The sequence below is a fragment of the Theobroma cacao genome, chromosome 6 (genome assembly GCF_000208745.1).
Source record: "Theobroma cacao cultivar B97-61/B2 chromosome 6, Criollo_cocoa_genome_V2, whole genome shotgun sequence".
In the NCBI taxonomy this organism is placed as follows: Eukaryota; Viridiplantae; Streptophyta; class Magnoliopsida; order Malvales; family Malvaceae; genus Theobroma; species Theobroma cacao.
The window spans coordinates 22341766-22409832 of NC_030855.1; the positions used below are offsets into that span (position 1 = coordinate 22341766).

Consider the following 68067-nt stretch of genomic DNA (forward strand, 5'->3'; position numbering starts at 1 on the left):
ACTCGTGGCTCATATTTGAGCATACGAAAAAAAAGAAAGGGCAGTGTTGTTCAAGATTTTTATGTTTTTCTTCTTCCTTTTTTGGGGTGGGTGTGGGGGGGTTTATTTACGAGCGTGTCCAAAGGGGGAATGGACCAACCCACTGGTGTCTTATCTTCTCTTTTCATACTTATTGTCTAAACATATTATTTGATATCTGATGCTTTTTACAGAGTAGACAAACTTTGGTCTATCTCTTCGGTGCTAGGTCAGTGTTCACAATTTTTCCATATTCTGTAATCCATTTTTTGGAGGCCTGTGGAGCACTACATCACGTCCCCTTATTGCTGTTCTTAGTTTTGACATACATCAGACATTGGATTCATGGCTCGAAACCAGATGTGATTGAATTTCTTATGTTGATATGATTTAAGAGTATATTTTTACAGGTATAATTCATTTTTAGCCTTTAAAATGAGACAAGTAAAAAAAGAAAAAGGATCATCAGTTACAGCAAGGGCAGTAATGAGGGAAACGTCAAAAATTGACATGAGAGCGACAGAGTACTGGTGCAATAATAGTGGTGTCTAATACATAATAGTGGCAACAAAGATGTGTTAAGACAGGTTTTATCAAAGACCAAGTCTTGATTAGGGAAATGGAAACAAGTACTAACAACCGAACTAAACATGTTTAAGGATGAGATAAAATTTAGTAATAAGAACCCCTCCTGGAAATGGAAAAAGACATTTGGAAGTTTATTGCAAAGAGAGAATCAATGAAGCATCAACCAAAAACAGGAGTCGCAAGTACAGTGATGATAAAGTTCCAGCTACTACTTCTTCTACTAACTCTTCTTACAATACACAAATGAGTTTTTGAGAAGAAAATCCCATCAGACAAAAAAAAAAAAAAAAAAACCCTTATAAGAAATGGTACTTGAGAGTGGGGAAAGAGCAAAACGGCCCCAACAACAACAACAACCCAATACTGCTCTTTCATCATCAGCTGCAAGTAACATGAAACCCATCAACAAAGGCAAAGCCATTGCTCAGTACAATGCAGATGCTGGGCTCATGGCTGAGTTTGAGCAGTCGGGTGTGTCCGGTAAGTCCTTTAACTATTCAAGATCAGTTATTTATGCTCCTCGAAGTGTACCTGAGGAACAAATAACAGCTTATCTGTCAAGAATCCAAAGGGGTGGTCTCATTCAACCCTTTGGTTGTATGATTGCTATTGAAGAACCCACCTTTAGGATCATAAGTTATAGTGAGAATTGCTTTGAGTTGTTGGGTTTGCGTTTGGATACTGAGGATGAGTCTAAAGCATTGAAGGGTTTGATTGGAATTGATGCAAGAAGCCTTTTTACGCCAGCATCGGGTCCTTCCTTGGCAAAAGCTGCAGCTTCTAGGGAGATTTCATTGTTAAACCCGATTTGGGTTTATTCCAGGAGCACTCAAAAGCCATTTTATGCTATATTGCATAGGATTGATGTGGGAATTGTGATTGATTTGGAGCCTGCAAGGTCAGGGGATCCTGCATTGTCACTTGCCGGTGCTGTGCACTCACAAAAACTCGCTGTTCGGGCAATAGCTAGGCTGCAGTCACTCCCTGGGGGCGATATTGGTGTACTATGCGATACAGTTGTGGAGGATGTTCAAAAGCTTACTGGCTATGACAGGGTTATGGTGTACAAGTTCCATGATGATGATGATCATGGTGAAGTTGTGTCAGAGATCAGGAGGTCTGATTTAGAGCCATACTTGGGTTTGCATTATCCTGCCATAGATATCCCTCAAGCTGCTCGTTTCTTGTTCAAGCAGAACCGTGTGAGGATGATCTGTGATTGCCATGCGAATCCAGTCAAGGTCATTCAAAGTGATGAGCTGAAGCAGCCTCTCTGCTTGGTAAATTCAACCCTAAGGTCGCCCCATGGATGCCACAGACAGTACATGGCAAACATGGGCTCCATTGCCTCATTAGTGATGGCAGTCGTTATTAATGGTAATGATTCAACAAAGCTCTGGGGGCTGGTTGTCTGTCATCACACTTCTCCACGCTATGTGCCTTTCCCCCTTCGTTATGCCTGTGAATTCCTTATGCAGGCATTTGGTCTGCAGTTGTACATGGAGCTTCAATTAGCATCACAGCTAGCAGAGAAGAAGATTCTCAGGACTCAAACCTTACTCTGTGATATGCTGCTCCGTGATGCCCCATTCGGTATTGTGACACAATCACCTAATATCATGGACCTTGTAAAGTGCGATGGTGCAGCATTGTACTACAATGGAAAATGTTGGTTGCTTGGTGTGACTCCAACTGAATCACAGGTAAAAGATATAGCTGAGTGGCTGCTCAGCACTCATGAAGATTCTACTGGATTGAGTACTGATAGTTTGGCCGGTGCTGGCTATCCTGGTGCTGCTTTACTGGGTGATGCTGTTTGTGGCATGGCTACTGCCAGAATCACTTCAAAGGATTTCTTGTTCTGGTTCAGGTCTCATACTGCAAAGGAAGTGAAATGGGGAGGAGCCAAGCATCATCCAGAGGACAAGGATGATGGTGGAAGAATGCATCCAAGGTCATCATTTAATGCTTTTCTTGAAGTGGTGAAGAGTAGAAGTTTGCCTTGGGAGATTCCAGAAATTAATGCTATTCACTCTTTACAGCTTATAATGAGAGATTCATTTCAAGGCATGGAGGACAGTGGCTCCAAGGGGTTAGTTTATGCCCGGCAGAATGATACTGAGATGCAGGGGATGGGTGAACTCAGCTCAGTAACATATGAAATGGTTAGATTGATTGAGACAGCAACTGCTCCAATATTTGGAGTTAATACAGCTGGTCTCATAAATGGGTGGAATGCAAAAATAGCTGAATTGACAGGTTTACAAGCTGATGATGCAATGGGGAGATCCCTGGTTAATGAAGTTGTTCATGAGGATTCACATGAAGTGATTGCGAATCTCCTAAGAAGAGCTTTGCACGGTAATGCATCCTTGATTAATGATAGAGGATATACAATAAAGAGTAATGGCTTTTTGTTTTTGGCTCAAAATCACAGTGCTGCTCTTGTTTTTCGTTCATTTTTTATTCACTGTACAGCTTGTGCATTTGATGTCCATAGCTGTCTTCTACCAATAACAAACTCCACAAACTTTAATTCCATCACTCTGGTCTTGGTTGCATTTATCGATTCCTCAATCTCCTGTTTCAAACATATCTTCTAACAAATAATTGAGTCTTCTCTCTTATCCGAAAACTCTGTTAATATTCACTTTGGACTCCTGTTGTCGTTTTAGTGCATTCAAGTAAAAAAGAAGCACTCATCTATTTTGCACTAAGCATATTCAGTTTTTATGAACCATCCATATGATTCACTCTGTCACTTTGCTTTCAAATTAATGAAAAAAGTAATTTTTTGTCAGTTCTTCATCAGATTGCCCTACCTTCACCATCTAGCTATCTGTGATAACTATCTGCCCTTAAGAAACCCTTTTGTTTCTGTGGAGTTTGAGAAAGCTTGTATGAAAATTGAAGAAAATGTGATAAAGGAGAGCTTCATGTATTAAAGATGATTAAAAATGTACTTGTTCATAAATTTCCTTGCTTCTTACAAGCTTGAAGGACACAAGAACTTCAACTTATTTGTTGTTATCCTTTCTTATCCGGCTCATAAGTTGCTCTAGCATAAAAACAGAATTGGGTGTCAGACTGAATAAAAATGACTGGCCTTGTTTATTGTTTCCCTCCCGATAACCTATTTATTTACACTTTTCTTCTATAATAGCTTTTTCAAATGATATAATAACTCATTTTTTACCCATTAATATCCAGGTGAGGAAGACAAAAATGTTGAGCTAAAACTCAGAAATTTTGGGCTTAATCAGCAAAACTCAGTTGTTTATATTGTGGTCAATGCCTGCACAAGCAGGGATTACACAAATGATGTGGTTGGGGTGTGCTTTGTGGGTCAGGATATTACATCTGAGAAAGTTGTGATGGATAAGTTCATCCGTTTGCAAGGAGATTATAGGGCTATTATACAAAGTCTTAGTCCCTTGATCCCTCCAATATTTGCTTCTGATGAGAATGCCTGCTGTTCTGAATGGAATGCAGCCTTGGAAAAACTGACTGGTTGGAGCAGAAGTGAGGTCATAGGTAAAATGCTGCCTGGAGAAATCTTTGGAGAATTATGTCAGCTGAAAGGTCAGGACACGCTGACTAGATTTACGATTCTGTTGTATCAGGGAATTAGCGGTCAGGATACTGAGAAGTTCCCATTTGGGTTTTTTGATAGAAAAGGAAAATTTCTGGAGGTTTTCTTAACAGCAAACAAAAGGACTGATGCAGATGGGAACATAATTGGCTGTTTCTGCTTCTTGCAGGTTATTGTGCCTGACCTGCAGCAGGCTACTGAAGGACACAAGCAAGAGGACAAAGAGTTCTTTACAAAACTTAAGCAGTTAGTTTACATGCGACAAGAGATGAAAAATCCTTTGAATGGTATTAGGTTTACCCACAAACTTTTAGAAACTACAGCTATTTCTGAAAATCAGAAGCAATTCCTTGAGACCAGTGATGCCTGTGAAAGACAGATATTGGCAATAATTGAGGATATGGATTTAGGAAGCATTGAGGACAGGTAAGTCTCTGTTTAGGTCCTTACTCTGCATAATTGACCTTGTAGCTTCACATTACTTCTGTTTGTTCCTTTTGCTCATCATATGCAACCAGACATCTTTAATACATGAGAAGGCTAATCGATAGCCTCTAATAGAGGAAATTCATTCATCTTTTGAAGAAGGATGTCTTACCATCATAGTTTCTTGATACAATTTTCACAAGCTTGTTAAGCAAGCGTGATTCTTGACTGCATTTATGATGTGGGAGCTTTTCTAATTTCTTTTTTTGATGCAGATTTGGTTCAACTTATTTCCTTCATCTTCTTCTCATTGCTCGTTTTGGTGATAAATATTAGTCATCTTTTCATTTTGAAACCACAAATCCTTTTTCAAACTATTATTGAAGTCATTAAGAAAACCGTAGAAGCAAGTAGTTGATCACGAACAGTAATCATTTTGTTGTTCTGGCTTTAGGTGTATGGTACTAAGCACTAATGTCTTATATTACCTCCTGTTCTTTGCTGCAGCATGGAGCTAAGCATGGAAGAATTTCTTCTGGGGAATGTTCTTGATGCTGTTATCAGTCAAGTCATGATTTTGCTCGGAGAAAGGAACTTACAACTTTTTCATGAAATTCCAGAGGAAATCAAGAGACAATCTCTGTATGGTGATCGAATTAGGCTCCAGCTAGTCCTGTCGGATTTCTTGCTTAGTGTGGTGCATCATGCTCCTTCTCCAGATGGCTGGGTAGAAATCAGGATTTCACCTGGTCTTAAGCTAATACAAGATGGCAATGAGTTTGTCCGTTTACAATTCAGGTACCACAATTATGGTGTATTCCTCCATAAAATAAGACATTTAAGTGTCAAATTTTGCTATGCCATCTACATAGTTAATCCATCAGAATCTACTCTGATAAATATGAATTTTATTTGTATGTGGCATGGTAAGACGGTTCATGATAACTAAAGTCTTTTTGTTCTGTGCTTGTAGGATGACTCACCCCGGTAAAGGCCTTCCTTCTACTCTTATCCAAGATATGTTCGAGGAAGGAAATCAGCCAACGACACAGGAAGGCCTAGGGCTAAACTTGTCTCGGAAGCTTCTAAATAAGATGAATGGTCATGTTCACTATGTCAGGGAACATAGCAAATGTTACTTCCTCATTGATCTTGAAATTAGAACGAGGAAAGGAAGACAAAAGGCATCACAAGCAGAGTGAACCTAATCTCTTCCGGGAACACATCCTCTAATATGTGTAGATGGGGCCAAATATATTTTACACCTTGCACCCAAAGGCTTCTATGAAATAAGGTAGCAGCAACTCTTCCATTTTGGTTTCCCCCCCTCTCTTGGTTCATCTTGTCAACAATTCATGCGGTGAGGCCAGTTTGTCCGGTGATGCTGGTCTGACAATAAGCATGTGAGAGTGAGTACATATATACTTTGTTTTTTTTTTAGAATAAATCGTAGTGGAGACAAGGTGTTGAGGTTTGCTAGCAGAGAAGAAGAAGTTGCATCTTAAGAAGCCCAAGAAATTGTTTATTAATAAAACAATGCAAAATTGAGCCTGCTCATTCTACAGGAAAAAATGCTACTATTTCCTGCCCTGAAAAGCAAAGGGTACTCGGCTGCTAAGGTGACAACAATACTAATGCATTGTATATTAAGAAGCACAATCGGGAGATCTTAGCGTCCCACTGATATTAGTTGTTTGAGGTCTTGTTGTTTATAATAATACCATTAATTTCAGACTACTTATCTTGATTGCCCCATTAATTATCTGGAAAACCATGAAATGCATCTATCTTCTCGTACTTTGTATGTGCCAAACATGCTGTCACCATACATGCAAAGTCTAATATCATCAATTAACATACATTTTGTAGAAAACCAAAACATGTGATTCATAAAAACAAAGTCTGTATGTTGCACTATACAATTTTCTGTGAATGACACTAATGTTACATCCCTAACCCTCAAAATCTCAACTCTCACAACACATATCCATTTTGACATATAGACATTATATTTGCATATTTAAACTATCCAATTCCAGCTCACCTAAACACCACAAAAGACCCAAAACAGAGAGGAAAGGCAGAATTAATCATGCAGAATCCTGTAACATCCTCTCAAATGCAAAAAAATAAGACGGTGATCTGTTCACAAACCACAAAGCACCCTACTGGTTCAAACGCTCCACTACTTAAGAGTCAGACTACACAAAATCTGCATCCTGTTATAGGTGGTTCACCTCTTCCTATGTTTATACAGTTGAGCATGTACGCATAAGTTAGCACTCACTGCCCCCAAAGAATTTGGTACGAGGGCAATCTCCTTCCAATATGCTGTTAAAATGTTTCTGGCTCCTCACCAACATCTCTCTCTTGAAGGCTACCTGAAGAATCACCCAAGTGAGACCCATTTGGCTGGCGGATGATATTCAAACTAGAGTGCAGATGTTCTGGGATGCTCTACACAAAAGGAAAGAGAGTAATTGTTATTATATTAATGAAACTTGTGTGTGTGAGTATCAGACCAACTCTTGAATAAGAAAGGCCATCTGATAATTAAACTGATTTATAAAGAATCAATTTCAAGTCACACTCATTCAAAGTACTGAAAAAAGATGCATGCCAAGGAAATTTCCACGTATGGGTAATACTACAACAGAAGAATTATGAATACCAATGCTACCTGATCACCACCATCTGGGCCCTCGGAGTGAAAGAGAATCGGGCGGCAGCGCTTATCTTCATTCATCAAGCTTGAATTCTGGAAGTGGGCAACAAGGGCTGCCTTTCCTTGGATTCGAGCATATGCCAAAGAAGCAACTTTCTCGCTATTAAACTTCTCCCACTTCTTTCCATTAAATGCCTGCACAAGATTTGTTAACATAATTGAGTCCATTGAAAACATTCCAAGGCTTCAGTAACAAGCTAGCCCTTCTCTTTAATAATAAGCACACATTTTTTAATTAAGAGAAAACATTAAACTGATCAGTCCTGAATGCACCTAAGAGACAAAAGGTTGAAAAAATTTAAGATAAAAAAATATAACCTCATAAAATGGAACAATGTGCGAAGGAGATAGCATATTGATAAAGGCATAGCCCACGTTGCACTTATTCTGCACCTCAAATGGGAAAATCTGTCAATTGCAATTGAATTTGAAGAAAGATGATCTAAACTGTCCATCACAACCCCAAAGTAATTACCTTAAAATCAATGGGCAAATAGAGAAAATCATAAGTCCCCCGGTGATTTTCATCAATGGCAGCCAGCAACATCTTTGAGGTATATCTGAGGATCATTATGAAATTGAGATTGTCAAGAAAAGGCATCAGCACTTCAAATATATCGATCGGTATTGATAATGCAGAGGATTATAGAGGTTGGACTCACTTATTTGGAATATTTTTTATCATCAGGGTTGTCCGAGTATCTTCGCCACTAATAATTTTATCCAAGTCCAGCTGAAACTGCTTTTTGTTATCCAGCTGGTTCCCATTATTTTCAACCCGTCTGCTCCTCCCACGCTCAGTTAACCCCTCCATACCATTAGGTACTAGTCCTGGGTATGGGCCATTGCCCAAAAATACAGGACTCAACCTAGGTGAAGACATCATTCTCATACTTGATGAACCATTCTCAGACACATTCCGTGGAATGCTAATACCTGAACTAATAGCAGCACGAGAACCCATATTAACCATAAAACCACCATCACTGTGGCCCACACCCATGCCTCCAAAAGCAGCAGAACTCATAAATGAAGTATCTGATGATTCTGGGAAGAAACCAAAGTGCCTTTCCAGAGGAACACCAGATGGAGCAGATCCAATGTGATGATGATGATGATGGTGCTGGGATGAGCCTGAGAAAGATCCTTGCCGACCTGAGTATGGAAAGCCATGGCCCTTTCCATTGGATGAGAACGGATGCCCCAAGGATGATGTTTGCCAGACTGAAGAGTTGGTATCTGTATATGAATTTGGATTTCCCCAAAGAAACTGTGGCCCAGATAATGTTTCCACACTCGAACCATTTGATGGACCAAAAGTAGATGTGGTTCCATGGTATTGGCTCAGCTTTGGCTCTGGCAATGAATGGGAAAGTTGAAACCCAGCTGCATGGGTTGAATTTGTACCGGTAAACGAATACTCTACATGACTACCCCTCCCTTGGTCCTTGCCAATAGGTGCAACTTTCATGGAGTTTGACACTTGAGGATGCAGTATAGATGCCAGACCAGGTAACTGATTGGTAGTCGTTGGGCTCATGGTCCTGAAAACAGGGGACTTACTAAGAGAGTGCATTGGACTATGCTCTATAGGACTGTTAAACTGGGCCCAGGTACCTGTCATGAATATTGCAACATCCTCAGTTTACAAGATAAATCCAAGACACAATCGAAGCATATGCACACATATGACAGAATGTTGCTCCAATAGCCCTACCTGGTGGAGAATTGGCTATTGGGGAACCAATTTGATGTCTGAAACCCCGAGATTCATCTTGTTCAAGCTCTTGATTCAGTTGCAACATCAAGCTACAATTCAAAAAGGATAATCAATCAAAAATTTTCATCATTGATATAGTTCGAAAAACAACAAAAGAAAGGAATCAAACAAACAAATTTTAATAGAGACTAAATGCAGAATGAAGAGAGTTTTAACATTATTTTTTTAATAAATAAAAAATTCAAAATGTTAGTAATGTCTAGCATGCAGCACCCAAGATAAAGGATCCATGTAACTACACTCCCACATGGCCATGACCACAGTAGTTCTGATTGTTTCTATTTCCTTATAGTGCTTCCATTTTCAATCTACACTAGTTTACTTCTTCCAATTATTATCAATGCATATACATGAAAAATTAACACTATTGCAAAATATGCCCACACAGGCAGAAAAAGATTAGCTTTCATGCCCTACTACCAGTAGAATAGCAAATAGAACAACACTATGAGGTCACAGTCAGAAAAATGCATGCTCCAGTGCTATGCCAAACAATATGAGGAAGAACTTCTTCCAGAGGGAAAACATGATTTATCAAATAAAAAAATAACAAATTCTAAAACAGAATAATCGAGTATAGGATATACGCACTTGCGACGAGCTCCTCCAGGGCGACTAGGTTCAAGCTTAATGCGTTTACCAGCTATGTCACTCCTATTCAGAGACTTAAGAGCTTGTTCTGCAGCTCTAACATCATAAAATTCAATGAACTTATGGTGTCTCTTGTGTGGTGTTTCCCTTATCTGCTTTTATGTGATGAATAAAGCATTACAGAAATGTTAAACATGCAGTCTCAGGTTTGAAGCAAGGAAACAATTTTGAAAAAGAAAAAAGAATCACCTCTTTAACCTCGCCATAAACCCCAAATATTTGACGAAGATCTTCATTTGAAACTGATGGATCCAAATTAAAAACTACCAAAGTTCCTTGATTAATATCCTTCTCTGAAGGATTATCCTGGTGTCGTATAGGGTTGGGAGTAAAAAGCAAAATGGAAAAAACAGTTAATAATAACAACACTGAGGCAAAACAAATTATTTGAGATTAAAAATGCTTTAAACCTTAGGAATTGAGAAGTGAATGTCAAGTTTCCTCCGTCTTAGTGGCTTGTTCTGTAACGCACGCATAGCTGTTCGAGCAGAACGAATATCATAATAAGATATCATCACAAAGCCCCTGTGTTTACATGCAGTGTACAGAGTTCTAATATCACCATATTGCTGCAGAAGGAAAAAACATGTAGCACTCAGATCAAAAGAGATAGAACGAAACAACAGGTTTGGATCAATAACCGTAGTCTACTAACTCAAAGTTGCATTCCAAAAATTAAGAGAACATACATCTGCAACTCTAAACTACTCTACACAATACTTTTAACTTGAAAACTGGAAGGTTTCCAATTCAGATTACTCAGTCAATTCCAGCATCTAAAACCTGCATTTCTGGTTCTAAGACCATTGTATTACAATTTCCAGCAATTCATATATCAATGAGGGTAAAAAATAATAAAAGTATTTCCAAAAGCAGGATGCACTTTTACCGCCATCCCCAAGAAGGTGCTGTCAAGGAATGACATCAGACAGAATTTTAAGCATCAATTACCTCAAAAAGAGCTCTTAGTTCTGAATCCTCCACGTTGCTATTTATATTCCTAACAAATAATGTTCTTGAAGGATGTTCTCCATATGGATGTTCCCCAGCGATGGTTCCAACACCATTTGGAAGACCATAATGGGGAATGCCGTTTCCAACAGCAGCATCAGAGAGACTCACTTTTGACATACCAATGTTCAGGCTCTCTTGTGGATCAGTTTCCAATTCCATACCTCCTCCGCTACCAAAAAGGTCATACTCCTCCAAATCTTCCAATGAACTAGGCAACCCACTCAAGTCAAAATCATCCATAATGCCTGCTAAAAGCTCATTCTCATCATCAGGAAGCAAGCTTCCAAGTGCATGAGCTTCGATGTCTCCAAGTGGATCATTGCCCTCCACATCTTGATGGAGGTTATTTAAACCAGATGCGATATCATCAAGAGATTGATAAGTATGATCAGTATCATTTAAGTTCACTGCATACAGCCAAAATCAGGTCAGACTTTCCTTAATACAATAGGTATTAGTATTTAAACAACAGCTGACACTTACACTTTTCATGTGGAAGAACAGGCAATGAGCTAGAAAAAAGGGTAGCATCACTTGAGGTATGGTAGGCATCAGAACCAGATAATGCGCTTTTTACTTCCTTAGATTCATTTGCCATTGGAACCTTGGTAGGGCCTACATCGCACGTGTTTAACAAGATCAGAAATGAGAAAACACACTTGGTCTATTGGCAGCATAATATGACAATTGTGAAATTACCTGAAGCCAGATGGTTAGCAGACGGCTTCATTGCATCGCCTTTTCTGCCAAGAACGAGGGAATAAAATATACATCAATCTTATGAGACATAGCACATGTACACTTGACAACCAAATTACTACTAAGAATGGCAAGAAACAGACAATCTCAAAAATATTCCGAAGGGAACATGGAAAGTTAAATATAAAGTCAGAACCAACAACCTGCATAATGAACTTTTTTATGAAACCCAAACAATGGCATATGGTATAATAATATGAATAATATTACATAAAATCCAAAACTTTATGTCTAAATAAGTGCAAGACTTCAGACTAGAATTCAAATTTCCAGTGAAATTCAGAAGTCTTTTATCTTTTTATCTTTTTTCATGAATCATTACACCTAAGTTCCAATCCAAATTCATCATTATCAAAAAGTGAGACCCATTCTTAAATCCAAAGTCCAAAAAGATTCAAAGAAAAAAAAAACTTAAGCACAATCAAGATTTCAAAAAAGGTCCAAAAAGGCACTAATAAATAAATATTAAAAAATAGCAGCTGAAAATTAAGTATTTTGAACAATAATAATACACTACTAATAAACTTTTATTTAATATCCAACATCATAAAAACCAATATGCTATCTAATGACAAACTCAAAAGACAAACAAAAGCCAGAGAATTTATTAGAAAGGAAATGAAAAAGGGATACCAACTGTAATATATCAGACTCAAACTTACTTGCTCAAAAAAGAAAAAAAAACCCAATTCACATTGAACCCAAAAATGAATTTATTAACTTTGAAATTCAAATATAATCATCTATAAGCCCACCCAGACAGTAAATTGAATTGAATAGGAAAAAGAAAAAGACAGAAACAATTACCTGAATGAGGTTCAAAGAGAGTGGAGATTAAAAGGCTATATGACAAAAAGAAAAGAAGAGAAAAATCATTAACTGATTTTCAAGAGAAGGCTCTCTGCCACGATCACACACAAGAACAGCGAGAGACGTGTTGAGAGAGAATTTTGTACTAAAGAGTTCTTTGCTTTCTCTCTTTAAGACTTAATGGCTTTCTTTGTGGAAAAATAAAAATAAAAAGAAAAAAAAAATTGAAAGTGATGATGATTGGACGAGTGGAGTTAAAAGAGCACAGAATGATTGAGAGAGAGAGAGAGAGAAAGGGCAGGAATTGTGTTATGAATGTGGGGATTTAACCGTATTTAAATATGTTTTTGGTTCCAAAATCACGTTTAGGAAAAAAAAAAGAAATGTTGGAATTTTTTTTTTTTACTATGTGGATAGGGTTGAATCCGGGGTTTGACCTCCGGGCAGAGGTGGAATTGCAAAATTGCCATCGAAACCAGGTTGGTGGGATTGTGGGGATAAATAAGGATGACGTGCTTACTATACATTCTTGGACTTATCTAGCGGTAATTCTGAATATTAATAAATAAACAAAAATATATTTTGGATTTTACTTAAATTTGTAACATGGATAATGTATTAATTAAAGCGTGAGGCTGAGGTGGCGTGATTAATTGCCCGGATAAGCACTTGTCTGTTCACACTATGCACTGCAGGTTTTTCTAAGTCAAAAATGTTCGTCTATTAATTTCAATTACTTTAAAAATTAAATTACAAGATTTTTCTCAAATAATTAATTTAAAAGATTTTTTTCCTTTGACATCATGTTTGAAGAAAATTCCTTGAATTTTAAAAAAAATTTAAATAAATTTTTATTCTTTCATTATCTTTAATGAAGTTTTTTTTATTTTTATTTTAAATCAAATAAAATTTTATAATTAATAATTAATTTATTCTCAATTAAAATATTAATTATTATTTTATACTCATATGATTATTTTGACTTAAATCAATTCTTATAATTTTTTTTAATAATTAAAAGAGAAGGGATTCGAACCTTATTTTTTAAGTAAAAAAATTATGCATCAACTAATTAGTCAAATGCTCGGTTGTAATAGATCTTTATAATTAACTGTTAACTCATATTTAATCAAAATATAAATTTTTATTTTATATTCATATGAGATATGACGTTGATATATATAGTGAAAATACCATATGATATAAAACGACGAGTGATATTTTTAATTAATAATAATTATTTAATTATTTAAAAAAAATTTAATTTAAATTTAATTATACATAATAAAAATAAAAAATTTATTTTATTTTTTAAAAAATAATTTATGAATTTTTCAGATCTTATACTTTTCTATTTAAGAAGTATTGAACATGTAAATTATATGCCATGAGAGAGGGAGAGGGCACCAAAAAGATAAATTATCTTAAATGAATGGTTTTTTCTGCTATGTGCTTGTTTGGTTTGATTTTTTTTTTAACTTATTCATCTCTTAAAATAAAAAATTAGACCAAACAAAAATTTAGAGAAACTCTTAAAAAAACAAGTAGCTTTTTTTTCAAATAAAATTTTGAAAAAAAAAGTTTTAGAAAAAACTCTATAGAAGAGCTTTCTCTCTTCTTTTTTTAAAAACACGTCTATTTTTTAAGAGAATTTTTTTATTTCAAAAATATCCTTATATATTAAAAATAATTATAACATTATTTGTTTTTATTTTTATGATTTATTATTAATTATAAATTTTATATTATATAAAAATACTTTTTATACCTTTTATAAATAAAAAAAATAACTTTTTTTCATTATAAATAAAAGAATTTATGATTAATAGAAAATTATTTATTAAATATTCTTTATGGTAATTTTAATATAAATTATAACTTATATAAATTATTTTTTTAAATAACTTATTTATAAAAAAAATTTATAAAAATAAATTTATTAAACAGATAACTTAATTTTAAAAACTATTATTTTTCATAAAAACTTCATAATAACTTTTAAATTAAAAAAAATTAAACCAAACAGGCTCTATGTACAACTTATAATCATAAACTATATACATATATAAATATATATTAATGGGTCATAATCAACAGCATAGTGTTGAATAATATTGTCATTAATGGGATATAATATGATCAAATTATTATAACCAACAATTTGTGTAAAGTTGGTATAAAGTGACATTTGATTAATCTACTTTGGTGGCATTAATAAAATACCCTTTTTTTTTCAAGTATATGCGGTCCGAATATTCTAGTTTATTTAATATCTATGTTATAAACCATCAATTTTCTTTAGTTCATTTTGGTCAATTCTAGCTTTCTAAAACCAATTTTCCTTTACAAGCAATCACAACTTAAAAAAGAAGTTGTTTGCTTTATGAAAATAATGAAAAGTAATTTCATGTAAAGGTGAAATTATGAAAATCCAAAACCTCATTTGATATTTTGTCTTACAATTATCCGGTGGAACAGTGCTTGATGAATGACCCTCGTGCGGCGTGCTCGTGTTGTTTTTATGGTTTCTCGTTATTACTTGTTAGCTGACTTTAAACGGTTCAACTGAAACTAAAAAGAAGTGAACAGAACGAAAGATGCAAAAGGCTTCACTTCTCTGTTCTTCGAACCTAATCTCTTCGCCGCCAACCTCTCTTTACACTCGCCTTCCTCTCACAGCTCCCTTTAGAAACCGCTGCTTTCGTTCTTTGTCTGCTTCCCCTCGGCTCCGCTTGTCACTGAATCGTTTCCATGGTGGCCGCCATGGCCTTTCTCCTCTGCACAGCACTGGTAAATTTCGTTTTAGATTTTTGTTCAGTTTTCGATAAATTGAAGGGTTGTTTATAATTGGTTTTGCTTGTTTTTGTTTCTTACGCATTGGGTTGTTGTGTTTCACTTATTTTTAATTGTTTGCGGCGTTTTGAGTTTCAATACACACATGTTTTTTTTTTCATTTCTTGGTGAATTGTTATGAATATTGAGATAATTACGTTGGCTACTTCAGCTACCGAAGAGATGATTGAAGCTAGCAAGAATGTGTCTGGTTTTGTTGAAATTGGGTTCCTATCCAGTGTTCATGGGCTACAAGGAGAGATTTGTATAAAACCCAGAACTGATTTTCCTGAATTGCGGTTTTGCAAGGTAGGACATGTTCGTACGAAACATTTTGACCTTTGAATTAGGTTAATGTCCTTAAAAATTTCTTTTTTTTTTTGTCCCCTTTTGAAAATTGGTGCTTTCCAGGCTGGGAGAAGATGGTTAAGGCAACAAGTTTCAGGTAAAGAAACAATTAAAGAAGTAGAGCTTATTGAAGGAAAGGAACATCCTGGACGGAAGAGTTGGATAATTAGGTTCAGTGGGATTGAAACTGTGGACCAGGTGAGATGAGTAGAGAAGATTGTTTTTTACATTTATTCACGTCTTAAGTATTCTTGCCCCTTTCCTGTAAATTTCTCTTTCGACTTTGATGCTTGCTTTACTTTCGTCTGATTAAACATTTTTAAGTTTTTGTTCAGGCTAGCCAACTTGTAGGTTCAACTTTATTGGCGGAGGAAGAAGATAGGCCACGCTTGGAAGAAGGTGAATTTTATACTCGTGATCTTGTTGGAATGAGAGTCATTCTCAAGGTAATGTATTTATTGCCTCATCAGGCCTTATATTACATACACCAATTTGTTAACTTCCATAAAAGCATCATTTTGTTTCTGTTATTGTTTTGTATTTGTTCATTTACCTATGAACAGTTTCTTTTGTTTCTATATTTAGGGTCAGACAATAATTTTTCCATAGCGAATTGGGAAACCGACCTTTCAACACAGCTTCATTGTTGAATTTGTCTAATCATTCTTCTTATAGTAATTTTTCGTACCCATATTAGTGTATTGATTTATCTGTGCATTTCAATCAACTTTATTTTTTTTTCTCAATTTTTTGGATGACCTTATTGTTTAATTTTGTTTTTGTTCATTTTAGTTATGATTGGCAATGTTTGGATTATTGAAGATTTGTTTGTATTGCCTGCTTTCAGGAAACTGGTCAAGTTGTGGGAACAGTTGTTAATGTTTTCAATAGTGGAGCTAGTGATCTTTTACATGTCATGCTCAAATCATCTGTACTTATGCCTAATGGAAGTGGGTCTAATTCGACAGAATCTGGTGATGCTGGTCCCCTTGTTTGGGTACCTTTTGTTGAGGAAATCGTTCCTAATGTTGATTTGACTAGAAGAGAAATGCAGATCACACCTCCAAAGGGACTCCTTGAGTTGAATGTACGCTCTGATGAGAGGTCCAAGAAAGAAAGGCGCCAACTTGTAAGCCATACTCTTTTGTACTCTACTTGATTTATTTTTCATTGTTTGCATGATTTCTTCTTAAATATCATTCTGCCTGCTCATAGTCTTGTCAGCTGAGACCTCCTTTCTTGCATTTCTTCTTCTTCTATTCCTCCATTTTCTTATTAAAGTAGATATTTCATTTTCATGTATGATTATTCAGATTTTTTATTTGGGGCATGTATATTTTGTTGCTTGCTTGCCTTCTGTTTATTGTTGTGCTGCTTGGAGTATCATCTTTAACCACAAGTTTGGTGATTTCAAAATTCAGCTATTAGGAGCTATTCCTTTCTTGCAATATATCCGTATCTTAAAGTTGGACTTTGTGTTACATCTCTGATGCAATCACTGAACTTTGTATGTCTGTTCAGAGCGTGGTTCTGGAAATTTTGTTATCCTGGTATATTTGATGTTAATTTCTTTAAATTCGTCTTAAGTCACCCTGTGTATGCATTTGTGGCTGCTTTATATGCTCATCTTCTCAACCTCTTCTCTTGATTCACGATGCTGCTGTACTTTTCATATTTTCAAAGTTTACATGATTGTATCTGTCAGGGTCTTGTATTGAGCATCTTTTGACATATTTCAGGAATGGAAAGAAAGGAAAAAGCATCAAAAACGCTTAATAGCTGCAAAAAAGAAATTGTGTGAAATGGAGCAACAACATATATTTCATGGGTTTAGATTTGGAGAGAAGTCTGAAACAAGCTTACTTGCAGATCAGATTCTCAGTGTTAATTCCAAATTGCTTCAGCAGGCATTGCAAAATATTGAGATAGCTTCAAAGAGGTGAAGTTTTTATTTATTTATATATAATGTATAAACTCTATACACTGTATAGCAATTAAGGATGCAAGCCTAGTTATGGTTCAGGCTGGAAAATTTTTTTGTTTTGTACATGTCGAGTTTTTGTCTGCAGCAATAAGTAGTTGAATATTGTCGCTTGTTGGGGCCTGGTTCAGTTATCAATAACCTTTCAATAACATTGATTGATGTTTTCTCACTTTACACGCATCAAACCTTCTCTTTAATTGTTCAATCAATTGATCATATATTCTTTTCTCTTCAAATATAATGCACAAAGATAATTTTGTTTCAGCTTAAACTCCACTTATAACTAGGAAGGCCTTATCTGAAAGGTGAGGGTGATCTACAATGGCACCAAACTTATTAAATTTTTGCTTCTGAATTACTTCTTGAACCAGATGGAGTATAACTGAATCACTCACTGGAACTATGCTGGTGAGGAATAGATTGAGGATATCAGAAAAACGCTTTACTCCATGCACAAGTGAAGAGAAGCTGGGGGCAAATTTCAATTTGCAGGAAAAGGCACTCCATCTTGTTTCTAAAGGCAAAGTTGCTCTTGTTTTAGATATGAGTGACCAGAGGAACCAGGGGAAAGAATATGACCCTAGTCTTGCTTTCTCAGTAAGCATGGAGAATTCAGAAACATCCTTCCTTCAGACATTGCTTTGCAATGATGAGAGGTTTGTGAAGGTGGTACTAAGATTAGAATTTTCATTTGGGAAATTTTTTTGTTAGTTTGTCAGTTGTCACTGATTCATGCAAATGAAAACTTTCATTTATAAGCTACTGCTCTTAGAATAAAATGCTCATTGTTTTCTGCAATTCTATGCTTTAAAAAATTTGAATCATACTAAGCTCCAATTCATGAATTTAAAGCCTATTTGTTTGTTGCTTGCAGGTAGAATATCGTTTATCAGTGCCACTGGTTTTGATTTGCCCAGCTGATGAAATCAATTCTATGGAGAAGCTATTTTTAAGCAACAATTATTTTGGGTTTGACCCTGAAAAGGTCAGTGTTATTTTCATTGAATTGCTTCTGAACTGTGGATGACCTAGAAGGCTAAAACACTAGCTGAGTAAAGATATATGTAATGTTCATTACAGGTTGAAAGTTTTGCTATCACATTTCAGCATGAATAGCGATTGTTTCCAATATATTCTTCTTCTTTCTTTTCCCCATCCTGAGTGTCACGGAATTAGAGTTATGTCTGCTTGTTAGATTATATAACTTACATTTTGGAGAAGGAGTTATTGCCTTCTACTTCAGGAATCAAGGTTTGAGCTTCAGTAAATGAAATCTCATAAGACTCCCTATGTTTCAACGTTTCATAGTTTTGATCAAATCCAACTATTCTTACACAATTACAGAGTTTAAGTTTTGGTCAAATCCCCCTGTTCCCTGGGTGAAATTCTCATTTCAATCTTCAACTTGACTTCATTAACTTTTTAAATTGGAAATTCAGTTCTTTGAAAAGGCATGGCTTTTTATTTTTATTGCTTGCATGTTCCACTAATTGTTTTCCATTTGGATTCTTGCGGAGTTGGAGATAATCTTTGATAAAATCCATAACTTTGGGAATCCACGGACTAGGTCCTAGCAGTCATGCTTGTAATCCTGTTTATTTTAATATATATGAATTAAAAATGATGAATGTGAAGTACTTAATTTTATCCAATGTGTGTGACAATTCTATGTGTACGAGCGTCTTTTACCATTCAACCAAATTACAGGTTTGGTTCTTGGAAGAAGAGAAGCTGCCAGTTGTTAGCAGTTTGCTGGAACAGAACAGGCATAAGATTTTGATGAAATCACCTTGGGAGATATTGCAGTCACCAGTTGGATCTGGAGGAGTCATTAGCTTGCTTTCTTCAAATGATATTGCAGAGAATCTTGCCCGAATGAGTGTGGAGTATATCCAGGTTAGAAGCTTCATTATTGTTTAAATTAGTCATGTTCTATCTCGTGTCAGTCTTGTTTTCCATGTAAAAGAATGGGGTTAGACTTTAAAATGTTTTATTGATGCTTTTCTAAATTTTAAGACATCTATTTTGCTACAAATGCTCCAAAATAATCATAAGAGACTCTTGAATCATGTCCAAAGGCAGTCTTTGTGGCCACAAAATAGAGGTGCATGTAGTCAATTTTCTTGGCTGTAGTCTATTACCAGTCACTGTAGTGAAGTTGATATCTAAGTCAACTGTATTGTGTCAGATGGTAGAACAGGGAAAGCATTTTAGATATGCTTCCAACTCAGAAAGTGCTGTAGAAAATCTGTTCTTTTTATGTTTCAATCTTGTGTGGACGAAAGATAATGAAATGTTATATTCTATGAGGAAGAAGCTCCGAACTTGTGGAAGAGCGTTGTCTGATTGTCATGCTCCACATCCCACATGGTGGGGGAAGATCTTAGTTCATAAAGTTGGTTCTATGATCGCATAATTAACTTCAGCTGTCACTCTCAGTTGATTGTCCTGTGGTGTTACAGTTCTTCTGCATGCATGTGTATGTCTTTGCGGTGAACTTGTTAACTAGAATGTTCTGCGCATCCCTTTTGCATTTCATACTTAACTCAGGAATTTGGAACTAAGATGCAAGTCATCTGTTTCTACATCAGCACTTGAACATCTGCGTGCTTCATGCAAACAAGTTTTTGCACATGCATACATACATATGATACAAAGCTCATGTCATTAACATTCTTGTCTAGAATCTGCTCTCTGGTAGTGTTCTCTTTGTTAATTCTTGTTTCTGCATGACTTGCTTCTTGCAGGTATGCCGCGGTGAAAGATATATCAGTGGGAGCTCGCTGCTCCTTGGATTTGTTAACTCAAAGGAAGCAGATATCGGCGTTCAAGTTTTCAAAGATAGAGAGGATATCGAGGAAGGTTTTGGCATGATATTCTCGATGGACATAATGAAGAAGTTGACAAGACAAATCAATAAACTTCAATTCTATGCTGTTGCAAAGCCGAATTCACATGTGGAGCTAGTTGAGAAAGAGTGGGTTGAGGTTGATCCTTCCTCACCGAACTCGTACGAGTTTTATTCTACAATATTTAGTTGCTTAAACGCCTGTTCTTTGGGTAAAATTTGTGTAACGGAAATCACAAAATAGCGTACAAAGAGAGTTATTGCTTTTCCACATAGTATACATATATGACCTTTGCTTACCTTCCTTCTTTTGTTTCACTTTTGTTGGGGGCTCTTAGGGAAAGTGGCTTTGTTAGAAATGCCTAAAATCCAATCCCCAAATCATGGTTGAAATTCTAGTCCATACATTCTAAAGTAAAAAAGAAAGAGGAGGAGCATGGAAAGTGAAATCCCCACGAAAATATTTGTTGTGTCCAAACGCTTGCAGTATAATTTTTTCATTCACATTATGTTACGTACATCTTTGATACCAAACAGGATTCTAAGTCTTGTTCATTACCATTTAATTTAGTTTTTTTTTTTAAATAATTGTTTGGTGAACTTCTATAATAAGAAAATATTAAATTAATTTGTGAATAAATCATGTTTGTTTTTATGCTTTTAAAATTAAAGTAAAATTTGGTAAATATTTGATTTAATGATACTCGAATTTAAAATCTCTCATTATCATGTTAAAAAAGACCAAAGCTAATTGGCTGGATCTGTCAAAAACAAAAAGATCATTATGAATATGAGCCGGCCACGAAGTAAAGGAAGCCCAAGGCCCAATTGAAGAAGTAAGATAGTGGGCCAAAACAAAACCCACCTTTAAAAAGTTAAAAATATATAAATAAAAAACAAAAAACAGGCGGCTATTCTCCACCGTCGATTTATTCTAATCTCTCGAACAAACCCTAAAAATTGAAAGAAACCCTAAAACCCTTCACTCTCAACACCTCTATATAATCTTTCGCAATCCGTGTTAGCAAAGCCGCCCCGGCCATCCCAAACCCCTAAGTTTCCAGTAATTCTCTCTCCCTCCTCTTCTCCTTCTTCAGATCTCTTTTACTGTTATAAATGCCAGCAACTTAAGTAACAATTTTTTTTTGTCTTTGTTAATGATGTAGGAGGTAAGAAGAAGAAGAAGAAGAAGAAGAAGAAGAAGAAGGATAAGAAGAAATGGCGGTGCCGCTTCTAAGTAAGAAGATCGTGAAGAAGAGGGTCAAGAAGTTCAAGAGACCCCAGAGCGACCGCAAAATCTCCGTCAAGGTATATTAACATGGCTATAATTTTTGTTCTTTTTTTTCAGCCATTTTATTTTGAGCTTTGTTTTTTAAAGAAGGGAAAATGATGATAGTAATTGTCGCCCCAGTCTTACTTTGCATATATCAATGTCTTCGTATGCAAAGTTGGTGATTGACATTTTTATCTGATTCCACTTATATTTTTGCAAAATTAGTTAAAAAAATCTCCTTTTTTTATTTTGTTAAATGGGTTTGAATATGGAAATGAAGATGGATCTTGACACCCAGTCTGAGTTAGCTTCTTTCTAGATGCAATATGCTGAGTCAGTAGCGATCGACTATCTGATCCATTTAGCATTAAGAGTCTTGTAAATTTTCTTTTATTCTTGTTTTTGGTAGTTTCGATTAAATATTTATGGTTTTGCCTTATTAAAAAGTTGGAAGGAAATGATGATTGTTGTTTGACACCCAGTCTTACTTTCATCTCTTGATGGAAGATGGTGATAGTATTAAACACTTTTATCTGATCCATTTTTATAACCAACTTTTCTTATTTTAGTTTTATATATTTATTTGTGAATTGGTTGTGATCTTTTGAAATATGCAAGGAGGTGTGAGGATATTTATCCACCATTTCTGTATATGAATGATGAATATTAACATGCACTACCATCTGATCTCTGTTGCATATTTTGTTTTTTTTTAAATGGCTATTTGAAAGTTATTTTTTTTTTATTTTTGTCACTTACTGCAATCTATGATGTAATGAATCATCAGACCTGATCTTTCTGTGATGATTGTATAAAATAATCACCATCTTTCGGCTGAGATTGCACATCTTTGCTCAGAATTTTATATTGCAAGACAGATGCAAGTACCTAATATGCTTGCTTTTTTAAAATATCTATATGTTTTTTGTCTCCTTGGAATAGGATTTCTTGAAGGAAAGGCTTAGGTTTTTTGCCCATGGTATCTGATGTCCAGATTTATGTTTTTGTAGCTGGGCATTTCGTTTTAAGGGCATATACTAATTTCTGAACAGGTCTTGCGACACAGTTAGCTTTTTCTTTTGCAAGCTTTCTGTTACTAAATCCCTGCTCACATCCTTACTGTTTTTATTTCTTATTTCTTATGCACAATTTTCATTTTCTGTTGTTAATTTTGAAATTTATGAAGTTATCTGACTTATCATGGTTTACCCTGTGTAATGGTAGACAAACTGGCGTAGACCAAAGGGTATTGATTCCCGTGTAAGAAGAAAGTTCAAGGGATGCACTTTGATGCCCAACATTGGTTATGGTTCAGACAAGAAGACTCGTCACTATCTTCCTAATGGCTTTAAGAAATTTGTTGTGCACAACATCAAAGAGCTTGAACTGTTGATGATGCACAACAGGTACTGTAAAACTTATCAAAAATGAGTAATTCATTATTGTCCAAGTTTATCATTTATGTATGTGTTCTTAATTTGTTTTTGTTCCTTCTTAGGACATACTGTGCTGAGATTGCCCATGATGTTTCCACAAGGAAGAGAAAAGAGATTGTTGAAAGAGCAGCTCAACTTGATGTTGTTGTCACTAACAAGCTTGCCAGGTTGCGCAGCCAGGAGGATGAATAAGCCATTGTAGTAATTATGTTTAGTAATGAGCTTTCTTTGTTTAACTTTCTTATTAATTTTGGATATTTTGTGTTCTAGACAAATCACATTACAATTTTGCTTATGATATTTTCTTTTTGTTAAAAATACTTGCTAAGTATTAATGTGAAGTTGTGGGTCATCACCCTTTTCTGTTTGTCTTATAACTAGGGGGCTTGGCACCTCAATGAGGCTGGCTTTTATAACTGATACTTGCGCCCTATTGTGTTGTGTATATGAATTTAGGGGCGCTCAATGACAAGTTATCGGAAAGCTTTAATCCCACATCATTCACTGCCTTTTTTAATTCAAAATTCCCAACTAGTTTGAGCTGTTTATACTTGAAAGTAAGCTTCAGCTTGAGAAGGGATTTGTGACATTTATATGCAGAAACAAACTTCTTGTTGCCAGACCCGTCGGCTAAGCTCAAAGATGTTCAAAGATAAGTACGTTCAAGAATAACGAAGTTCCATTTTGAAAGCAAAAGTTTAAACACAGGAAAACAAGACACCCATTGTACATACTGTGCCTCTGTCCCATTTTACTTGCTTGAAGTCAAGACACGTTAAGCCGCACAACCCACATATATCTAGCTCCAGGAAGGAAAAATGTCGCTCAGAACAGCATTAGCCAGCTACAGCTACTGGTTTACAAATGTCTGGATGTCCCTGGATGGCTGTAACAGGTATATACAATGCACATACATACAAAAGAAACAAAAAATCCCTCACTTTCAAACTTGTGTGTATGTCTTTTGCGAAACTAAATATTTGCTTCTGTAGCACATTGGCATTTCGTATGGTGGGTGGAACCATGATGAGCTCAAAAACAAAAGAAATGCTAAAATATACTAGTTCCATATTCCTAGACCTAATTTGCGGGGCTTCTCATTTGACAGTCCAACATCTTTTAGATGCATTTATTTGATCTTTATGGGAATGGCCACAACTTCCACAATATTTCTCTTTCTTCATGTGACTCTGCAGAACAATCCAAGGCCAATTCCATATGTATCGTCTAGCAGTATAATGTTCCTCCACTCCCTTCAGCAAGTTTGCATCCACCACTTCCACTACTGAACAAGACAGGGACTGTTTGACCAAACCCTTCAAGCTCATTTCTTCGAAGAACATTTCATCGACCAAGTAATTTGAACCTTATGAATATCATACAGTAAGAAATATTCCTGCGATGCATAAACATACCTCTTCTTTTGGTAAGGATTTGAATCTGAGCTCCTAACTTGCACGTTTTTAAGTTCCAACTTCGGATGTTTCCTGAGGAACTGCATGTCGTGTACTATACTATCGAAAACCAAGAAAGAATGTCATAGCTTGGCCCAGTACATTCCCCAAGAGGTCAGAGTAACTCATGAGCATGCATAGTTACACATATAAAGTTGGATATCAGCTGAGCTGATCCGAATTAGCTTGGAGAATGTACCTAACTTGGATGAAAACTTTTAGTGATGGAACTTTTAGCTGCCTGCATTTGAATCAGCTTACAAGGGGGTTTTACCCCCTAAAATAGCACCCGTGGCGTCTAGCTCTTTTTGCAAAACTATGAATGCTGACTCTCGTATCCAATACAAATCCCCCACTGTAATAATTGTTGCATATGGAACTAAACCCTTGTGTCAAAACCCTCTACACTAAGCAAAATTTTTTCATCAATCAAATCCCCTCAGTTGATAATATAACATCCTTGATATCTGTTCCTTGTTGCAGGTGCTGAAGGTACTTAGCATATCTGTTATGTTATCTCTTTGTTTTATGTGGAACATATTCAAGACAAATATACGATGGCCAATTCAACAATAGCCAAAGCAATTTTATGGTTTTTGAGTAGCTGTTTGTACAAAATCGCCAATAAGTTATATTACCAAGTATTTTATGGTATGTGCAGAAGTGAGTTCTCGGGCCCTTGTTTCTTCTCTTATGTCTTTAACCATGACATGAAACTTGGCCTAAAGTTCATAACACCAGAGTTGCCAGCTTCTATTTGATTACTCTTGTCTCTAAACAAAATTACTCTAATTTTGCTCAAGTAATAAAATACACTTCAGTGCAGAATAAACCCTATTCAATTTACAGCTATTTGTGCTCTGAAATGCAAGACAACAGCGAAGCCTATGAATTATCAACATGAACCACACCAGAAAATTTGATAGGTATAAGTTGGTAGACTTCATTGCAAATTAAAACTGCTTCCACAACTAAATTCCTGAATATAGGGATCGACAATGCACACTGATGAAGGAGTTAAAGACTGCAAATATTTACAAAGAGTTACTTAGATTTACAACCCAATTCATTCCTACATCCCCTCATCATGTTTGCTTAGCAATCTAATCACTACACAAAAAAAAGGCTAACATGACCAATAGCACAGATGTACATAGGAAGGAAAGTTTAACCACTTTTCTGCTTGTTCCCCCTCTCCACTGCAGCCTTCTTCCTAGTGCGTCCGGTGAAAAGCATGACAGCAGCAGCAGCAGCTAAAACGACAGCTCCAACTGATGCCATAATTGAACCCCAATTCAGCTTCCTTGCATTCACCCCTTGCTGTCCATCACACTCCAATTCCTTCTCTTCCTCTTTCGTAACCCAACCCATCAATTCCTTGCTCTTCTTGCCCTTCAACTCCACAATAGCACTCTTCAGCTCCGACAACCCAGACTCCAACTCCCCCATCTTCACCTCCATTTCACTCATCATCTTCTCCGGCCCTTTCAAAGCCTCTACTTCTTCCATCATTGTCTTCAAATCAAGCAAACCAAAACTTCCCCTCTCCAACATCACCTCCAAGAGCTCAATTTCTTTACACAATTCACGCGCTCCAATCTCCCCAATCTCTTCCTCCCCCTCACCATCATCACTCACATTCACTTCTTTTATTTCATTTTCAGAATCACCATCACTCCACTCAACCTCATCAATCACATTCCCCATCGTTTCAAACTTCTCCGCGAGCTCTTTCTTATCCGAAACTAATTCCCTTGGATTCACTTGCGGCCGAATAAGATCAGTTCCAAACTCTGTAACAACCTCAGCCTTTTCACATTTCTTGGCTTCTTCAATACCAATCCCCATATCTTTAAATTTATCATCGCTTTCCCCTATTTCGAGCGTCAAATCCAAAAACTTTTGTTCCGATTTCTTCTCTTTCAAAACCTCACATTTTTCAATTTCTTCCTCAACACCAAATTTCTCCAGTTTATCATCTTTTAACCCTTTTTCAAGCATCAACATTAGAACTTTCCGTTCAAGTTGCTCAATTTCACGATTTAGTTGACTTTCACCTTGGTTAAATTCTTCAATCCTACGCTTTAATGACATTAATTTCTCGTTGTTTTCTACGTTGTCAAGGATTAATCGAGATACCTCGTGCCCTAGGCCCTGGCACTGCTGATTCAGATCTGAAATTTTGTTTTCGACCTCTTCGCCTTCGTTCTCCGCCGTGTGATGGATGCCCGATGATGATGATGATGGCGACGATGTCAGAGAGCTTGCCATTAGATTGACGGAAGAGATTACCACAAGGAAAAAAAAGAAAAAAAAAAAGCAATTCGAGTTCGTTCCTGCGGGGATGGAATTGTGCACTGATTTTACTGCTTCTTACACTGAAAGAAAATAGCTTTAATTTAACGAAGCTAACGCCAAAGAGAAGCTTTAACTCGACTAAACGGTTGCAGAAAGGGAGAGATTTCCGTTGCCGAGAGTGGAGGGGGAGAAAGAGTGAAGAATATTTTCGCGCCTTAACGCGAGGGAAGGGAGACAACTATCAAGACAGATTTCGGGGTCAACTTTAATACGTGGTGACTTTTGATTGGCCTTTTTTAATTTATTTAATTTTTTTCTTTGTTTCTGATGTATTAAAAACAAATACAATTATTGTGTAAAACTAAAACCTTTAGTTTCAAGTTCCTCAATTGGTCACTTTCAAGTAAAACTATAGTATTTTTCCATGCATCAAGATCCATGAGTTCTCGACAAAATCCTCAATCCTTCTTTTACTTAGTTACATGAGCCCCTCCCCTCCAAAATTGTTTTGAAAGATGAAAATGTTCTAACTATGAGAATCTCTGTGATTTGCTACCAATAATCACCACAAGAGCAGATGCCATTTTTGAAGTGATGAAAGCGTGTAGAATCTCTTACAACGATCTCACGCCCAACAATTTTTGCTATGAGCTTAATGGCACTATGGCAGTCGCCGCATACACGAAGGTTCTTCATCACTGTTATTGCGCTGCCCCCTGCAGTAGTAACCAACCCAAATGCAATGGCAAGCCTCTCACTATGATAAGACAACATCTCTTGCTTCTGCTCATCCTCCACATCATGCAAGGCAAACCTCTCGTCAGGCACATAGCCGAACTCTTTCAACTTTCTTCCCAACCAGTCCAGCTTTTGATATATTTCTTCACTGACAGGATGAGACTTATCTCCAGAAACAAACTCATGTCGAACTCCCCTTACAGTAACCCAACTGCAACCTGGTTGTTTCACAATTCCTCTCTGTTTCATCCGTACTCTCATTCTCGAGACATCACTCCATCGACCAGCAGAAGCATATAAATTAGACAATAGAACATAAGCGGCACTGCAATGTGGTTCTAGATCAAGAATGGATTTTGCAGCTCTTTCAGCTACTTCTAAGTTGAAATGCATCCTGCAAGCACCCAGCAAAGCTAGCCAAACTGTTGAATTTGCTTTCACCTGCATATTTTTAATTAGCTCCTCTGCTTCTTCCAACTTCCCAGATCGACCCAAGACATCAACCATACAAACATAGTGCTGAAGCTTCATTGCAGTGGATTTATATCGACTAATATACTCAAAAAAGCGTCTCCCCTTTTGCAACATTCCAGAATGGCTGCATGCGGAGAGCAACCCAGTGAAAGTGATCTCATCTGGATCAACTTCAGCATGTATCATTCTTCCAAAGAGTGTCAGAGCCCACATGCCTTGACCATGCTGTGCACATCCAACAATAATTGAGTTCCACGAGACAATATTTTTTTCATCAACACTACTAAATGCAGCTAGAGCATCATTAACATTCCCACATACAGTATACATAACAACTAGAGAATTACCAACAAATGCATCAGCTTCCAGACCTAGCTTGACGGCTACAGCATGGATCTCTTTACCCCTGTCTAGAGTCTCTAATCCACTGCATGAATTCAGAGCACTAGTAAAAGAAGATTGATTTGGGAGAACACTCATTCTTATCATGTCTCCAAAAACCATCAATGCAGATTCATGCCTATGATTCAGGCCATACCCAGTTAAAAGAGCTGTCCATATTACTACATTTCCATGCAATTTCTCATTGAAAACCTTGCAAGCATATTCCATTTCCTTGCAGTTTGCATAAAAAGTTAAAAGCGAAGCACATATAAATTCATCAAAACAGAATCCCAACTTAACAATTTGACCATGAGTCTGAACACCCAAATGCAATGCAATCACATTTGCACAAGCCGTTAACACGCAAGAAAACGTGCTTGAACTCAGCTCAACATCACAACCCACCATCTTCTTAAAAAAAACCAAAGCTTCATCAACCCGTCCATTATAATCCAGCCCACCAATCATTGCAGTCCACGAAATCACATTCCGATTAGGCATCTTCCGAAACAAACTCATTGCCTCCTCAACTCTCCCGAATATCAAATATCCGTAAATCATCGAATTCCAAGCCGCGACATCCCTCGCAGGCATCTCGAAAAACAACCTTTCAGCCACCTCAACTTTCCCAAACTGCAAGTACCCATTTACCATCGTTGTCCAAGAAACAACATTCCTTCCCGGCATTTCATCGAAAAGCTTCTTAGCCGTAACTAAATCCCCACAATGCAAACACCCTTTAATCATTGAATTCCAAGAAACGGTATCTCTCACCGGCATTTTCTCGAACAGTGCCATTGCATCATCAAGCCGATAACTTTGCGCGTACCCATCAATCATCATGGTGTATAAATGCACCCCAGGGAACGGGATTTTGTTTAAAACCTCGCGAGCTTCGTCTAAGCTTTGGTTCTTTAGGTGATCGGAGAGTAAAAATTTACAATTGGGGGTGCGTGATTTCGGGTTACTAGAAATCGTAGTGAAAGATTGCGACAATATTTTAACATTCGTTGAAGAAAAGGGACGGAAGATTGAGATGGCGAAAAGGGTATTTGAATATTTGGTTTTTTGTAAAAATGCGCGCGAGATTTCGACATTGCATTTGTTCATAACGGTCACCAAAAGGAAAAACAAAGCAACTTCCAAAGATATAATAGGCACTCGTTGATGCCCTTGATCCCTGATGGTCAATGAAAGGCTTCGTATAGGAGTTCCATTGTTATTTTATTTGTTTGAAAATATTTTGGTTATCGATTTTTTGTTTACAAAAAGAAAACAGGGTTAACCCCTAATTTAATGAAAGCTAATTGTGAGAACGGTATGGATGGGCAGTTAAATCTCGAGAAGAAAGATTTTGGCTTGGAGGGGAAAGGCACTCACTTTCCATGTAGCAGATGACACGATGGGGACTGAAAGGGGGTCCAGATGAACTTCCAATCAGCCCTCCATCAACTGGCAAAGAATATAAGAATATGACTTTTCCTCCCGGGAACAACTTACAGCACAAAGCCTAGCTGAGGAATGTACCATTTAAAAAGAATACCTGAAAATGTGAACCAAGCAAGAATCTGGTTTTCTGCTTTTTATGTTCTGAAGGCTTGCCTTGAACATGAAGCATGCTCTTTACAACCCCCCAGAGTTCTTTGGAACCCGCAGCCTTAGCAAGAAAAGAACCAAACACTTCATTTGATGTCATATATATAACCCTCCAATCGACACAAATCACATGTGCCTGTGACAAAGCTTTCCTGCAATTTAGAAACCTTTTCAGAGTCCTGAAAAACTCCTAAACCTCGTTCTTCTTTCTACAGCTTTTCATCTTAACATCATCAGATAGTACAAGGCAATGGCCAACCTTCAAATGAAACCCGTTGCTACACTTCTTTTGCTCCTTAATTTCTGCATGTACGTCATTGTTTTGGGCATTGGTGGATGGGCCATGAATAGAGCAATTGATCATGGTTTTATCATCGGTAAGTTACCTTCCTGTCTTTGACTCTTTGTCAGATATACAATTAGTGAAGGAGTAACCTTATTAACATAGGTAAATATTAAAATATAATGTAGTCATTAGACTCAAGCTGGCTTCTCTATGCGACACTTGCAGGGCCCGACTTCAACCTCCCAGCGCATTTCTCACCCATATACTTCCCCATGGGCAACGCTGCCACCGGATTCTTCGTGACATTTGCTTTGCTAGCAGGAGTTGTTGGTGTAGCATCAGCGATTGCAGGTTTAAACCATGTTCGTTCCTGGAATGCCAATAGCTTGCCATCAGCAGCCTCAGTTGCTGGCGTTGCTTGGACCCTTACTTTACTTGCCATGGGGTCAGCCTCTAACCCTGGCATCTTGAGACACAAGCTTTGATATACTTAAACTTTCACGACGTCAAGCTCCGAATTAAATGCTAATTTGTTTCTATACTAACTAGAATATTTTCTTTTGCAGATTTGCCTGCAAAGAAATTGAGCTTGAAATCAGGAATGCTCGTCTGGTAAGAATGAAATTCAGCTTTCATCCAGTTGTCCGTTCAACTATGTCGGCTTATTCCATCAACGAAATTGCAGTTATATATAAATTTGTTGGCTAATGGTTTTATGTGGTAAATTTAAACATAAACAATCTCTATTTTTGCAGAGAACAATGGAGGCATTCTTGATCATACTTACAGCTACACAGCTCTTTTACATAGCAGCGATTCACGGTAGCGTATAAATGATAACACAGTCGAAGGGTTAACGCGTGGTGTGTCCTTTTATATATATATATATATATATATTTTTTTTTTACCACTAAGAATTTTTCTCTTTGTATTCCTTCGAGTCTTGAGATGTACAAACAGGCCGCAAAGGCTGTTTCTGGTTGTGGTGTGATGGGCGTGAATACGATTGGGCTTTTATAAACCTGTAATAGAACAGTTCAGTTCGAAATTTCTGCCGCAATTGACCAGGTTTCTTTCAATCCACATGCTTCTTTCAACGTCCCACGTTGGCCCCAAAACGGCGGCAAACAATAATGCGTCCTTTAAGGATAACTTAGATGGTGTTTTGTAATTAAATAACCTTATGACAGTGGCAGGGGAGGACCATATTAGACCTACGCATAGAACATAGAGAAGAACATCTTTCTTGTTGAGGCAGCATGCATTTGTTTCTTACTTTACAAGGTTGTCAATCAAGGCCTACCATGGTCACCTATTAGTCCACCAAATGAAAACTTCAAGAAGCAACTCTTCAATCCATGACTAAAGAGTCCCATTCGACACTCCTCGGGTCTTACCTAAGAGAAACAAAATTATAGATTTGCTGAAAGGAACAGAGATTTTCAAAATTCATGAAAATGAAAGCCAAAATAGCAACCATGCTGAAATCACTTCCATAAACCTTGTATTTTTTACGGAAACTACTCCACTCAACCCAAAACAAGAGGAACTAGATACAACACAAACCCAGCTAAGAAGCTACATTGCGAAAGTGCCAATAAAAGAATTTACTTAAAGCTAGGAACGGCTTGCTACTATCAGCGTCAGTGCTATCACTAACACAAAAACTTGTAACTGTTTTTCTAGCTAGGTCTGTTGTCCATTATTCTTAATAAAAAAACATCAAGCCTTGAAATGTAATAGACGTCTAGAAACCAAAGCTTTGTGACTTTGACAAACTGCCATTGTCTACCAAATCCCCGTGAACAGATGGTTCTGCATCATAAGAAACCCACAAAACATATCAGACATGTAAAGGGGAATATGTCAACCTTATAAGATGTTAGTATAAAATGGTATAACCGATGGTATTTAAGGCATAAGCAAATTCATCTACAAACCAACAATATGACAAGATCAGTAATGGGCACCACAACATAAAGTTGATCAGGATATTGTTGTCACAGAAGACTGCTTCACAATTGCCCATATCTAAAGTTGTCCAAAAACAAACCAATAAATAATTAGACACAAAAAATTGGAAGACTGTCCCTAACAGACATCCCAATGGTTAGAATTTTGAAACTTTCAACTCAGAAATGTCATGCTCAAAAAACAGGGGGAGATGAAAATACAAGATAAAACCAACTATCAAGAGAATTAAAGACATAAACCAAAATAATATACTAAAATGCTGTCCTCCTAGTATCAATTTCAAGGTACCCAATAAGCTACTAACTGATCACCTATTTAACATGATGAACAGAAACTTATAACAGCACATTAAAGATATGAACAGAAACCTATACATGCATTACATGCAAGTAAAACTTTTACCAAGTTCATGTAAAGAAAATGAAAGTATTAATTAAAAGAATTTACTATAGAGCACACAATTAACCAGAGAGAATTGAACAGGCTATCATAAGGTCTTTCATCATCTCATCATTCATCAAGTATATCTGGTTCAACCAAGAACCATTGGTGATTACTTCAAGCAATGAGGCCATAGCAAATTGCAAAAGAATACCAGATAACTGACAAAACAATCAAATGACAAGCAACAAGTTCCAGATCTCAAGTTGCAGTTTCATAGTCCTAGTATTCTTAATACAATCAAAAGCAAAAGGGATATGAGCTACTGAGCATATCTCAATATGCAATATTGCAAATTATAAAGGAAAGTGTAATATACTTTTTAACTCAAAATATAATCCAAACCTTCAATTATCTCCCAGAACCAGTAAAAATATCAAACAATCCACAGCAACTTAACACTGAGGTTCTTTGCACCATTGGTGGAGTTGAAGCAACAAAAGGCTGTGGACCAATTCAGTAATAAACATGAATTCACTTCTCAGTCAAATTAAAAAAGAAAGAACTCAAACTGACAACTCTAGAAAAGAATTAGGGCAAGAAATACCTGCTTTTCAGAATAATCAGGAGTCCCAGATTCTTGGATCTTTTCCGCAACATTACTACTTTCAGCAGTAGAAGTACTTGACAACGGGAATATTTTTCCTTCATTTCCTTCCAATTCATCCCTAGAAAACCCATTTGTTGATGGCAATAATTTCTCTTCACTTTCTTTCAACCCAACTTCAACTACATCAGACACTACCGATTTTTTTAAAGAAATTTCCACAGCATGATCCACTTCCTCTGGCACAGATAACACAGTTTTAACCAAATTGTCAACAGCAGCAGTTTCCACGGCAGAATTACTATCAACATCCCCGAGTTTTTCATTTTCAGCAACCTTCACAACTTCTTCAGACATAATAGTAGCTGACTTATCCTCAATATTATAGGAGGTTGCTTCAGGAACAAAGTTAAAGGCTTCTTCCTTCGACTTCTTCTCAGAGGCTTCAGATTCATCATCCGAACTACTACTGCTACTCCTACTGCTGCTGCTAGAGCTCTTATCATGCTCAACGTGTTGAATAATTACACGTGTGCTCTCCATATCCTCCTTAGGTTCCAACTCTTTATCAATTTTAACAGCAACAACATCATCCAATCCTAATTTCTCCGTGCTGTCTAAATCTCTAGCTGCTTCTTCCACTGACTTGTCCTCAGTAACATATGATTGAACAGATGATGGTGCGCTTTTCCCTTCCTCTCTCCCCTGACTGAATGCATTCTGGTGGTTTTGGTCATCCTGAGATGCAGGGGAACCAACATCGCCACCATCACTGTCCCTTTCATCTTGGCTTTTTGGATCATCATTTCCTGGCACCATTTGATTGAATCACAATAGTTCCAGTCACTACGCAGACAACAATTTACCAATACCCTCAAAAAACGACCACAATAAACACTAGAAAAACCGCGGGACAGAATTTCAAATCGATTAAGCAAAATGATTTTCAATAATTTTGATGAAAATATAGCAACTAAAACCAAAACAAATACCAAAAAGCACCGCTCTATAACTTGAAAATGGATACGCAAGTTCATTCAATAACAAGAGTGCAGGTCAAAATCAAGTAAAAGACAGTACACGCTCAAAATTGCCAAAAGACACCTAAACAAATATTGGAAAATCTTAAAAAAAAAACATAAAGTAATCAATAAGTGATTAAAGGACGACAATCCCGATGAAAAGGGACCAAATCAATTAATCAAGGACATGAACTAGAAACTGTATTAGCTATTAGACACTCAAACCAAGCTGATTTGTTTAACTAGATATCTCCAACACAGTGCTTCAAAAACTGAATGACGGGGACAGGTGGATAACCGAGTAAAAAAAGTACCCATCTTCGCAAATCCACCAAAAAAACAAAACCCAAAACAAAGATTTAGAGAAAAAGCAAAGCAAACTACCATGTGGGTTGTTGTTAGTTGATGAATTGATGTTGTTGGCTGCTTGCTCCTTCTTTTTCTTGGCAGCTTTTCTCTTCTTAGCACCTGATGGCATGATTGATTCCCCTTCTCCTCTGTGGGTACTACCAAATTTTTATTCTTCCCTCACAGATCGTGTGGGCTGTGCTGTGGGGTGTGGGTGTCCCCTAATATCGCCTTATTGCCTTGTCTCTCTGCCGCCTGCCTTTCTCTCTATTTGCCTTTTAGGCCTTCTCCCTGGAAAATCCTAGCTGCATAAATAGTGTATTAAGTGGCTGTACTTTGAGCAATTATACTACTATTACTAGCAAAGGGCGAAGCGTCATTCGTTGTTGAATTCAGATTCTCCCTCAAAAACGCTCCTATGCCTATAGCTATCCGCTTGGTTTCTCTTTCAGAGGGTCAAGTTGTTTTTATCCTCTGTGCTTAGCTAACATGGTCTTTTATTTTAAGGCAGGTATCACCTTTTATTGTGTCACTGTTTAATTATTCATTTATATCCACAAATATTTCCTTTTTTTAATGCATTTTAACAGCATACTATATATATTTTCGGGATTTTTGGTGTGTGAATGGGAGGGTTGTTTTTGAATTTTCATGAAAATCATTGAATAAAGGGGGCCCATTTGGGGGAGTTGGTGGGGCCTAAGAGGGAGGCAACGTTGAAAACGGCTTTGATATGATGAAATATCAAGTGAGTGGTGTTGATTTTGCCAAGCTAAATGCTTTTCTGATGTGATTAATATGTAGTGTTTAATTTGGAATTTTTGGATTTTAGAAACCGTTGTTTGGGTTGATTTAAGGTGATGGGATTTAAAGCAGGGAGGTCACGTGGCTTTGGGGATTAATTTATAGGCTTTTGGGATTAAAAGTGGGTGCCCGGCAGTCGGCAGAAAACCAGAAAGTTGAGTTGGATTGGGATCAGACAAAAGGAGGGATCTCAATTTGAATTTGAAGATTTGTGTTCACATTTCTTTATTTGAAAAGATAAAAAAAAAATTAAAAAATAAATGAGAATTTTTTCAATAATATATATATATATATTTAAATATTTAATTTATTAATTGATGTATGATTATTTTATTATAAATAAATATGTGAATATCTATTATATTATAATTCAAGAAGTACAGATAAAGTCAAACAGCCTAAAAGGTAAGATACAAGAAATGTAATATGATTTGAATTCTTAGATAGAATTAAATTAGGATTATGATTCAAGGGATTGTTAGTCTGTAAATAGACTCCTTCACTTCATTTGTAAATATACACTTTACTAAGATCTCTTTTCTCCCCTAAACACTTTCTTTATTCTCTTTAGTTATCTTTATTTATTCTTTTAAGATTTATTTCATAACATTTTATCAGCACGATTCTCTCTCTCAAGTTTTTGAATTATTTTGTTTCATCATCTTCAAGCTTCAAAAGAAATTCAATAGTTGGTCTTTAATTTTTGATTGTAACAAAATCAGGTAAGTGACTTGATATCTTTTCAGTATTTCTATTCTCTTAAAATCAACCTGAATATGAATTTTACTATCATATAATATATATTATATTATGTCTTTTGATTGGAAAGTGAATTTGCTATTATATAGCTATTAATGAAAAATTATAATGTCCATTACTTGAAGTAAATGTAACAAACGAGTTACTAATAAAAAAAATTATAAATTTGTCTATTATCTGAAGTGCATGCGACATCATTTAATAATTATGATCATGGTCATGAATCTATCTTCATGAATCTATTTTTTCCCTGAAGTGAATGCCACATCATTTAATAATTATGATCATGGATATGGAAGAAGTGGATAATAATTTTACCATCAAAATCTAAGAATAAGTTTACCACCAAAAGTAGATGGATAATTTTACCACCAAAAGTAAATGAATACCCATCAAAAAGTGAATGAATACTTTCAACCCATCAAAAGTTGATGAATAATGAAAATAAAAAAATGAAAGAAAAAAAAAGAGAGGGGGAATATAGAAAACTTATTGTCATTAATGTGGCATGAAAGATCATTGGTCACATACCTATTGTACGTTTTAAATTTTACCAAGTATCACTGAAAATTAAAATATCTTGTCATGATTTTAATCATGGTCAAGTTGATATAACACATCAAGATATTTATCCACCCTGAAGGAGGAATTGATTACATGATTGGTAATAAAATATCTATTATTGATTTTCTTGTCCTGAAAAAAGAATTGATCATTCGATTGGTAATAGAAATATCTGAGAATGAACTTAATAGTAATTGGTATATTTAGTATAACTATATTATGAAGATGCTTTACTATGCTTAAACGATATGTTCTTATTATATGTTTTAATTCTATATTTAATATTCTTTTATGTTAACTTGTAAGTTTCTTATTATATATATTTATGAATATTCATATTGTTGGATCTAAGATCTATGATGTAAATATATGTCTAGCAGACATTGTTATAACACACACTATATTTAAAGACAAGATTTTTTTTTTCTTACTTGACAAAAAAAATCAATGTCAATTCAATATCTTGTAGTACACAATTAATTGAAGGCTCTAGAAGAGCTAATATTTTACTACCTTAAAGATGTATTATTTTCTATTAAGTCTCAAAAACGTTTTTTAAGTTTTAAAGATATTCATCTGAATATATGTCATATTGAGACAACGAATAAAAGAGACACTTAATATCTCTATATTACATCTACCATCTCAAGTAGAAAGTGTGTGTTGAAAAAAAAAAATTACTCGCTCTATTCTTAGAATTAAACTATACAAATATTAGAATAATTGAAATTTATAATAAATCAGAAGTTTATTAATGATTTTAATGTTTGGCATGACAGGTTGGACCATCTCGGATCAATAATGATGCAAAAAAAATGATGAAAAATTTATATGATCATTCATTGAAAAACCAGAAGATTTTTCAATCTAATAAATTTTACGTGCTGCTTGCTTTGAAGGCAAATAAATTATAAGACTATCACTAGCTAAAGTTGGGATTCAATTTTCTACGTTTTTGAATAATGTTCAAGGTTATATGTGGATTCATATATCCACCATGTGAACTATTTAAATATTTTACAGTTTTAATCGATGTATCGACTAGATGGTCACATGTGTTTATTATCAGCTTGCAATTTGGCATTTGCAACTATTCATTTGCAAGCACATTTTTCTAGTTATGTAATCAAGATTATTTGTCTTGATAATGCTGGTGGATTTACATCTCAAGCCTTTAATATTGCATATTAGTTGGAATAACTATTGAACAGCCTGTTGCTTATACTTATACACAAAATGGTCAAATAGAATTATTTATCAGACACTTCCAATTGATTGCAAGGCCATTAATTATGAAATTCAAACTCTCAATGTTAACTTGGGGGCATGCCATTTTGGATGCAGCAACATTTGTATTCATCAGGCCAAACGAGTTATTATAAATTCTCCCTATACAATTGGTTTATGGTCAGGAACCAAATATTTTCCATCTACGAATTTTTTGGATGTGCGGTATATGTTTCAATTGCTCCACCACAACGCACAAATATGGGTCCTCAAAGGAGGTTAAGAATATATGTTGGATACAAATCTCCATTTGTAATTAAATATTTAGAATTATTGATATGAGATTTATTCATGACAAAGTTTGTCAATTGTTATTTTAATGAAACAATTTTTCCAACATTAGGGGGAGAAAATAAGCAGCTGAAAGAGAAAATTTCTTAGAGTAAATTATCATTATATAGTTTTGATCCTCGCACAAAGCAATATGAACTTGAAGTTCAAAAGATAACTATTTTACAAAATATGGTAAATCAGTTGTCAGACGTATTTACTGACCTAAAGGGAATAACTAAATCTTATATACCAGCTACAAGTGCTCCTATTAGTATTAATGTCCTTGTAGGACAAGGCACGCCAGAAGCGTGGAAATCAATCAGTTTCAAAGATAAAATTCTCGAAAAAAAAAAGGAGCAAATATTTAAGATGGTCAGAAAGAGGAGTAGAAACCCTAGAAGAAACCCCTAACATAATTGAGAAAAATTTCAGAAGAAATTCAGGTAGCTGAAATCATTAATTCAATCAATTATATCATGATGGGAAAAGATGGAACCGATAAATAAATGTCGACGATATTTTGTATAAAGCTAAATATTATGAAAGAAAAACGAGGATCTTGAACTTATATTTATTAAAGAATGTAGACATAAAAATGATTAACCAATGTAGAAAGACGCAATCAAGGTAGAATTTAATTCAATTAAAAAACGTGAAGTTTTTGGACCTGTAGTCCCTACATCAAATGATGTAAAACTAATGAAATATAAATGGATATTTGTGCTAATACGAAATGAGAAAAATGAGATATAAAACACGACTTATCGCACAATGTTTTACACAAAGATTTGGTATTAAATATGAAAAGAGATATTCTCTGTGGTGGACACAATTATAATTCTATGTTAACTAGTCTGTTAATAAATGAGAAAATGAAAATACATCTAATGAATGTAGTACAGCCTATTTATATGACTCATTTGATATCGATATCTATATGAAAAACCTTGAAGGATTTGAGTTGCCTGAAGCACAAAATTTGAACTCTCGAGAAATTTACTCGATTAAATTAAATAAATCTTTATATGGATTAAAGCAATTTAGATACATGTGGTATAATCCCCTTAGTGCAAATTTGTTGAAAGAAGGCTATAGTAATAATCCTATATACCCATGTATTTTATAAAAGGGGTTTAGATATGAATTTATTATAATTATTGTTTATGTTGATGATTTGAATATTATTGGAACTCTTGAAGAGTTATTAAAAGCCGTTGATTACTTAAAGAGAGAATTTGAGATGAAAGATATTTGAAAAATAAAGTTTTGTTTGAGTCTTTAAATTAAACATTTGACAAATGAAATATTTGTCAAATAATATAATTTTATAGCAAAAAGTGCTAAAATGATTTTATATGGAAAAATCATATCTATTTAGTTCACCAATGGTTGTAAGGAAATGAGATGTGAAAAAATACTTTTTTTTGACCTCGTGAGGATAATGAATAATTTCTTGATCCTAAAGTACTGTGTCTTATTGCAATTGAAATACTAATGTATCTTGCTAGTAATACATGACTTGATATATCAATTGCGGTGAATTTATTAGCAAGATATAGTTCTTTTCCAACTCGAAGACATTGGAATGAAATTAAACAATTACTTTGATATCTCCGAGGAACAATGGATATGACTTATTTAATTCAAATGCATCAAAATAAAATTTAATTAGTTATGCAGATGCAGAATATTCATCTAATCCACACAAAGCTTGATCCCAGACAGGTTATTTGTTCACATATGGAGGTATGGGTATTTTATGGCATTTTATAAAGCAAACTATAGTTGCTACTTCTTCTAGCAATGCAGAAATTTTAGCAACTCATGAGCAAGTTATGAATGTATCTGGTTAAGATCTGTAACTTAATATATTCGAGAAACGTGTGGCATGTCAACTAAGAAAATTTTTTTTATAATGTTATACGAGGATAATACTGCTTGCATAGTACAATTAAAGGAAAGATATATTAAAGACGATCGAACAAAACACATAGTTCGTCAAAATTCTTCTTCACTCATGACCTTCGAGAAAATGGTGAAATTAGTGTTTAACAAATTCAGTCAAGTGACAATCTAGCATATTTATTCACTAAAGCCCTTCTTAGTGCAACATTTGAAAAGTTGGAATGCATCATTTAAAAGATCTCTATAATGCAGTCATTAGGGAGAGTAAAATACACACTGTACTCTTTTTCTTCATCAAAGTTTTTCCCATTGGGTTTTTCTTGTTAAGGTTTTTAATAAGGTAGTATTTCATAAGTGTATTCTTGAAAAAAATTATATACTCTTTTTCCTTCACTCAGATTTTTTCTCATGAGGTTTTTTCCTTATAAGGTTTTAACGAGGCATATTCTTAATACAATGGATATTCAAGGGGGAGTGTTATGAATAAATATGTGAATATCCATTATATTATAACCCAAGAAGTGTAGACAAAGTCAAACAGCCTAAAAGGCAAGATACAAGAAATGTAATTTGATTTGAATTCTTAGATAGAATTAGATTAGGACTATAATTCAAGGGATTGTTAGCCTATAAATAGATCCCTTCACTTCATTTGTAAATACACACTTCAATAAGATCTCTTTTCTCCCCCTAAGATTTCTTTTCTCCCCCTAAACACTTTCTTTCTTCTCTTTAGTTATCTTTATTTGTTCTTTTAAGATTTATTTCATAACATATTTATTTAAAAAGTAAAATTTAAAATTTTTTAATTAAAAAAATTATAAATATATATTTCTTATTTAAAGATATTTGTTATTAAGGGAAACGAATAACGATCGATTCCGTTCTAGAAGTAGTTCCAGTTTTAGAGATACATGGTGATGACTAAACAGGAAAAGAATCATGTAACTATATTAGTCTGTGTTGTAATATATAATCAAATTGCATCTTTTCTATGACTATTTTTGTTTTAATATGTGCTAATGTTACGAGTCATTAATTTTTCCTTAAAACATTAGTTTGATAAGATGTGTATGGCTTATGTTTATACATTTTTAAAAATTTATTTTTTGGTCTAATGTAAGATTATGATACTTATTTTTACATCAATCGTGAATGTAATTATTAAAATTTATATAAAAGTTTAAATCAATCACTTTTAACAACTTGAATTTAAATTTTTAAAAATCACATAAATTAATATAAAAAAATTATTAAATCACTGTATTTAAACCTGAATTGTTACAATTAATTTTAAAGTAATCCTGTTGTTCGATTGGTGATGCCCGTACGTGAAAAACGTTAAAAAGTGTGGTAAGAGTATACTAGGAATATGGTGAAATGTGATTGAAGAATGAAGTCGGCAAAGGTACGAAAACATTTCCAAGATGAGGGAATTGGAGTGGTTTGGTTTTTAATAGGAATGCCCATATTTTTGACAGTATAAAGACTCATAACATAAATTTTATGCAGCACAATGTACCTCACATTTAATGCTTGTCACTTTCATGTTTTGTATGTTAGCATTAGGATTTCAATTCTCACATCCAACCCCAAAATAATAACATTACTATATGCTTAATAAGATTTTGTATTTATCCAAAAGAGACCAATAATTACCCTTCTACCAGAAGAACCCACAATGGCTCTGCAAAGCATGCAGTCTTTCCCTCACTGCTTCAGTCTTCTGCTGTCTATCAAAAATTCTGCCATTCCTTTGTTTCCATTTTCCTCATTTTTTCCACCTCTATTTCTTCCCTTTTCACTTCTAACATGCATCATACACCCTTTTTTTTTGTCATAAATAAATAATTAATTACTTAAATAATCGAATTATGGTTATCTATATTAAACATTGACTAATAATTCTTATCCAATTAATTGAACTTACATTTTGGAAGCAATATTTTTTGATTCCATATAGTATGCACTCATAATATAGGCCTTCAAAGTTTGTATTTGCTTTACTTATAAGATTTCTAAAATAAAAACATAAGAAAATTTCGAATCAAACACATAAATTAATTTATAGTCATATTAACTATGATAAATATTACAGAAATCTATAAACCAAGCGAAAATGGCCAATGATAAGTTGACAACACAGATTTAAATTGCCAAAACCAAGTAAAATTATGTGGGTGAAAAACAGACTTAGTGCTTGTTTAGCTTAATTTTTTTTCAGCTTATCTACCTCTTAAAAGTAAAAATTAGACCAAACATAAAATATTAAAAAGCTTTTAAAAAAAGTAACTTTTTTAAAAAAAATAAAATTTTGAAAAAAAAAACTTAAGGAAAAGCTCCTGTGAGGAACTTTTTCTTTTCTTCTTTTAAAAATACAAGAGAATTTTTATTTTATTTAAAAATATCCTCATATGTTNAAGAATTTTAGGAAAAACTCATATGAGGAGCTTTTTCTTCTTCTTTTTTTAATGTAAGAGAATTTTTATTTTTATTTTAAAATATTCTCATCTGTTAAAATAATTACAATATTATCTTTTTAAAAAAATACTCTTTATGATAATTTTAATCAAAATTATAACTTATAAAAAAACTTATAAAAAAAAATTTACTAAATAATTTTAACTTAATTTTAAAAACTATCATTTTTCATAAAAATTTTATAATAACTTTTAAATTAAAAAAAAAAATCAAACCAAACAAGCTCTCAAACTATATGTAACTACGGTGAAGTCATAAAGAAGCAAAGTCTGCAGAAAACAGTTTGTTAATTCATTACTTTGATCCTTCGGTTGGTTTTCTTTGATTATTGCTTATTTTCGTTTCTTTCATTCGTATACTTTCATCGACAACCATGGATTATGATGTAGTAAAAGGAGCATCAAGGAATGGTTTAACTATGGAGTGGATCAACCTTCAGACTCTCGGCAAGGTTCGTATGGAGTTGTTCACTTGGTGTGAAGCCCATAAAACCTGTTCTTGATCAATGTTTTGCTGTGAAATCTTGTCTTTATCAAAATTCCATTTCAGTTCTAAAGGAATTCAAGAAATATTGTTCAATGCTCTGGTGATATATATGTTGAGCATTGATCGAGAAGGGCCGGTGGTTTACAATTTGTTTCTTCAATATGCTCCCGGTGGTAGTCTTTTGGACTTGATGATCAAAGAAATATGGGGGCAAGATACCGGAATGTGGTGTTAAGTGTTATGCGAGACTGCTGGTTGAAGGGATTCGGGTTATTCATGAGAAAGGCTATGTTCACTGTGATCTGAAGCCAGAAAACATCCTTGTTTATCCTTTTGATAAGTATGGTTCGATTAATACTCTAAAGATTGCTGATTTTGCCCTGGCTAAGCAACCTGGAGGGAAAGCAGATGGGCCAGCTGGGATGCTAAAGTTTCCAGGTACAGCGGTTTACATGCCACCAGAATCTGTTGCCGATGCGGAAATCAGTGCTTCATTAGATATATAGTCATTAGGGTGCGTTGTTCTTGAGATGATTACTGGAAAACTACCATGGGAATGTATGAACCTGACGGATTTGGCGATCAAGCTCTTATCTTTGAGGAATTTGCCAAAAATACCCGAAAACTTGTCGAGCGCAGGGAAAGATTTCTTAATGAAGTGTTTTGCAAGGGATCCTAGTGAAAGGTGGACTGCTGATATGCTGTTAAGCCATCCTTTTCTCCTTCCAGACTGCACTTGGTGGCCATATCTGATAAACTCTCTTCCCTCTGCTCAAGCTGATAGAATGATGCTACTTGTCTAGTGGGAAGAAATCAGAGAACTGAAGTAGCGAGCTGCTCTTCAGTCTCTTCAGCTCTTCCCTATCGTGAATGGGTCAAAACCAACTTTCATATATATGCTTTAAAACTTTTTTTTGGCTTGAACTTGTTCTGCAATTTCAATGCCATGTGTAATAGAATAATAAAACAATGCAATAGTGATTAAAAAAATGTACTAAATCAACTAAATCCCACTCCTTGGAAAGACCTTATAATTTACTGGTGATTTATTCTGTGATTCTGTTAGAACACTGGTTTGACTAATTCCCACTCATGCTGTCAACGGGGAGAAAGCATCACTATCAATGGTTGCCACATTTGAGAATACTGCAACAATGATCACGAGCACAGATGGAATCTTATCCTTCTTGGTTCCTATACCATGAGCACCCCTGAAAACACCAAAGAAGGAAATGGAATGTAAAATTGCGGAATTAGGAATCAACTAAGCCATTGTATAATGGTCAAGTCAGGTTCAACCCTTTTTCCCCCCTCACCCTGTGATGATAACCATTACCAAATATTGATCTTTCACTTTCTTGCTCTTTCCTTTGGTTTAGACATTTTTATTCAATTTTATTCTCATTAAAGCCTACTATTTTTTCTACTTAATGGAATTAATTAAAGAAAAATTGCAATGGTTTACCAAAATATATTTCATCTACGGTACCCAAATTGGGCCAAGAAAACTAAGCCCAATAAAGAACAAAGCCCGCAAAGAGATTCGGGCTCAGAGCTATCCGAAAAGGAAGTCAAAGGAAAAAGCCAATTATTTTTTGTCAGTCCATCCAACGGTTCAAATCCAAAGGAGATGCTACACCTCTGTATTACAGGAAAAAGTCTGAAAGAACTAAAATTACGACATTAAAGAAGGGTTCAGAGGAAAATCAAGACAAGGGCTTATACAGCAGTTAACGTAGACACAGCTGTCAGATCTGATAAGCCTATCGTCAGTCAATAATTTAAAATTCAGATTTAAAGAAAATCCCATTTTGGCAATCTGTTTTGCTGTGAAGTTGAAAGGATCTGAAGGGTTTAGCAGAAGCAGCAATGGATGCTTTGAGGAAGCAAGCCAGCAAGCTCAGAGAACAAGTCGCCAAGCAACAGCAGGCAATTTCATCACTACCCTTTTCTTTTTTTCTTTTTAAAGTTTTTTGGCTTTATTGAGAACTGGGTGCTGTTCTAGTTGGTTGCTGGGGAAATGTAGGAAAGCAAAGACCTGTTTTTTGGAGAACTCAATCTTTAATGGAACATTTAGCATTATCTCAACAATTTAATCTTTAATTCCTGTTACATAATACATTCGACCCCCAAATTTCTAGAATTCAAAGTAATCAAAGATATTAAGTCTGCAATATTGTTATTTATCCATTTATTAAAACCAAGGGGAAAAGAAAACAAAAAGAATTAAAGATTGAATTGTTGAGGTAATTTTAAATATTCAATCTAGTTTATAATAGTTTCAGTGGTCTAATTCTTTTTAGCACATTAGCTAGCTTTATCAAAATTTGGAAGTTGATGAGAGTGAAAACAATAATTGGGTTCATTTTCTGCTATCTATGCTGAAAAAAACTATAGCTACCATTACAAAAAGTTTTTTTTTTTTTTTTTTGCATTCCCCCCTTTTCTTACATATGGAAAAGAGTAGTAGAGTTTCAAAAGTTTGTATTATTTCAAGGTTTCATCCTTTACCTTCTAGTTTCTAAGGAAGAGTGTGTTTATTGAGGAAAAGATAAGTGAAAGTTAAGTAATCAGGGAGATGTTAAGTGCTTCGAAACATCTGTTATGTTTTGATTGACTGGCTTTATCTTTTAATATTAATTGCATTTAGTCTACACATGGCACAAGATTTGATTTTGTGTTAAGCTGCTTGAATGAAATTTGTCTTGGTAAACACATGGATGCCATTCATTTGGATACCTTGTTAGAAGCATGCTTGTCCGTCAAAAGCTTTCTCTTCCTACTGTCTTCCACAGGTGTAATTTTGATTGGAATGATTAGTTACTTTGAATTCTTGCATGTTTATGTTAGTTTGCTAGTTCCATTTTGCTTTAAAAGAATAATATCATCTCCTATTGAGCTAGAAAACTTGTTTTGCAGGCTGTAATAAAGCAATTTAGTGGAACTGGTTATGAGAGCTCAGATGTAGTAGTTATTGATGAGATTGAGATGCAGAGACATCAACAACTGGACAAACTGTACAGGTCCACTCGTTCAGGAAGGGTAATGATAATTTCCCTTTTATTTTTGTGAAACGTAAATATGAAAATCATGTTTCACGTTCCTTTATTATTCATGATTCTTCTTCTTGAAAAAGGACTGAATACTCATATGATTACCTGTTATTTTCATTAAGAATGAAGCCATTATCAGCATGTGATTTTACTGAAACTTAGCTAGGAACCTATATCATCTCCCTTTAACGCATCCTCTGTACTTGAGTTGGAGTTACAGTTACAGACCCTTGGCCTCATTTTAAAAAGGAACAAAATTTTGTGAGACTACTGACATTGCTTTATAACATTCTGATACTTTAGCAGCTTGGTTACATTATTCTCTCCTGGCAACTTTCATAAAGATTGATTTCCTTTAATTTTGTTATTATATTTACAGCAAATTTTGTAGATCAATGGAATTTTTGCTTAATGCACATTTCTTCTTCCTTTCAGGATTTCCAGAAAGATGTTATTAAAGCTGCAGAAGCATTTACAGCTATCGGGTATAAGCATATTGAAACAGGTGCAATGTTTTTTCTTACTTTTTGAATTATATTGTCCTATTATTAATATAATTGGAATAACTAATATATATTTTGCAGATAAGCCTTTGCACTTATGGTCTTAATCTTTATGATAATCAGGAACCAAGTTCTCTGAAGAATGCTGCCAATATGGAACTGAAAATAGTGAAAACATCAATGAAAACATTCTTGCCAAAGCTGCAGCTATTTATGGTGATGGTCGTAAACATGTAGAGAAGGAGCAAGAAGATTTAATTAAGCTGTTATCCCAACAGGTTTGACTTTTATCAGATGTTATGCTTTTTGACATGTTTTTTTTATCATATCAGAAAATAGATTTTAGTGATGATACTAGTAAACACATTCAATCCAAAATGAGTATGATGCTTTCATTGCTCTCCCTTTTAAATGTTACAAAACTGCAATCTTGTATATATGCAGAGAATCTATAATTCCTAGTTCACAATTCAATGAAACTTGTCCTATTGCGTACTTCGTTTACATTACAATGAGAATAACAAGTGCCAAGTAGAAATATGATCCTCCTATTTCCAAATGCATTAGGTCTTGGATCCCTTGAGAGCAATGTTCACTGGTGCTCCTTTGGAAGATGCTCGTCATCTTGCTCAACGCTATAGTCGAATGAGACAGGAAGCAGAGGCGCTGGTAATTAGAAAGCTGAGCTTCCTGTGCATTAGTAATTGTCTATATATTAAACATCAGTTTAAATTTTCTATTCTTAAAATTTGCTTCAGAAACCTATATTTCATACTGAATATGAAAAGCAAACAGGCGGCAGAGGTTTCCAGAAGACAAGCACGAATAAGAGAAGTTCCTCTTCCTGAAAATGTTGCAAAGTTGCATGCAGCTGAAGCAAGGATGCAGGAACTTAAAGCAAATATGGCAGTTCTGGGTAAAGAAGCTGCTGCTGCATTGGCTGCTGTTGAAGCACAGCAGCAAAGACTGACTTTACAGAGGCTTGTAGCTATGGTATGCGTGCACATTACTTCAGTATATACAGTCTCCAAGTTGAAGCTTATCTTAATTCATAGATGACATTCAAGATTTGCTCTATGCATTTGTAGGCTGGAGGGGAAAAGACTTATCATTTAAGAGTAGCTGCTATTCTTAATGAGATTGAAGCTGAGGTTAGTTCCAGGCTTCGTTGTTTCTGGTATAGAAACCTTTTATATTTGAATTATGTAAAAATATACCTTTATGTGGAACTTGTGTCAGATGGTCTCCGAGAAACAGCGTAAAGAATCTGCTCCTCCTGTGATTGCACCAGAGAATGGCACAGAGAAAACCATGTATTACTTGGCTGAAGTAAGTTTACCTAATCTTGGAAATTTGAACAATGTTCTTACAAGTAGGTTCATCAGCAATCAATCCTGTTTTACACAAAAGCATAACATTGGAGACCAAAAAAAAAAAAACACAAGAAAATTATTTGATGGTTGAAGACATTAACTTATTGTTAGATATGCATTTTACATTTTTCATTGGACAGCGAAATTAGAATGAATCAAGTAGTTGCTCTAACTTGTGAGCTTCTCTTCCTTGGAGGGGCTTCTTACAAATATTGGACCCTTTTAGGAGAATGAAGCACTAATATTTTTAGTTTCTTGTCACAGGTAATGCATCCTTTTTTTGCTGCATCCGAGAAGGAGCTGAGCTTGGCAGTAGGTGACTTTGTTGTTGTGCGAAAGGTCTTCTATTTCCTTTTTAAGCCTTATACCTAACTTGCATGTAGGTTGCATTTAGCTCAATAGTGAGGTCTAGGTTATGGTTGTAGAGATCACTCTAAGCTAATATAAAGGGCAGAAAAAGGAAGAGAAATGCTGGAAACTTTTTCACTTGTTGCATAGCTTGCAATTCATGAAGTTTTGCACAAAATATGCCTTATTGGATACTCTGGGGCCAGTCCTTTTCAATCCTACATTAAATTGGCTCTAGCTTAAGCTTTTGATTGCAGTGAATGCCATGCTTTGCTTTGATGCCTCCAAAAGCAAATAATAGAAATAAAATTTAAACTATAAATTTAGATTTCATTTTGTGTGTGGTTGGGTGGGTGGGTGGAGAGATCTATTTACTTGTTCAGATTTTTAAAACTTCGCATGCTTATGCAGGTAAGCCCATCTGGATGGTCAGAAGGAGAATGCAAGGGTAAAGCAGGGTGGTTTCCATCGGCATATGTTGAGAAGCGCCAGCGACTTCCCTCCAATGATCAGGCTGGTGAAGTCTATTGACTTATAAGCATTTATCACTCTAGAAAAAAGGGCATGGCTTTTCTCTTTAGTCTGTGTGATTTTTATTCTTTACTGGAAAAAGGCATATTATGCTCTAGTAATCAGATGGGTTCTTTTAAAATGTTCATTCTCTTGCCTTATATGTATTGTAAGATAAAAAGAAAAAGTTACCATGCATTGGTGTCTGTATTCTTTTATCACTTTCTGGATAGCATAATAGCGGTATGTTTGCATGGTTCTTGAGCTGCAACCTGGAGATGAAGGGATTGATCTATAAGGAGCTGGTTCCATGTTTCCTTGCTGTAGGCATGTACTATGTAGCATTTCATGGAAGTTGGAGGTCATGAATTTGAATCTTGGCATATGTCCAAAGAGTTTTGTTTCTCTTTATTTATTTTTGACCCTAAATGCGACTCATATGGAAATATCACAACCAAAATTCTTGAGTAAAAATATAATTAAAAAAAACCCACATATTACGGAATTGTGTGAATAACAATATCAAATGCTCTTTAAAAATATTAAGGTTCTCTGCCTATTTCTCTTCATTTTCTCATAACCAACGTTATATAAACATGACGATGTAGTTATTCAGTGATGTCTAAAGAAAACGAGAAAGAAATTTGAAAAAGAGTACAAAAACCAACGTCAACTTGCCCCATTTTGTGGCCTTCTGATTCCGTTCATAGGAGATTGGAGTAGTGTTTGCAAATCTTCTTCATCTGCAGAGTTTTGAGTTTTAGCTGAGAAGTTATCCTACACGCTTTTCCAATGGTTATGTAGCAGACATGTGAAGTGCCACCAAGGACGCATAAGCCCCGTCGGTAATCTTCATCAGTGCCTCGTGTCTTCCCTTCTCAGCGACAACTCCATTTTTCACTACTGCAATGATATCAGCACCCTTGATGGTGGTAAGCCGGTGAGCAACAACTACGGTTGTTCTGTTCACCATGACTCTGTCCAATGCCTCCTGCACCACACGCTCTGATTCCGCGTCTAGAGCGCTGGTTGCCTCGTCGAGCAGAAGGATTTTCGGATCCTTTAGTATGGCTCTTGCTATGGCTATTCGCTGCTTTTGCCCGCCAGACAACTGCACTCCTCGTTCCCCTACTGAGGTGTCATATCCCTGTGGCAATGAGCTGATAAAATTGTGTGCATTTGCTGCTTTTGTTGCTGCCATGATCTCTTCTTCAGTGGCATTTCCTTGTTTGCCATAGGCTAAGTTGGTACGGATGGTCTCGTTGAAGAGTATTGGCTCCTGACTCACTAATCCCATTTGTTGCCTCAGCCAGCTTAGTCTAATCTTTCGGAGATCCATTCCATCCAATGTTACCCGTCCAGAGTCAGGATCATAAAATCTTTCTATGAGGCTGATGACAGTTGACTTCCCACTCCCACTCTCTCCAACAAGTGCAACAGTCTGCAAAAACGAAAATATGAAAACTAAGCAAAGGAGTCTCCAGTATAAATTTGCAAACCTCTAGTAGTAGATTGATCTAGGTTTTAAGTGGAATTGATTTCTAAAATTTTGAAGTTGGAGCGGCAGTAAATACCTTTCCAGATGGTATGCTCAAACACATGTCTCTGAATATTTGAATATCTGGTCGTGTTGGATATCTAAAGCTGACATGTTCCAACTCAATATTGCCTGTTACACTAGGTAGTGTAGTGCCAGCAGTGCTGCTTGAGTCAATTTCCGGTTTTCTGTCAAGAATTTCAAATATTGAAGCTGCTGAATCCTTGGCTTTATTGGTGTCAGGAGCCAAGGCACTGGTTTGTGAAACACCAATGGCTGAGATTGTCAATGCAAAGAAAACCTGCAAACAACCATAAGTATTAAGATTAATAGGTTAACAACTCCTAGATAGTTTGTTGAAAAATGGAAAAGAATTGTTTCAAGTTTACCTTGAATACTTCTCCGAATGTTGCTTTCCCATGCTTCACAAGTACAGCTCCAATGTAGAAACAGAAGGCATTTGTGCAATATAGAGCTAAGAAAGAGAAACCGAATCCCAAACCGCTCACAAGTCCGAGACGGACTCCCTGTTTCATGGGGCCTTTGCATTTCTCTTGGTACAAATCCATCACCTTCTGTTCTGAACAAAAAGAGGCAACAGTTCTGATACTTCCAACAGCATCATTAGCTACTTGGCTTGCTTCTTCATACATCAACTGCATATACATATACTTACAAAGTTTAACATAACCCAAAATACCCCTTTATCTAAAGAACTCAATCGTCCTACGGTATCACTGACCTTTGCATCACCACTGAACCCTTTCAGAAATTTCATCTGGAAGTATCCTTGAAGTAACATAAATGGTGATACTGCTAGGATTGCCAGAGCTAATCTCCAGTTAGCTGAGAATGCTATGATTAATCCTGCTGCAATAGTAGACATGTTTTGTACAATCAGGGCCAAGGTATCACCAACAAGATTTCTTACTGTAGACGCATCAGTAGACAACCTTGCTCCAACGGCACCACTGAGAAGTTCAAAAGAGATTGTTGTTATAGCCGCAAGAAGTTCTAGCATATATGAGAAAGTTAAAAGGTTGCTTAACATACCTCGAATTCGCAGGATCATCAAACCAACTGATTTCTTGGTGGACTACCTTCTCAAATGTCAAGGACCGAATTCTTTGAATCAATTTCCCGCCTGCAACTCCAAATAAATAATTCTGCACCGGTCCAACTACTAGAATAACCACACCCATTCCAACATACCAAAGTGCCCACTCCCTGGCATCTTTTAAGAGCTGCTTTGCTGGCTCAAAGAATGATTTAATGGCCGATGAGAAAAAGAGACCAAACAATGGAAAAATTACTCCATGTACAGCTGCAGCAATGCATCCAATCAATATGGCTGGCACCTCAGGCTTGTTCAAAGAGGCCAGCCGTCTAATAGAAACATTTTTGCGTCTTTGAACAGAAAATTCATCTGTTAAACCTGGCTCTACGCTTCCTTCTCCAGTCTCACAGAAATTAATAGGACCAGGAACACCAAAATTATACGTGAAGGAATGTCGGCTACTTGATGAATTTCTGCTTATAGACCTTCTCAAAGACAAGCTCAAGCTTGTGCTTGCAGACCTGGTAATCGCCTTATCTATCTCAGAAGTTGCATCTGATTTTTCTACATCCTTGGCTCGAGCATCTTCAGTTTCTTTAGCTCCCTCTTGCAGCCGAACTAACTGGGAATAAGCCCCTTCTGGATCTCTGATCAACTCCTCATGCGTTCCTAGAATTGAACTCTTAATATTAAAAAAACTGCTGAAAAATTTAGGAACTTAGGTTAAAACAGCTAGTTTAGAGATGTTACCTTTCTCCACAAGCTTCCCTTGATGCACCACTGCTATTATGTCAGCATTCCTGATTGTTGTCAACCGATGTGCCACCACCACAGTTGTCCTATTTGACATCACTTTTACCAGTGCTTCTTGAACAACTCGTTCAGACTCAGCATCCAGGGCGCTTGTAGCCTCATCAAGGAGGAGGATTTTTGGGTTTTTTAAGATGGCCCTTGCTATTGCAATTCTTTGCTTTTGTCCGCCGGAAAGTTGAGTTCCATGCTCACCCACCATGGTGTCAAGCCCCTGTAGCCAGATATATAGCAATTCTTCAATTATTTACTTGAATGATAAAGGTTGAAGAAAAAAACTGCTTTTAATTAGGGGTCAGCCTCCTTTATGTTTCAAATGTGCATTAACCATTAGTTCAGTGATGCTTCTAGCTGAGGCATGCCCAAGAGTGGCAGGGTCAACCAGCTTTTTACATGATAGAAGAATATTGGAAACCAGTGCATTTTGACACAAGACTACCTACCTGGGGCAACTTGTCAATGAATTTGGCAGCATTAGCAAGCTCAATTGCTGTTCTAATCTCTTCATAAGTTGCATTTTCCTTTCCATATGCTATGTTTTCCCTAATACTAGTTGCAAACAGAATAGGTTCCTGACTGACTAGCCCAATTTTTCCTCTTATCCATCTGAGCTGCATCTTTTTCAAATCAACGCCATCTATGAGCACTTCACCAGAATCAGGATCATAGAATCTCTCTACAAGGCTAATTACTGTTGATTTCCCGCTCCCACTCTGCCCAACTAAAGCTGCAGTTGTGCCACTTGGAACATGCAATGTGAAACCAGAAAATATCTGCACATCTGGTCTGGCAGGATACCTGAAATACACATCCTTGAGATTAATTTCACCCTCGATATCTTCCAATGTTATTCCACTGGTGTCATAAGCATCAATTGTTGGTTTCCGTTTGATTGTCTCGAACATCTTATATGCTGCAGCTTGCCCTGATGCAAACGCATTTAAACTTGGAGTTGTCTGACCCAATGACCTAATCCCAAAACAATAAAATATGTAAGAGATAAGAACTTGGAAATATTATGTTTCACAGGTATGAGAGAATAGAGTTACACATGAATGACAAGTACAAAATCTGAAGGAATGCTATACTTACATTCCTCCTGTCATGATTGCTATTATAACATTGATGACTTGTCCGCCATTGTACCCGTGGTCTGCGATCAATTTGGATCCATACCATACAGCGAGTCCATAAGAGGAAAAGACAACAACCAACATTGTACCAAGTCCTACGCCTGATACCAGCCCTTGATGAGTGGTGGCCGTGTAGGCGACCTGTAGCTTGCTGTTATATTTTTCTATCGCCTGTTTCTCCCCGGTAAAGGATGCAACCTGAAAGAATTACCAACAAAATCAATCAATTAGGTTGAATGGTACTTTTCCCGAACAATATATATACAAACTTATAGGTGAAAACCGAAGCTTACAGTTCTAATGGCTCCAATTGTTTGTTCTACTACATTTCCAGCTTCTGCATAAGCAAGTTGTCCTCTGCTTGACATTTTTGCCATAATCATTGCCATGATTCCACCAGCAAATGCAACAAGAGGGATGCATGCCGATAGTACTAGCGCAAGTTGCCATCCTTTTGCAAAAGCAATTATAAACCCACCGATAAAAGTTGCTACAAGTTGTATGAACTTCCCAACCTGCCACAAACTCTGTTAAAATCCCTGGTGTGGTGTCTCAGGATGAATTTGTTAGGCCAATTGATTTTCATGGCAATTGTTTTTCATTTTTCTTATTAAAAAGCAGAAGATATAATATATTAACCTTCTCGCCCATTGCCTCTTGAATAAGAATAGTATCCCCTGACATCCTCCCAATGACTTCCCCAGTCGTTGTTTCAGTGTCAAAGAAGCCAATGTCCTGCCTCAGTATCGTTTTCAAGTACAAACCACGAATCCGGGCTGCCTGTCTTTCCCCAGTCACCATCCAACATACTACCTCTGTAACACACATGAAGTAAAATCACCTTAGCATATGTTACATACAGATGATATCAATCAACATGCAAAAGCTTAGCTGATTTTCACCACTTTCTCCTCTAGAGTAAAGCCGATCTTAGGAGATTAATTACCCAGATAATAAAATTTTAAAGTTCAACATTAAAAGAACAATGTACATTTCTTCTTCATAGGATGCTTTCTGGAAGCTCTTGATTACTATATATTTCAATATAAATTTCTCAAATTCTAGGCATGCAAATGCAAAGCCATTTTGCCATCATCATTGCATTGATATCTTGCTCACTATCATAGCCAAATGGGCTCCGTGCTTGAGAGGTCATTAATTTCAGCACAACACAATCATAATGAGACTTAACCCATTGCCCCAACTCTAACGTGCAGATATATTTGCACATTATTAATCTTGTTATTCATGAAAATTAATATATTAATTCTTGATTTAAAAGAATTATTTACTACTTTTTACTTTCAAGTTAAAAGTACACCTAACTTGTTAGAATCTTAGATTTTATCCATAAGTAAATCAAGCGACATCAACACTTACGTAGAAGCGAAGCAACGCAGGCATAAATCCCCAAGTATAAAAACTTGACTGCAATCTGGAAATTTATCACACAAATAAAAGAATTTCATTAAGTCAATATAACATAAATTTATTGCTACTTACGACTACTAATTACTTAAACAGCATGTGTAATTGAGAGGCTCTCCAGGTCCACACAATTGAGAGCTATCATTTTGCAGACAAAGCATTAGATACTCACTATGCTCACAACTTTACCTGACTATGCCGAAATGCAAATGATATCCTAGTCTAAATCCACCGTATGTCGGCCATAACGCCAAAGGTCGAAACAGAAAAAGTGGGCTACATGAGTCTACAATTTAAAGTATGTATAATTCTCAATTCAAAGTTTTTCATTAGTCTCATGAAGCAAATCGGTTGAATTTAAGTTGGATTCCACCTCTTTGCCAAAAAGGAATTAAAGGATAAAGATTCACGAAAAGAAAGTCCTTGCATAGTTGTGGCATAATGATCACGCCCTCTACCCCTAATCAGCATGAACCACGTTAAAAAAGGAAAGAAATCCAAAACAACTTTCATTGATTCATGTTTTTATGAGCATCAAATTGAAGCAGTAATTAGTCCAAGTTCATCTTCTGAACTTCTTCGTTTCAATGGAGAGGGGAAACAAAAAGAGAAGAAAGACTGATCACTGATCCCAATTTCAGTTTCTTAATTCTGTAAATATCAGTAAACGCCAGCCATGGTTTTGGTTGCTTCTTCTTGTTCTGATTCTATGAACATTGCTTAGAAGCTAAACCTTAGATGACTAGTTGCAGTTGGAATGCCAATGATGCTTCCACGTGAAATTAAATCAGAAAAGAAATAAATTAAGCCAACAAAGAAAGAGAAAAACAAGAAATGATAGAAAATTAATTTTTTGGTTTAACCTTTGAGACTTCTTTCACGACGTTGGATGGAGTTGTGGCACCGAAAGAATTGATCAGTTGTCCAAATATGAGCGTCATGATAGGCTGCGTCAGCCCATTGGCAATGGCCGCGATCGTCCCGACTATGATCAAAACGATATCCAATCTATCAGCAAACGTAAACAGCTTGTAAAAAGGCACCTTCTGATCATCTGCTTTCTTGTTCTTGTCCTTCTTGTTTCCCTTATCATCGTCTGCCATCTCTTTCATGCAATATTAATTAATCTTTTTTCCCCAGTCTTCTTCTCCGGTAGTTCTCTGCATACATTATAGTTTCGTCTTGATCAAAAACACCCCAGTTTCTTGGGATTTGTACGAGAACATGCCTAGCTAAGAACACCAAAACACAAAAGAGATAAAAGAAAGTAGCGTAAGGGGAAGAGAGTACATACATTAACGTGGCATGAATAAGGGAAAAAATGGAAATGGAAAAGGAAAAGTACCAGAAAGGGAGAGAGATAGACGTAGCGGAGTGTGATAATGCTCCAACAACAGGACTCTCTGGAGGTCATTATATAGGCTATTAGAGTACTATTTTACTTCTTTTTTAAAAATTATTTTTACTTTTTTATCTCCATATTTAGTAATTCTTCCTTTTAATTTCTTATTAACTTCAAAATCTGATATATTCTTTTGATTCTATAAAACAAAATATATATTGGGAAAATTATCTGGCAAATCTGCCTACTCACCATTGCGTGATGGAATCTTAATTGCCTTCTTTAGCTTTTCTTTTTCCTTTTTTTTTTGTTCTTTTACACGCTGGTCTTCTAGAAGGGTGACCCGATTTTCCTGCTATTTTTATTAATAAATCCTTTATTCAAAGGAGAGAACAGAAATTTGCTATTCTCATGGTTCAAACTACACAATGACCGGTCGTACGTTATTCAACAATTGGGTCCGAAGGAACAGTTGTTGCTATTCCTGGCTGGAAATTAAAACAAGGAACAAATTATTATTTCTTGTGAAGCACATCACATGCTCACCAACAGTTTTACCAAACTCTCTCTCTTTTCTTTTCTTTTTTCTTTTATAATTTTATTAATATTTTTTTATTATTGATTAAAATTAAACTAAAATTACTTATTTTTAAATTTTAAATTTTAAATTAAGAGATAAGAGTTGATGTTGTGGATATAACTTGATTGGATAGGTCTTGAGCCAAGGGTTTTTCTCATATGGTTTTTTGGAGTGAAAGTCAGCGGGATAAGTTGTATCATAACCTATTTAATTTTTAATTGATGTGAGACAATCTCATGAAAAATATCAAGATCAAGATACATTCAGACCAATACTCGAATATTTGACTCAATAATTAGTACTTGATCTACTACCTAAAAAGCAAGAGATCATGCAAGAGATGATCCTCTACCCCCAATTACCAAAAAAAAGGAACAAATAAGCTTAGACCAGTCCTTCTCTTTTATTGTGAAAAAGCTATGTTGTATAATTAAAAGCCTATTTGGCCTGACTTTTTTCTAATTTAAAAATTATTATGAAGCTCTTATGAAAAATAATAATTTTTAAAATTAAATTAAAATTATTTGATAATATTTTTTTAAGTTTTTTTCTATAAGTTATAATTTTTGTTAAAATTATCATAGAAGGTATATTTTTTTAAGAGGGTTATATTGTAATTATTTTTAATAAATGAGGATATTTTTGAAACAAAAATAATTTTTTTTTGTATTTTTAAAAGAAGAGAAGAAAAAGCTCCTCTTTGGAGCTTTTTTTTAAGCCCTTTTTTTAAAAAATTTTGTTCTTAAAAAAAAAAGTTACTTTTTTTTAAGAGCTTCTCAAAATATCATATTTGACCTGACTTTTACTTTTAAGATGTAGATAAGCTGAAAAAAAGCTAGGCCAAACATGCACTAAGTGGGAGAAAATGTTACGAATTTCCAATCAATAAGTGATGGAATGGATCTTATTCTTGTAAGTAAGAGTTTGACATAATACAAAAAAAAATCTTAAATTATTTAGAAAAATAAGTCTTTATACTTTTTATTTTGACTAAAATACGCCAATATGACTAATAATTAACTTAGTCAAAATGTTATTTGTCATTCGATACCACGTAGCATTGACATGACATGTTAACATATTATAATTAATAATGATATAACATGTTGACATATTATTATTTATGATAATGTGACATACTAATTTGAAATAATAATATGATCATATGGTATTTTTACTATCCACATTAAAGCCATGTGAATCTAAAATGACAAGTAGTATTTTGATTAATGGTAATTAATCAATTATTAGTTATAAGAGCTTATTTGATAAAAAATAAAAGTATAAGATTTTGATTAAACATAGTAAAAGAATAATAGCTTATTTGAATTTTCTTTAATAATTTGAGAGCTTATTTAAGCATTATATTTAAATTTTTTCTTCCACATAATAAGCATGATTATTTAGAATTTGATATTTTTCAAAGTTTCAAATTAAAATTCTAAAAAGAAAAAAAAATATAGCTTAAAAAATAGAAAATAACTAAGGTATTTTCTTTGTTTTCATTTTTTTTATAACAATGAAAAGAGAATGATTGATTAGAGAAAATGTGATACTCAAGAACAATCTCAAATTCCAAATGCCGAGTCTCAAGAACAAAAAAGAAGTTTGTAAAAGAGATTGAAGAAAACAGTAAAATATATATATATATATATATTTATTTTCAAAATACTAAAGAATTAGATTTTTATTTATTAACAACGTCACGTCTTGGGATGAATTGACCGTGTATAAAAACTATATGCTGTCAGTACATCAAATATAAAACTATTAAAGCATTTTGATGCAACACTAGATATAGATGAATTCAATAACATTTAATAGTAATTATAGATTTTAGGTAAAACTGGAAATATTGCACAACTCTACTGTACCTATTGTACAACTGAAAATTCATGACGCATAAGTTGTGTGTCAAGGTCAATATTGTACTGATAACGTGATTTGTAGATAAAATGTTATCAGAATGACTTTCATAAATTATTTTGGTTTTCAAAAAGAAAACATTCAGCTTTGACAAAAGCTTCATAATTTGTTATTAACCTTGAAGTTGAATAAATGTTTATAGAGTTATAATGTGTCAAATTTTAAGACCAGCATATATAACTTGAAAATAAATGTAAAGGGAGGCCCCAGCCCTGCGAAGCACTAGCCTCGTCTTCACGTTTCTGATAAGAACGAATGGTAAACAATTTTATATAGAAAATGTATGAATGAAAGTCTATTGATTTGTAGCAATAGAATAGAAAGTACCTTAGTTATTCCAATTAGACTCTTACTTCTTTGTACTAAAAATATATATTGAACTTAAAAAGATGAAGTAATAAAGATAAAGTTTTGAACTCTACGTATCGAAGTGTTTTTAAGTTTACAAATCCTTCTATCTTATGCATGTTCGCATGGGTAAGGGAAAGAGAGATGGAAGGGAATAGTTATGAAAAGAATGTGTGCAGGAATTTGCAGTTGCATTAATTATAAAAGCCATCAAATAATTGCGATAAAAGCTAAATTAATAGTACAAACTTTGATTAAAATGCTTCATTAATCAACTCTGTTATAGCATGTTTAATTGCTTGTGTTCTTCTGTCTTTAATTTTTTTTTTTTGGAAGATGAAGAAAACCCAAAAGAAGCATTTAACATGTGCATAATTTCGAGATCTTACTGTAACTATGATACAAGGCAAAAAGCCTTGTATAGTTTGATCCAACACTAAATGATCAAGTAAAAGCAGAAATGCTCTTTATTCCTTGCTTATTGTTTGAAACCAAAGAGTTGTGATACAATTTGATGAGGCAAACAAAGAAAAAAAGAGGTTGATGTTTTCTAAAGGGATCGCTTTCATGCTTTGGCAAAGTTGACAAACTCCCATCCTCTTGCAACAAGTATGCTTAAGCATCAAAATTCCTCACACACGGTATTTGCTCTTTTTTCTGTTAAGACATTCATGAAAAGCAAGGTACCTCAACTCTTCGCAGGGGGACCCCAATTGGCTCCCTAAAGTAACATTTTTTTATTTTGCTTTGGATCGCTTTTTTGTCTTACTGGTAGTACATGAATGTTGTTATGGGATATGGGGGGACATATGCTTTTGAAAAGAGCTTTGCTATTTGGCAATTGGCAAATGTTTCTTGTTTTGATTTGGCAGAACATCATACCCATTTTTTCTTTTGTATCTTTTGCACTTTTGAAAAGAGGAAATGTTTTGATTCTAATCATTAGAAGAGGAGATGGAATCATGGTTTTGTTAATCACATTTTCTTTGATTTCCAAATAGGAAAAATGTACCCAACCGAAAGAAAGAAAGAAAGCAATGTGGATTGAGGACTATCTAGGCCATAAGGGAATGGTTGTTGATTAAAGCAAATGAAGCCTTTTAATACTTGGATTTGTTCTTTTTTACTTTTAGGTTCACTGATTGACAAAATGGTTGAGCAAACTTGAACTGGACATTTATCCTCATAGTCCTTTCATATCTGTTTCGAGATTCTAGTGTACTATATTTATGTTGATTTCTTGGACAAGAAACTATAGCCCATTCACACCCATTTCCTCTATAGACCACTCACACCCATTTCCTCTATAGCCCACTTTTATTTTTTACTTTGACAATGACTTCAAACAGGGAAGACACCGAAACCCAATCGAAAAGGAAAAACAAAACCAAATGTGAAAGAATCTTTTGCTTTCAATGTAACATTAAAAAATATTTGGATTCTGGCATAATGTTATTTTGTCTTATAACCTTTTCTTTCTCTTTTCATTAACTTCATCATACTGATTGGGAATGCAACTGTCAACATTAAAAGCAATGCTTCTATTTTATTAAATAATTAGTTATTCTTATCAAATGTAATGCTTAAAGAAAACATGGTTAAAACACATTAAATTATTTAGCCAGAAACATAAAAGCACCAGCCCCTGTCAAGTGATAAGAATAAGCCATTGATTTTTGGCAATTTGCAGAGTGTAAAACTCTGAAGGGCAGAACCAAGGGGAGGAGGATCAGCTCTTTGTTGAAAATTTTGACTGGCAGTCTGGCACACTCTATTAAAAAAAATAAAAAAAGATAGAGGTTCAGCCTCTAATGCAATGCTCTGTTGTGTACCCTTTCCCCTGATTGGAGAGTGCAGCCCACACGCCTGAAAAGAGCTAGAGAAAACAATAATAAAACTACTGGAATAGCAAGTAGTAGCAGTAAGTAAGGTACAGCAAACCTGAGAGCCAACCCGAAAAACAGAGAAAGGAGAGCCAGTGCGTTAAATGCAGTTACGAAGACAAAATGAAAACAAAAACCAAAAAGAGCAGCAACAGGCCAACAGCCGTCCTCCAGCCGCCAGCCAGGGCCAGCCGGCCAGCCAGCCAGCCACCCGCAGCGCGGGGTTTCTTTCATTTTTCAAAACAAAACAGCAGCAACAACAAAAGACCCCGGATACTCAAAAAAATAATTGAAAATAAATTTTAAGTAATTTACATTCAACCCCTTCAAAACTTCTCTATTTTCCTTTTTTTTTTTCATCGGGACTCGTGCAAATCTATAAGCTTTCTCTTTCTACTCTCTTGTCTAGTTCTGCTTATATACCCACAAAGAACCTTACTTTCCTCCCTTAAACCCCCCATTCTTTTTTTTTTTTAATTTCTTCATAGAAATTAAAATATAAAAGCTACTACATTTTTTTTAGTTTAACTCTTGTCTTTGTCTTTTGTCTTTCTCTTAACAAATTTTAGGGTTTAACATGTGCTCCGCTACAATGTCTCAAGCAGCCCACAGCGGCCCTGGCGCTTTCCTCATGCTACTACACTTTACCGGGACATTGTTTTTGCCCAGAAGGTATTTTTTTTCCTTTTCCTTACTAGGTTTTTTCAAGTGTTTCTCTTTTCTTTTTGTAGTGTTTCTTTAGCTGGTCTGGGTGAAGCTTGGTTTATTTTCATTAATTTTTAGTGTTATTTTGTTGTGTTAGCATCTGAGTTTTGAGCTTTTGGGGATTTTCTAACTTATGTTTGCTTTATTTTATGTTAAAAGAATGTTTGGGTTTATTCAAGTCTTGGCATTTTTGCCTATGCTATATATTGCTCTTCTACTAAAATTATGGGTTTTTACCTTGGCATTGTATATTTTTGCTCCAATGATAACAATGTTGTCTTACTCTGCTCTCTTTTTCTGTTCACAACCTTGATTTTGTGTCATAGCCATAAGAAATGGGGGGCAACTTTGCTTGTTATTTCTTCTATTGCTGTTGCATAACTTTAACTAAAAAAAGTAACTTTTATTATGCTGAATAATACATTAGTGCTCCTTTATAACTGCAATCGAAGGATGGGTAACCAAGGTGACAATTAGAACAATCGGTTTAAAATGTTTGATTGCTTGTGCTTTATACATTGTGATATTGTAGAGGTTACAATGAGGTTCTTTCCAATTTACGACTATTTGGTGTGCCTTGTCTATGGAGAAGAAAGTTCTGCCTCAGGGACATATATTCTTAAAGGTGACAATTAGAGCAATCAGTTTAAAATGTTTGATTGCTTGTGCTGTATACATTGTTATATTCTAGAGGTTACCATGAGGTTTTTCCAATTTATGACTATTTGGTTTGCCTTGTCTATGGAGAAGAAAGTAATGTATCTCAGGGGACATATGTTCTTAACGCAGTTCCTATTTGTTTTAGTTTATAGTTTAAGGGTATAAAAGGAAAAAATACAGAAATTTCAATGTATATAAGCATTTGATGGTATGATGTCAAGGTCTCTCATTGGAACAGTTTAAGAGTTTAAATTTTAGTGTTGGGTAGAGTGCCATATTGCAGAACGATATCTAATCAAAATGTTGATATAGAACGCATGTAATGCTATGCACAGATGTGCTTGTGTAGATTGAGGTCTCTAGTGCAGTTGGATGGACCGTTTGGATTGAGGGACCTGATATACACGTGCTCTTCAGATTTGACTTATCCCATGTTAATATTGTACAGTTCATGTTGATTTCAGATATCTACTTCCCTTGCAACTTCTGCCATCTTGGTGATGGGAAAGAAAAATACTGATATATAAGAAGGAATGGTTTAAGTTTTCTCTAAGGTCTGATAGATTTTCGGTATTACTAAATTTTGTCTAATGGAGTGGAACACACCTCTTAAGTCTTATGCTAAGTTTTACTTTAGATCCTTTACATAAACCATGACTTTTCTACTTAAGCCTGGAAAAATGGCTGTCCCTTGTTGATATATAGTCATTTGTGGGTTTTGTAGCATTTGCATTGACAAAACTATAGAGTATACATATTCTTCCCTAGTTTTGGGAAACCATGTATCTAGGACTTTTCCCTGCCAATTTCTTCTGGAAAAGACAAGGGAGGGGTGGGGGTATGGTGAGGTGGATGGAGATCTTGGTCGACTAAGTTCTGGATTTGAACTTTACTTGAGAAGTTATAGGATTGTAGAATGAATGTGTGAGCTAAAGAAACTAATTGGTGGAAAGGTTAACATAAATTGGAAGTGGGTCGTGCAAAAGAAAGGGGGTCCCTCATGAATTTACTTATAATGACTATATTTAAAGATCTAGGATCATAGTTTTCATTCACCCTTGCCCTACCAAAACGTTTTCCTCCACTTCTAGAGGTTCTTCAATCATACTGAGTTCCTATTTGGCTAGTTGATCCATTTGGATAACAGTGTGGATTTTAATTGTTTAAGTCCATAGACGGCTGTGGAAGGGAGTTTTCTGCTTGATAGAAGTTTGCTAATAATATGCATTCTTAAAGGGAGAACCTTAAGTGATAATGAATGGACTGACCTGAAAGTCACTGCCTGGTGCATTTAGCAGCTTTATACCTTCTTGCTTGGCTTTGTAATACTTTAAATTGTTAAAAATGATAAGAGTATGCCATTATTTTTCTTTGAAGATGTTAGTCATATTATTAGGACCAGCTTATTGTGATTCTAAATTCTTCCAATAAGAAATTCTAATGAACCTCGTGATGATGGCTACAAAAATGCTGTAGGATGATGAAGTTAGTTTGGTCTTATGTTTGAATATTCTCAGGGATTGAAAGGAGAGTGATCACAGTGAGTTTTGCAAAATGCATTTATTTTATGCTGGCATCAAGTGATCCAAAAATGTGTCTATAAAGATTTGTTTATTGTAAAATTTACCCCAGAAGATTCAACTTTGATGTCATCTTTTTGGGTGGTTCTGGTTAGATATCTTTTTCATTTTCTGGTGTTATCTTCCTTTTACTGTTCAAATGCATCCATCTTTAACTATGTTGCATAAGTTTGCTTATTATTGTTTCTGATTTATAATGTTAGGTCCAGAGATGATGCAACCGATGCCTGCTGGATGGATATTGCTCTATTCTGACATTAGTTGCAAAAGACTTGCCTTTGTAACGTATTGTTGGAAATCATGGATTGACATACATGAAGTTTGGAATAGGGAATGAAGCCATTGGTCCGTGTAGCATAGGATAAAATTTACTGTAAATTATCGATCTATTTTGAAATTAGTTAGATGACAGAACGATGCTTCAGCTTTTATTTGTTCAGTTCTGATTTTAATGCCATTAACTATTGATCTGAGATTTCCTTTTACTTGCCCCCACTGCCTTGTATTCGCATGTGCACACCTGTTTGCTCTTTAGCTCTTGACTACCAGACGGTTGGAGAAACTGCCTAAAAGGATATGCCTGAATATTCTGAATCAGTATCTGCTCCTGACATCTGTTGCAGGTTAAAGATATACACTTCTATGTCAATGCTGAAGGTGCTACAAGGAGATAGGTAATTGAAACAAGGATTAAAGGGAAAAAAGAAGCATGGTTTAGATCAATGTAGAATATTGTGTATTATGCTGTTGGTATTGTTTCTCCTTTTCTACTCACTTCTTGCTGGTAACCATACGCAGCCTGGGGAAATTTATGATTGATGATGCTAAACTTTTTTCTTTTTCAGAGAGTCGAGTGCTAAACAAACTATACTACTAATGAATTATTACTACCAGTATTTGTACATGAGCTGTTTTGACTTTTGAGTGACAGTATGATCATATATGACTGGTACAGTTGGAAAATAGTCTCATGACAGGACAAGTCAATTGTCGTATTGTCGGTGGCCTTCACGCTTGTCGCTTGTGGCCTCTTGACCGGTTAGTGGGCTTTAATCTTGGACCACAACACTTGTCGACAGGGGCCAGACGACTTTGCGATCGGTTGTCGGATGTTTGTTCCACCACGCTGCTCTTTCAGGATGTTCACTTTAAGAGATGGGACTCGAATCATTTTTCAGATTTTCAACTCTGTAGACATCGACATAAGATTTTCCACGAAGCTCGTGGGAATAGAATCCCTTAATGTAGTCTACAACTCCTATTCTCCTGAACAGTGCTGGAGTCTCTGGAGTGATGAGACTTGGTGCTGGACCCAGATCTCCATCCAGCTTTGGACTGTAGAAAGTGGCAACAGAAAGCCTTTCTTTCTCTTGGTTAACAGTGGCACGATGCTCAATGCTACGGTAAATCCCATTGGAAACAATCTGTGGACGGAAATTGGTATGTATACAACAGACAGAAATGAGAGAAGTCAGGATGGAATCTGCTTAGGCTTTAACAATCTGGTGATTAAATACGATGATGGACACACTACCTCCACAATGTCTCCAATGTTGATGACAAAAGCATTTGGAAGGGGTTTAACAGGAATCCATGTGCCATCTTTCCTTATTTGGAGACCTTCCACCTCAGTGATTTGAAGCAGAATGGTGAGGCCGCCGGCGTCAGAGTGAGAGTTGAGGCCGATGGCACAATCTGGCTGCGGACATGGAGGATAATAGTTCATCCTCATCCCTTGAAATCCTTCTTCAAACAGAGTTCTCATATCATTGGGGTCCATCCTTAGAGCTTTTGCCATAAGGTCCAGCATTTTCATGGCAAGAATTTTCAGTTCTGATGAATAAAGTTCCAAGGTTTCTCTGAAAATTAAAAACATAAAAACATAAAAGGGAGTCTTATCTTCATCTTTACTCAATTATTAGCACGCAGCAACTCTAAAATGGTAATCAAACGATCAAAATTGTTACTTAGCCTTATAAGGTACATTTTAATTATTTTTCAACTATCCAATTATTGAGAGAGAACCTGAGTGGGAGAGGAAGATTCGGGAATAGGTGAGGTTTCCTCAAATGAGTTGGAAGGGTAACCATGTAGAACATATCTCCCCAGTCGAGCTTCTGCTCCTCAGACACAACAAAAGCCTGCCCAAATCCCTCAATCTCATCTGGTTTTTGCCAAAACTTTTTCTTCTCTTCCATTGGAAGATTGAAGAACTCTTGGATCCCCAACTTCACATTTTCCACCAACGCAGCGCTCACCCCATGATTGATCAGCTGCAACAATATTTACAAGATATAATTATCTTCCAACATGTAATGTTTGATTCTTATTCACACCAAGCACAGCTTTGACTTCTATACCTCAATATTAAGTACCAAGATTAGTTCGTCGACTTTTTTTCCCCTTTCGCTTTTTAGAGAAGCATTATTATGAGCTTAATTGATCTTTTCTTAATTATATAGGAACAAAATCTGAGTGAATTTCTAGCCCAGCCCATACAAATTTTCTACTCCAATTCTTACTTACTGGTTTTGAACTTCGCAACCTGCAAGCAATAAAACTTTCAATAGTGGATATAGAGGCATATATGTAATTGAGTAGTACCTGGAAGAAGCCCCATTCTTTGCAAGCGTGGTGCAATTTCTCCGACTCCGAGTCTTTGAGATGTTTGGAAGACAACTTTTGCATGTCTATGACAGGGACTTGGAGCAGAGAAGAATTGGCGTTGGATAAGAAGGGAGCAGGGTCTTCATCAGTACTGCGCAGATATCTTGATGGAACTTCGATGAGATGCTCCTTAGCCAGTTCTTGAACACAAGGCACCAACAGGGAGGCCCCTAGTTTTGGTGGTTGTGTTTCCATATGTGAAGCTTAATTTGGAAATTGGCACTCTTCTTTCTGTCTCTGCTGGGTTTCTTGCAAATCTAAAGATCAATCAATTAGAACCAGGTTTTTGTATAGATGTGATAGGATTGGTGATTTTTGATTGAATTGGTATGTAGGTTGTGTCTTGATTCCTGCCTTGGATGGAAAGGAAATTTTGGATGAGGAACGAAAGGAAGTTTTTCGCCGTGTGGTTTTCTTGCAAAGCTTGGATTTTAAGTTGATATGGTGCTGTCTTTGTACTCTTATAGGAATTTGATTATAATTTTGTTTTATTGAAATGAAATACTTATTTTTTTAAAAAAAAATATCGTGAGGAATAATCATCTTGATAAGTGTATTTAAAAAATAATCATCAAAATATATGTAATTATTTTTAATTATATTTAATCATAATTTGATAAAAATATTCTTAAAATTATTTTAAATAAATTAAATCATTTACCACAACTTCTTTCCATTTGTGCCTCTGATTTCTCTCTCTCACCATCAAATTCTCTTTAATTTTATCGAATTCTCTCTTCAGCATTCATTTGCTATACTCCCGATATCTCTCTCCAGTGTTTTTAAGACACCAAGAGATGGTTTTGATATGGGTGGTTATTTGAAAATTTTGATTTTTAAGTATTTTGGATAAAAATAAAATGGTAAAAATGATTGCAGATATTTTAAATACATTTGAAATAGATTAATTTGAAATCTAAACACTAATAAATTTAAGAATTCGAAATTTATAGACCTAAAGTTTCAAAAGAAATTTTTTTCGATTTTTAATCAAAATAGGTGTTTTACATAAAAAAATTTATGTTTTGATTTATGAAAACATGTTAGAAACACTTTAATCAGTGTCAAATTGTCAAAAAAAAAAAAGAGAAATGAAGAGAGTTGAAAGGATTTAAAATTTTAGTTTGTAAGTAACAACATTTTTTGCATTAAAATGTAACATAATTTTTTTGAATATAGTGTGTAACAATAATATTTTTTCAATATGACGTATAACAATAATATTTTTTACAATATAACGTGTAACATGTTTTTATATATAGTATGTAATAATAATATTTTTCTTAACATGATGTGTAACAACTTTTTTTAACCATGACGTATAACATGCTATTGCACATGGTGTGTAACAATAATATTTTTTTTCAACATGGCGTGTAATAACTTTTTTTAATCATGGTGTGTAATATGTTTTCGTAT

General features: G+C 35.2%; 11 protein-coding genes and 1 long non-coding RNA gene across 16 annotated transcripts; 7 read left to right on the forward strand and 5 right to left on the reverse strand.

Moving 5' to 3' along the window:
- LOC18596568 (phytochrome E) lies at positions 727-6361 on the forward strand. Of its 3 annotated transcripts, XR_001928512.1 has the most exons (5): positions 727-2967; positions 3817-4624; positions 5132-5461; positions 5598-5918; positions 6066-6361. XR_001928512.1 is itself a non-coding variant. In XM_018123328.1 (4 exons), the coding sequence occupies exons 1-4, from the start codon at positions 912-914 to the stop codon at positions 5824-5826; spliced, it is 3423 nt and encodes a 1140-aa protein (XP_017978817.1). In that variant the 5' UTR covers positions 727-911; the 3' UTR covers positions 5827-6361. The 3 variants fall into 3 exon arrangements, 2 of the variants coding, with proteins under 2 accessions (XP_017978817.1, XP_017978818.1); XM_018123328.1 differs by having other exon boundaries at positions 5598-6361; XM_018123329.1 differs by having other exon boundaries at positions 5132-5422; positions 5598-6361.
- LOC18596569 (protein MEI2-like 5) lies at positions 6491-12645 on the reverse strand. Its single transcript, XM_007025128.2, has 13 exons — positions 12361-12645; positions 11494-11537; positions 11278-11409; positions 10732-11201; positions 10191-10349; positions 9970-10086; positions 9721-9872; positions 9067-9158; positions 8012-8966; positions 7825-7909; positions 7668-7736; positions 7305-7484; positions 6491-7081 (listed from the first exon to the last, which is right to left on the reverse strand). The coding sequence occupies exons 2-13, from the start codon at positions 11522-11524 to the stop codon at positions 6959-6961; spliced, it is 2565 nt and encodes an 854-aa protein (XP_007025190.2). The 5' UTR covers positions 11525-11537; positions 12361-12645; the 3' UTR covers positions 6491-6958.
- On the forward strand, positions 14796-20737 carry LOC18596570. The gene is made up of 10 exons (XM_007025131.2): positions 14796-15153; positions 15368-15504; positions 15607-15741; positions 15879-15989; positions 16391-16672; positions 17283-17482; positions 17899-18193; positions 18402-18512; positions 19235-19423; positions 20275-20737. The coding sequence occupies exons 1-10, from the start codon at positions 14961-14963 to the stop codon at positions 20617-20619; spliced, it is 1998 nt and encodes a 665-aa protein (XP_007025193.2). The 5' UTR covers positions 14796-14960; the 3' UTR covers positions 20620-20737.
- On the forward strand, positions 21343-23579 carry LOC18596571 (60S ribosomal protein L32-1). Its single transcript, XM_007025134.2, has 4 exons — positions 21343-21438; positions 21542-21683; positions 22873-23054; positions 23147-23579. Exons 2-4 carry the CDS (start codon positions 21594-21596, stop codon positions 23274-23276), a joined length of 402 nt encoding a protein of 133 aa, XP_007025196.1. The 5' UTR covers positions 21343-21438; positions 21542-21593; the 3' UTR covers positions 23277-23579.
- LOC18596573 (pentatricopeptide repeat-containing protein At5g46460, mitochondrial) lies at positions 27239-29924 on the reverse strand. Its single transcript, XM_007025139.2, has one exon. The coding sequence runs from the start codon at positions 29540-29542 to the stop codon at positions 27389-27391; it is 2154 nt and encodes a 717-aa protein (XP_007025201.2). The 5' UTR covers positions 29543-29924; the 3' UTR covers positions 27239-27388.
- Positions 30154-31393, forward strand: LOC18596574. The gene is made up of 4 exons (XM_007025140.2): positions 30154-30405; positions 30540-30759; positions 30881-30926; positions 31070-31393. Exons 1-4 carry the CDS (start codon positions 30279-30281, stop codon positions 31145-31147), a joined length of 471 nt encoding a protein of 156 aa, XP_007025202.2. The 5' UTR covers positions 30154-30278; the 3' UTR covers positions 31148-31393.
- LOC18596575 (serrate RNA effector molecule homolog) lies at positions 31767-35150 on the reverse strand. Of its 2 annotated transcripts, XR_001928529.1 has the most exons (5): positions 34683-35150; positions 33277-34085; positions 33075-33173; positions 32255-32345; positions 31767-32129 (listed from the first exon to the last, which is right to left on the reverse strand). XR_001928529.1 is itself a non-coding variant. In XM_007025143.2 (4 exons), exons 1-3 carry the CDS (start codon positions 34774-34776, stop codon positions 33081-33083), a joined length of 996 nt encoding a protein of 331 aa, XP_007025205.2. In that variant the 5' UTR covers positions 34777-35150; the 3' UTR covers positions 31767-32129; positions 33075-33080. The 2 variants fall into 2 exon arrangements, 1 of the variants encoding a protein (XP_007025205.2); XM_007025143.2 differs by lacking the exon at positions 32255-32345.
- On the forward strand, positions 43093-43711 carry LOC108662458 (serine/threonine-protein kinase mos-like). The gene is made up of 2 exons (XM_018122845.1): positions 43093-43170; positions 43406-43711. Exons 1-2 carry the CDS (start codon positions 43093-43095, stop codon positions 43709-43711), a joined length of 384 nt encoding a protein of 127 aa, XP_017978334.1.
- LOC18596577 (SH3 domain-containing protein 3) lies at positions 44894-49373 on the forward strand. The gene is made up of 10 exons (XM_018123408.1): positions 44894-45134; positions 46125-46247; positions 46694-46763; positions 46885-47039; positions 47329-47430; positions 47557-47754; positions 47850-47912; positions 48001-48090; positions 48399-48473; positions 48894-49373. Exons 1-10 carry the CDS (start codon positions 45075-45077, stop codon positions 49011-49013), a joined length of 1056 nt encoding a protein of 351 aa, XP_017978897.1. The 5' UTR covers positions 44894-45074; the 3' UTR covers positions 49014-49373.
- LOC18596576 (ABC transporter B family member 9) lies at positions 49498-56346 on the reverse strand. Of its 2 annotated transcripts, none has more exons than XM_018123407.1 (13): positions 56303-56346; positions 55821-56189; positions 54910-54964; positions 54169-54344; positions 53823-54044; positions 53489-53727; positions 52840-53365; positions 52337-52610; positions 51583-52255; positions 51272-51500; positions 50919-51185; positions 50567-50830; positions 49498-50433 (listed from the first exon to the last, which is right to left on the reverse strand). In XM_018123407.1, the coding sequence occupies exons 2-13, from the start codon at positions 56067-56069 to the stop codon at positions 49789-49791; spliced, it is 3819 nt and encodes a 1272-aa protein (XP_017978896.1). In that variant the 5' UTR covers positions 56070-56189; positions 56303-56346; the 3' UTR covers positions 49498-49788. The 2 variants fall into 2 exon arrangements, with proteins under 2 accessions (XP_017978896.1, XP_007025208.2); XM_007025146.2 differs by having other exon boundaries at positions 55821-56117; positions 56252-56333.
- On the forward strand, positions 61477-64466 carry LOC18596578. Its single transcript, XR_001928556.1, has 2 exons — positions 61477-61708; positions 64185-64466. It is a non-coding gene; the product is annotated as an uncharacterized LOC18596578 (long non-coding RNA).
- Positions 64707-67067, reverse strand: LOC18596579 (protein SRG1). Its single transcript, XM_007025155.2, has 4 exons — positions 66586-67067; positions 66007-66254; positions 65516-65840; positions 64707-65405 (listed from the first exon to the last, which is right to left on the reverse strand). The coding sequence occupies exons 1-4, from the start codon at positions 66841-66843 to the stop codon at positions 65130-65132; spliced, it is 1107 nt and encodes a 368-aa protein (XP_007025217.2). The 5' UTR covers positions 66844-67067; the 3' UTR covers positions 64707-65129.

Excerpts from the sequence above, each read along its gene's own strand:
- LOC18596568 (XM_018123328.1), top strand. The coding sequence starts at position 912 with ATGGTACTTGAGAGTGGGGAAAGAGCAAAACGGCCCCAACAACAACAA. Across the intron at positions 2,968-3,816 it reads CCTAAGAAGAGCTTTGCACG|GTGAGGAAGACAAAAATGTT; the intron begins GTAATGCATCCT and ends ATTAATATCCAG. Across the intron at positions 4,625-5,131 it reads TTAGGAAGCATTGAGGACAG|CATGGAGCTAAGCATGGAAG; the intron begins GTAAGTCTCTGT and ends TCTTTGCTGCAG.
- LOC18596569 (XM_007025128.2), bottom strand. The coding sequence starts at position 11,524 with ATGAAGCCGTCTGCTAACCATCTGGCTTCAG. Across the intron at positions 10,350-10,731 it reads AACTAAGAGCTCTTTTTGAG|CAATATGGTGATATTAGAAC; the intron begins GTAATTGATGCT and ends TTCCTTCTGCAG. Across the intron at positions 9,873-9,969 it reads TTTATGGCGAGGTTAAAGAG|ATAAGGGAAACACCACACAA; the intron begins GTGATTCTTTTT and ends ACATAAAAGCAG.
- LOC18596570 (XM_007025131.2), top strand. The coding sequence starts at position 14,961 with ATGCAAAAGGCTTCACTTCTCTGTTCTTCGAACCTAATCTCTTCGCCG. Across the intron at positions 16,673-17,282 it reads AGAAAGAAAGGCGCCAACTT|GAATGGAAAGAAAGGAAAAA; the intron begins GTAAGCCATACT and ends GACATATTTCAG. Across the intron at positions 18,194-18,401 it reads ATGATGAGAGGTTTGTGAAG|GTAGAATATCGTTTATCAGT; the intron begins GTGGTACTAAGA and ends TGTTGCTTGCAG.
- LOC18596571 (XM_007025134.2), top strand. The coding sequence starts at position 21,594 with ATGGCGGTGCCGCTTCTAAGTAAGAAGATCGTGAAGAAGAGGGTCAAG. Across the intron at positions 21,684-22,872 it reads ACCGCAAAATCTCCGTCAAG|ACAAACTGGCGTAGACCAAA; the intron begins GTATATTAACAT and ends GTGTAATGGTAG. Across the intron at positions 23,055-23,146 it reads CTGTTGATGATGCACAACAG|GACATACTGTGCTGAGATTG; the intron begins GTACTGTAAAAC and ends GTTCCTTCTTAG.
- LOC18596573 (XM_007025139.2), bottom strand. The coding sequence starts at position 29,542 with ATGAACAAATGCAATGTCGAAATCTCGCGCGCATTTTTACAAAAAACC.
- LOC18596574 (XM_007025140.2), top strand. The coding sequence starts at position 30,279 with ATGGCCAACCTTCAAATGAAACCCGTTGCTACACTTCTTTTGCTCCTT. Across the intron at positions 30,760-30,880 it reads CTTACTTTACTTGCCATGGG|ATTTGCCTGCAAAGAAATTG; the intron begins GTCAGCCTCTAA and ends TTTCTTTTGCAG. Across the intron at positions 30,927-31,069 it reads AAATCAGGAATGCTCGTCTG|AGAACAATGGAGGCATTCTT; the intron begins GTAAGAATGAAA and ends CTATTTTTGCAG.
- LOC18596575 (XM_007025143.2), bottom strand. The coding sequence starts at position 34,776 with ATGCCATCAGGTGCTAAGAAGAGAAAAGCTGCCAAGAAAAAGAAGGAG. Across the intron at positions 34,086-34,682 it reads AACTAACAACAACCCACATG|GAAATGATGATCCAAAAAGC; the intron begins GTAGTTTGCTTT and ends AAATGGTGCCAG. Across the intron at positions 33,174-33,276 it reads CTGATTATTCTGAAAAGCAG|CCTTTTGTTGCTTCAACTCC; the intron begins GTATTTCTTGCC and ends ATTGGTCCACAG.
- LOC108662458 (XM_018122845.1), top strand. The coding sequence starts at position 43,093 with ATGGATTATGATGTAGTAAAAGGAGCATCAAGGAATGGTTTAACTATG. Across the intron at positions 43,171-43,405 it reads ACCTTCAGACTCTCGGCAAG|AAATATGGGGGCAAGATACC; the intron begins GTTCGTATGGAG and ends TGATGATCAAAG.
- LOC18596577 (XM_018123408.1), top strand. The coding sequence starts at position 45,075 with ATGGATGCTTTGAGGAAGCAAGCCAGCAAGCTCAGAGAACAAGTCGCC. Across the intron at positions 47,431-47,556 it reads GACAGGAAGCAGAGGCGCTG|GCGGCAGAGGTTTCCAGAAG; the intron begins GTAATTAGAAAG and ends AAAAGCAAACAG. Across the intron at positions 47,755-47,849 it reads TACAGAGGCTTGTAGCTATG|GCTGGAGGGGAAAAGACTTA; the intron begins GTATGCGTGCAC and ends ATGCATTTGTAG.
- LOC18596576 (XM_018123407.1), bottom strand. The coding sequence starts at position 56,069 with ATGAAAGAGATGGCAGACGATGATAAGGGAAACAAGAAGGACAAGAAC. Across the intron at positions 51,501-51,582 it reads GATGATCCTGCGAATTCGAG|TGGTGCCGTTGGAGCAAGGT; the intron begins GTATGTTAAGCA and ends TGAACTTCTCAG. Across the intron at positions 51,186-51,271 it reads GGTTCAGTGGTGATGCAAAG|TTGATGTATGAAGAAGCAAG; the intron begins GTCAGTGATACC and ends ATGTATATGCAG.
- LOC18596579 (XM_007025155.2), bottom strand. The coding sequence starts at position 66,843 with ATGGAAACACAACCACCAAAACTAGGGGCCTCCCTGTTGGTGCCTTGT. Across the intron at positions 66,255-66,585 it reads AAGAATGGGGCTTCTTCCAG|CTGATCAATCATGGGGTGAG; the intron begins GTACTACTCAAT and ends ATATTGTTGCAG. Across the intron at positions 65,406-65,515 it reads ACATTGGAGACATTGTGGAG|ATTGTTTCCAATGGGATTTA; the intron begins GTAGTGTGTCCA and ends TTCCGTCCACAG.